The sequence below is a fragment of the Pinus tabuliformis genome, chromosome 3_2 (assembly GCF_031772625.1).
Source record: "Pinus tabuliformis cultivar Carrire ecotype Pingquan chromosome 3_2, CPIR1, whole genome shotgun sequence".
Lineage (NCBI taxonomy): Eukaryota > Viridiplantae > Streptophyta > Pinopsida > Pinales > Pinaceae > Pinus > Pinus tabuliformis.
The window spans coordinates 1,215,435,907-1,215,507,995 of NC_142302.1; positions in this window are offsets into that span (position 1 = coordinate 1,215,435,907).

Here is a 72,089-nt window from a genome sequence, read left to right on the forward strand (position 1 = left end):
GTTTCAACTTTCTTCACTTTTGGTGAAGCCCAAACCAGTGAGGTAGCTATCGATCCTGGTATACTAAGCATGGCGTCCTTGCTTGATTCCATACAATGCTCACTTGAGTCTGCACACATGTGACTCTATGTCAAAGGTCTAAAACCCCTACTACTACTTAATATACACCTCCTCCTCAATAAATCCATTTAGGAATAATGTCTCCACATACATCTAGTGGATCTTCCACCTCATCTACACTACAGTGTTAGAATTGACCTGACGGATGAGTACCTTGCTACTAGAGAAAAGGTCTCCTCATAGTCAATTCCCTCCATCTAAGAGAACCCCTTGGCCACAAATTTGGCCTTGTGTTTCTCTATTCTCCCATATGTTGCATGCTTTACTTGTAAATCCATCTTGGACTAACCACTTATTTGTCCTCCATTCTTGGGAGCACTTCCCAAACACTGTTTCTGACAATGAAATCATGTTCCTCTACCATAGTATCAAACCATACTAGTTATTGCACTGCTTCATCGAATGAGGATGGTTCTATCTCAAATAGCTCACTCATCACAACCATGTACCCAATGTACTGATACGATGACCACCTATGCCTGTGCTGTGATTTTGGTTCTACCACATTCTCTCTCACAACATTCAATAATATTTTAGCTTCCTTTGCTTGCTTCCTTCCTTCTCTCACTGTCTCTTCTTAAGTGGATGTCTCCATTCTTTTCTCTTCTTCTTATGGCTACTCCATAACATCCTGAGGTTCCTCCTTTGGACCCAAGAGCTCCTGATAATGTTGCAACTTAAGCTCCCTCTCAAGTGAACACCTCATTGTGTTCTCCTCATCAAACATCACATCCCATCTGACCATTGTGATCCTGAGCGATGGAAAGTACAGTTGATAGTTATGAAGTGTGTCGCTGTACCCCACAAATATGCCCAACTTTGTTGTCAGCTCTAGATTTTTCCTTGCTTCCTTGGAAACATGGAAGAAAATGGATGATCCAAAGATCCTAAAGTGTGAAACATCTAGTTTCTTCCCTACAAATTCTTCTTCTGATGTACTCATGCCAAGAATCTTGTGGGGAATCTTGTTATGCAAATAGACTATTATGTTTCATGCTTCAGGCCACAGCTATATAGGTAGGCTTTTTCCATGCAACATCGTCCATGCTACTTCCACAATACTTATCTTCTTACTCTTAGCTACCCTATTCTGTTATGATATATGAGGTGTTGTCAACTCCCCTCGAATGCCTTCCTTTGGACATAAATTTTTAATCTCATTCGACACATACTCACCACCTTTATTGCTCTTGAGAGCCTTCACTTCCTATTAGTCTCTTTCTCAACAAGTGCTTTAAGCTCAAAAAAATTGGAAAATTTCTTATCTTTCTTCTGCATGAAGTAGATAAAGCATTTCCAATAGGAATAGTCCACAAATATACCATAATACATGTGCTTGGTAGTGGAGACTGTCAAGAAAGATCCACATACGTCACAGTGTATCCTTTCAAGGATTGCATGCACCCTATTGCCCTAATCATTGAAAGTGGATTTTGTGTACTTTCCCAAGGTACAGCCTTTGCATGTATCATGCTGCTCTAGTGCTCCACTAGGGATGCTTGTTGCATGATCTTTAAAGTGCCATGATGAAAATGGCTAAGTCTTCTATGCCATAATTTGTTGGCATCTCGACTATGCACCTTCTCTTATTTTCTACATAAGTATGCATATTCTTCTACATCTAATTGTTGAGCTATGAAAAAGGTATGAATTTGCCATTTATTTCATCATCCTTTCCTTTAATTATATCCCCTTTATGTTATAAAGATATTCATATATCAAAGGATTATAGTAAAAGCTAGGGAACTATTTATTATTACGATTTAGCTAATTATTGTCTTTTCTCATATAGGAAAGAGATGAAATGGGAAAAATATCGTTCCCTACCCGAGAGAAGGAAAAAGACAAAGTGCAGTAACTATTGTTCCTTCACCAAGAAACAGTGAACAGGTAGCAAGCCAAGGATGGAGTGTGTAGTTATGGATAAGGACTGAGAAGATCACAGCATCAGCACAAAAGACAAAGAGCTAACTGAAGATGGAAGATTGAGAGGGTCTCTTAGGATCTCTTGATCCTAAGGGATCGCTGTTACTATTATATCTGTTGTTACTATTTTATCCGCCTAGCCATTATAAAAGGGATAGCGATTGTAAAGAATAGGAGGAGAGATTATTCAGAAATTACTTTTGTATTTTTACTTTGATCATTGACTCTCGTTGTTGAAACAGAGTATGAACTGGCTGTAACCATTTTGCATATGATTAATATATAATACAGTTGCTATTCCTTCTTTCATACTGAAGTAATTTGGCGGTGTTCACTAGCAGCTAAGTGCCCGGCCCTAGTGGATTCACTTGCTATTCTTGTATCATCCCTTTACAATTTCTTCCATGTGATGGTTTGGTTTCATTTCTATCTATTGTAGTCGCATTGCTTTACTGTTTCATATTTCCAGACTTAATGAACTGATCTGTTTTATATGCTGTAATTGAATTGCGTTGCTGTTCATTTCCCTCATAACAAGATCACTGCTTTTTGCAAGTATATTGTTGTGTTGTTCATTTTACTTACAAAGCTTCATTGTTCATTTCAATAACTTAGCTTTGTTGTTCATTACAGTTACATAAGTTTTGTTGTTCATTTCTAGTATATAGCGTTGCTTCTCATTTACTTTCTGCACTCATTTAGGTTTGCCTTTTATCATTCTTATGGTTAGCATAATTATCTCATTTCGATCAGTTGTAGTAGCATTATTGATTTAATTCATTGCTATTTCCAATTGGTTATTTAGTGTGGTGTGTGTGAGATCAACAACTGTAAATAACATTGGCTATTACTGTCAAAGCTCTGAGATTGAGGATCTTATTTATGCTTGATTTAGTTTACATCAGTTAAACAAGGAATGAGTTATTGCTACTATATCCTTGACTGATAATTTTTGTTACTTTGTTGAATAAATAATTTAGTTTTAGAGCATTGAAATTTCCTTTAATTGCAAGTGAGTTTTATTTAAAGCATCCATTTACCCTTGTATTTGAAAGCACTATACTGCCATTTAGAAACATTACGCTTGAGTAAATAGTCGCCACAAACTATGTACACTCTTGAAATAGAAAATCTTGCCCAAATTAATAACTAATGTGAAGATAATTAGGAGTTGAAAAGACACCTTTTATACCTCAAAGTTTTGGCATCGTTGCCGAGGAGAGTGTAGCCATTTCTAAAAGAGTAGTGTGCCTCTGATGGGTGTCTGTTAGGAAAGAGTTGGGTATTACAAATGGAAGGTAAGAACTTGTGTACGGAGGATGTAAAAGCCCTGCTCCCCCGCCCTCTTTCCAGTAGGATTGTCAAAGAAATTAGGGTAGAAATAAATATTTGAGTTGTGTGTATGACTAAGAAGAAAAAACTTGAAAATAATCCAAAACCACTACCCAAAACCGACAAAGCTAAGGGACCGGTGACCCTTGGTCGATCAACCTTCATAGACGATATCAGTAAGAAAGTCGAATCTCAGCCATCAGTAGGCCCTAGAAAAGTTTCTTCTAGACAACCTACTGGCTCCCTTCGGGTGACAGACTCACCATTTGTAGCCTTTGCTGAGGTGCACAGCAAAATAGAAGAAAATGAGCAAGATTTTCAAGAAACTGAGAATTTTCGCCCAATTTCTTTAGAAGAAGGGAATTCTAGTAATCTCCGTGAAGGAGGAGGAGAAAAAAGGGAAACAGAAGAGCAAATATCCCCTCTCAAAATAATGCAAACACTCAGTAGCCCAGATAAGGGGAGTGTTGTTAAGTTTATCCAAAACGAAGCAGGAGAACCTGAGGAGCGAAGATCCTCCCAGGTAATAGTTCAACAAGGAATACTCATTATCCTAGACCAGGGAAGTGTTGTTAAGCTCATTCCTAATCCTTCTACTCATCCTAGGAATAACTCTCTGGAAATCCCAGAAGGGTATTGGCACATATTTGATCAAATGGCCCAGAACCAGTAAACACCTCAAACCTGCACACTGCAGTATCCCATTGTGGACATAGCAGTTAACACAACTATGAAAGCGATTCCTCTCCAGAATATCCCTACATTCCATGGCCTAACACCAGAGGATCCAAATCATTTCTATTTGATTTTGATGTATTATGCTGAGGGTATGACTATACCACCGATTCCCAAAAACTAAAATTATTTCCCTCCACATTAAAAGGAGCATCTTTACGATGGTTTATGGGGTTAGGTGGGGGCGTTATAAACGACTGGGATCAGATGAAAACTACCTTTCTAAAGAAATATCAGGACTATTGTAGATCTAGATAATTATAGGATGAGATATTTCAAATGACAGCACGACCTAGTGAAAAACTAGAGGAATATGTAGAACGCTTTCAATAAAATCTCCAGAGATATCCTTATGCATCTTTACCCTTGCCTGAAAACATGTTAAAAACCACACTAATTAAAGGGATGAAAGAACAATGGATTGAAACATTAAACATGATGGGTAAAGGTGACATATATTAGGAAAATTTTGTTGACATGATTGATTTGTGTATCAAGAGTTCAAGAGGCAGCACAAGACTGAAGCCACTAGAATGTGACATGATCACAAGGGATAACAGGATCTCCGGTGGAGGTATAACTCGCACAAAAATCGACAATCTACTAGAAGATTTCAAAGCCAATATTCTAGGGACTCCGACAACGCAGTTGGACATTATGCAAGCTAAACAATAGCAAGCAGAAGTGGAACAAAATTTGGCGATATTCTGCCCTAGATGCATAAAGAAACATAGCCACAAAGAGTACCCACTGGATACGGTCAAAATCTGCGCTATTTGTATGAAAGATCACACCACAAAAAGTTACCCATCACTCCCAAGACTGAAAGTAGTCTACAAAGAAGTAGAAGAAGAAACACAACCAGTTTACCTACTAAATCAGCGCTGCGAGTGGCAGTCGCGAAAAACAGGTATGCCCATTGATCCATCCTCTTCTTTTCAGCCTCCTCAATATAATTCTCAGCAGTATAATGGCATGTGGCAGAATCAACCACCTTTCTCCCACTGGTCACAGTAGCCATTCCCCATATCACCATGGCCAAATCAAACAGATCAAACAAATTGGCCGAACTTTCCTTACTGTCCACCATTTTGGAAAAATAATGCATATTCAACACAATCATCACCCTCCACCTCGTAGAGTCAAAATTGGTAGTCGAACTGGAAAAGACCTATAAATCAACCAGCTGGAATGATCCCTCTCCCTCAACCCACATTGCCAACACCTTATACATTGCAACAAAACCCCTAGACCAACTTAAGACCGCGGGTCCCAACCCAACCCAACCCGAACCCCATTAATAGATCGGTTCAATCTGTACAAATAATTGAAGGACCAAAACTAGAAAACGAGTTAAGGGAGTGCAATGACCTTCAATTAAGATCTGGTCATATAATAGAATCAAAGGGAGATAAAAATGTTCAAACTAAAAATCTGTTACCTATAGAACAAACACTACAAGAGGAGAATCTACATAGCCAACAAACTCATGAACAAGCAACCACCACTTCTCCACCACTCCTAGAATGCTTGATCATACCTAGCCCAATAGAACATCTTGATTTTGATCTTCTGGGAGAACTAAAAAATTTGTCTATAAAAATTCCACTCCTCTAGGCTATTCAAGACATCCTGATTTATGCAAAAACTATCAAAGAATTATTTATGAAAAAAGGAAAGAGGAAAGTAAAAACAAATCCAACTGTCCATGTAGTCGATACCTTATCTGACTTACTATTAGGAAGAGAAGCACCTGTAAAATATGAGGACCCAGGAAATCCTATAGTCACAGTGAAAATCAATGGATGCTCCTTCCCCAATGCCTTAGTTGATTTAGGAGCCGCAATCAATATTCTTACAACCACCACTTGTCAAAAACTTGGCATTACATCATTAGACCCAACCACAACCTTATTGGAGTTGGCTGACCGATCGGTAGTCAGACCAGAGGGCACATTACATGATGTAATGGTATCTGCAGACTCCTGGGAATACCCTGCATACTTTTTGATCATCAATACTAGAAACCGATTGGATGGAAACCCCTTAATTCTAGGTAGACCTTGGCTAGCAACTGTTGACGCTTATATTGGCTGTCGACAAGGCAACATGACTATAGCAAGAGGAAGAAATGTAAAGAATTTAGCCTTATATCCTCCAACCCAACCAATTTTTACAATAATCAAAACAAGAAAACAACCTGTATCATATCTAACTGAAAATATTAGATCACCCCTAACCATAGAAGATTCTCTCAAATGTAAAGATCAAATAGAAGATGACATCATCAACACCTACATTAACTAACCAAAAATTGGATCCCATCTAAAATGTCACATGATCGAAGTAACATTCAATAATGAAATAGAAGAAGATCCCCTAAAAGATACTCATGATCAGTCAATACCAACCACCTCTGTTTATAATAGAAAAACCATAGAAATTGAGCCAGGAAAAACTTTAAACATTAACAAAAACCTGACTGTTGAACAAGAAGAAAAGTTGGTTCAACTCCTGAGAAAATATAAAGAAGCCTTTGCATGGGATTACCCGGACATGAAAGGAATTGATCCCCAGTTGTGTACGCACCACATATATACAGAAAAGGATGCTAGACCCATTCGCCAACCCCAACGGGGATTAAATCCTCATGTTAAGGATATTGTGAAAGCTAAATTGCAAAAACTTTTAGATGTAAACTTTATCTACCCAATATCTGACAGCAAGTGGGTCTCTCCATTAGTAGTGGTGTTGAAAAATAATGAGAAGTGGCGGATATGTGTTGACTATAGAGAACTGAATAAAGCAACCCAAAAACAACACTTCCCCCTTCCATTCATTGATCAGGTCTTAGACACTTTAGCAGGAAATAAATTTGTTTCTTTCCTAGATGGCTTCAGTGGATATAATTAGATCAAGATTGCTCCTGAAGATCAGGATAAAACTACCTTTACCTGTCCTTGGGGAACATTTTCTTACAGGATCTTACCCTTTGGGCTATGCAATGCACCTGCCACATTTCAGAGGGTTGTACTTAGCGTTTTTTTAGATTTAATAAATGAAGGGATCAAAGTATATATGGATGACTTTACAACTTATGGGGATGACTTTGAGCCAGAATTACAAACATTAGAAAAAGTACTACAAAGATGCATTGCCACTAGGCTCTGTTTGAGCAATGAAAAGTGTCATATGATGATGACCAAGGGACTCATCTTAGGTCATTATATCTCAACAACTGGAGTACAGATAGATCTGGCTAAAATTCAAATAATTTTTTTAATACCCCCACAGAAATAGAGGTACGCAGTTTTTTTGGATTTTCTGGTTATTATAGAGGATTTATAAAACATTTTTCTTAGATTGCTGCACCTTTATATGCACTAACAGGAAATATTGATTTCATTTTGACATATAAGTGTGACCGTGCTTTTGAGGATCTAAAGAATCTTGTATCAACAGCCCCAGTGCTAAGGGGCCCAAACTAGGATTTTCCATTCCAGATTTCATCTGATGCTTCAGAGACAACAATCAGATCAGTTCTTGGGTAGGAAGAAGATAAAAAGACATATGAATATATTATATCAGTGAAAATCTATCTCTTGCTAAATTAAACTATATTGTGACTGAAAAAAGAATTTTTAGCTGTAATATATGCTATAAATAAATTTAGACACTATATAACTGGATATCATGTCGTTTTATATACAGATTACTCTGCCATTAAGTATTTAGCAAATAAACCTGTTACAAATGGAAGAGTGACAAGATGGTTGATTCTCTTGCAGGAATTTGACATCACAATTAAGGATTGACCTGGAAGAGAAAACCCTATAGCTAATTTTCTCTCACGAATGCCAAAGCCAGAGGACGTAGCAACAGTTGAGGATCAATTCCCTGATGAACATTTATTTGTTGCTACTGTCAGAACACCATGGTATGCCGATGTTGTAAATTACTTGGCAGTGGGAACATTACCCAAGCACCTAATGCCTAATGAAAGAAAACAAATAGTGCAGCGCAGTACCCGATTCTCTTGGATTGGGGGCTACTTATTCCATACACGGGCATATATGCACATCAAAAGATGCATCCAAGAAGATGAAGTCTTTGAAATTCTAAAAGCATGCCACGATGGGCTGTGTGGCAGATGTTAGAGCCTAGATTTACCTCAGGCTGAAAAGGTAGGATCTAGGGCCAACATCAAACCACGTTTAGCCTCATAGCTAGCCCTACGAGGACAGGAGAGGGCTCTCTCTGGGTCAATCTCAGCAAAAGATAATCAATGGGCTTGAGATGACTAAAATAAAAGCTGATTTTAGGCTAGGTATGAAGTACAAGGCTTGGACTTGATTTTTTGGGGGTTTTGTTGGAATCAAGGGAAAGGCAGATTTTTGGGTGTGGGGATTGAGGCTCAGTTCTGCAAAGATCTCGATGGGGCAAGGTAGGTGATCGTTTTGGAACTTAAATTTTAATGAGATGGAGGGAAAATATAGGTGAGGTGTTGAAGAGGGAAAGGGCAATCATGAATCCTCCCCAAACAGCTGAAAACATCAAACAACTAAAGCAAACTTCAAGTAGAGCATTGCATTTTCAATGAATTCTACTTACACTCTTGTTCGTTTAGTTTAGAAGAAATAAGATAGATGATGCCATACATTAACAAAATTCACAATTACAAAGAGAAGCATTGTACCAATACAAATTGCCACATGAATCCCAAAGAATGCTGCAAATCCTGGTCTCAATTCCTTAGCCAAAATACTGAAAGTGAATGTACAATGAAGCTAAAGGCTTTCTCAAGAGTCCAACCATGCTAATGACTAAAAAACAACATAATATAGACAAACATAGCTCATCCTTGCCTCTAGGGGTTGAGCTCATGAGTTTAGGAGCTGATCCAACTGATTCTAAACTGAGAACTAGAAACTAGGAAACATAACAACATGCCTCTAAAAACAAGGAAACTCATCCATTCAGTTTGAAACAACCTGTAAACTCATGAATCTACCTCTACAAGTGAAAATCAAACATATTTACATCATAATCCATCAAATTTCATCAAATTACATCATAAATTTTCCATTAGGAAAGTGAAAAAGTCAAACTAGCCGAAACTGGGCAAAAAACAGAGCAAAACTTGGTCAAACTGGCAATTTTTCCTCTATGTGCCGCGCTTGATTCTCTATGCATAAAGCATGTTTGGACCCACCTTTGGAGGCCTTTCCCGTGTCAAAATGAGCTCTAGGTGTGCTTGCTGGAAAGGTATATCTGTCTACTTTCCAACCCAGGTGGAATTTTTCAATTTGGCCTCCATTTGCCCCTCCAAAAGTCCATTCTCCCAACACTGCTTCCTGTGTGTCAAAATAGGGGTAGTGAGGTCATTTTTTGAGTGTTTTTTGACCTTTTGAGGGGTCAAAACCTGCCCAGATTTCTTGGACATAGGTAGGCAAGCATAAATTTCCATGAAAAATCCATAAATGCAAAGTTTTTGTGATTTAGATCCCTCTAGCAAAAGCGAGCACCACATGGTGCGACACATAGGGAGGAAAACTCTATTTTTTGTGCCAAAATTTACAAAAATGCAAAAATTGCTCCAAATTTCTTGAAATTTGGGCTGAATCTTCTCTATCAAGTGGTTTGATGGGCCAAGGAAGCCTCAGCCAAGATTTGAAGTCCTTCATCCTGTTTTTCCTTTTTGATGCTCTCTTTAGCTTTGCTTTCAAATTCCTGATTCTTGCTTGGCACACCAAGTTCTGGGACAAATAATGATATGAAAAATTTCTAAGCATGTTCTTCTCATTTATTTCCTGCTCCAGCTTCCTCTCCAAGTGGGTATTGACTCTTTCAAGCCATGACTCTTGATTAGCATTGATCTCTTGCTCCAATGAAGTGAACTCTATCCTCCTCCTTCGGGCACTTTGGCGGTTTTGCCGAATGTTCTGTAACTCCATCACCACCTGCTGATCTTCATGTTGCTTGTTCCTCTGCTCCAAATACTATATAGTCCACTGGTCTCTATCCAAGTTGGTGGACAAGGCATCAATGTCCCCCTCCTGCTCCTTGATGATCTATCTAAGGTTTGCACTTTGTGGGCCCATGTTAGTATCATCACCCTCAATGAGGATGAAATTAGTCTCTCACTCACCTGATGGTCCTTCCTCCTATAGAGGCCTCTTGCCTCGGTCTTGAACCTACTGTGCTGATCGAGGCAGTGAGGCCCCTTCCACCCAGGGTGGAGATAACAGTCGCTTCGCTGCTGCAAATAACCATCTAGTGCCCCTTTGATAGGAGATGAACACCGGCATACTAGCGGTCTCATGGCCCTGCTGATAAGAAGGTCCACCTGTCTCATGCCAAACCTTTGAAGGTCCATGTGAAACTATGAAATACTCATGAGAGATGAAGTCATCCCAAGTGATTCCTTGTAAACCAAGCTAATGAACGACCACAATTTTGATGAGAGCAAAATGATAAAGACTGTTAAATTGCTACTAAGGGGACTTGTGCTACGCAAGAGTGGTCATCCTTTCTATGTTTCAGCATATGAAATAAGGAATGTTCATCATTCGCACCCAAGTGAAATGCATCAGCAGCCTGATCTGATAAGCATACAAGTGGGAGAACCGACCCTCACACGTGAAATACTTCATGATGAGTTTCATTAAAGGAGCATACTCATCCTTGAGAAACTGAAAAGGAAACACTCTCTTAAGCTGCCTCAGAAAACTAGGTTTGATGTATGGTTCATAGTGTTGCTGGTCAATCTTCTATCTCTTGTTCCTTGGTTCTCCAATTTTTGGTATGTCGGTTGCTAGTGAAATGGTTTCTGGTGTTAATGTGAAAGTAATACTGACAAGAGTGGCTTGATCACCATGCAAATGCAACACAAATAAGCGGGCCAACTCACGCTGAAACTGAATATGAGCAACCTTCTCGCAAAGTTCATAACATGACTAATGCTGGAAACAAAAGAGGGCTAGAGGGCAGGCCTACAACTCAGTAAGAGTGGTAGGTTCTTCTCTAATATGTCTGCCACCTCTATGAGGCCTCCTGGGTGCATGTCCCTCCGTGGGTGAATCACTTTGGGTCTCTTCCTCATAATCATATGAAGGATCAGATGCCATAACTGCTGATAGACAAATTTTCTTGGAGCAATAGGTGCTAAAACTGTGTTGGACTGCCTTTGATGATTGTTTGACCTCTACTACCAAGGGAAAATAGTGAAACAATGGACTGACAGGAGAGGGAAAAATAATGGGAATTTAGGGACTGTTGGGACAGAGTTAGCTAGGGAAAAATGGGATATTATGGGTGTTTTGTATAGGGTTAGGGTTTGGTATTTTACAATTTTGATTTTGGGAAAGGGAACTTGGGATAAGGGATGAGTGAATTTAGGGGGGTTGGGGAACTTAGGGAATAATGAAATTAAGGAGTAAATGGGATAGGGGAGTAATGGAGGGATGATGAACTTGGTAGGAAAATAGGTTTTCAAACCCTAGGTAGCAAGTTCTTTTAAAAAGTAGGGTTTGATTTTTTAAACACTCACCATAAAAAACACACCATCAAACCATAGTCAAACTTAGATGAAATACAGCTTTGAAGATGCTACCTACTTGAATCAAGACCATTCCACGTGATTTCGGGTGATTGGAGCAAATTTGGATGTTTTTCAGACTTCCTGGCTGTATGCACTACGTAGCATGCCCAATGCACTGCGCATGTGTAAAAATACACTGTGTTCTGAGGCCCAGTGCGCCGCACCTCCTGCCCAGTGTGCTGTGCTCGTCATCAGGAGCAATTTTCACCCAATTTTTTCCTCTTGCTCAACGAAATCACTTTGTCTTACTTGTCTTTTGCAAATTAACTTTACAAATGAAGACATTGCTTATAAACCAAAAGATTTTGAAAATTTGGCTCATGAAACCCACTTTTATAATGTTTAGTATTTGACTTTATCTTTAAACTCCATTTTTGAACTTTTTCACTACTTTTTCACTTTGTGAAGAGTTTAATGCCCTGAGCTTGCTTGTTTTTGCAGGTATTAGAGCTTTTGGGCTAAGGAAAGAAACCAGGATGCAGATGAATGGATTTACAATGAGGAAAGAAAAAACTTTCATGGTTTTGTACAATAAATACTAAATACTCGTTTTTTTCCTCAAAACAGAGTTTTGAGGAAAAACACATTTTCAAATGCTTGGTGATAAAATTTATTGATGTTTCAACCTCCTCATGGCTTGTTGAAAATTATTGGACATTTTAACACATTTTTTAATGAAACCCTAGACCTAATTGACCATGAAACCCTAAAGAAAACCTTTGCAATTTTCAAGATAAAAATAAGACTGTGTGTGTTTGTAAATGAAAAAACATGAGCCAGTAGGTAAATAACATGAGGGAAACTGTACAGCAAGACACTACCGTCAGATGATCCATGCTCCTAATGGAATGCAGCTGACTGAGGGAGACACCTAATATGCAATGCAACAAGAGGATTTGATCTCTGACGGAGGGATGAAGATACCGACACTAACATTGGCTCCAATGGGGATGGTAGCTACTTGGAGGTGCCAAGAACTACAGATCTCTTGGAAAGTAGGCATTGCCTTTCATCCATTGGGCTATGGAGTTAATAACTTCAAAACACCCAAAAACCAATTACTATGAAACTTTGACTTAAGACTCATAGTTGAACTGACTAATCCAAAACCGAAACAAGACTCTGAAAAGCTGAAACTCGACACTCAGCTGAAACTATCTTTAAACTGACTGAAACAAAAAATGACTCAAGACTGACTTAACTGAAACAAGAACTTACACAACTTTTAAATGGCAGCAGATCATCGATATTTTAGAGCTTCAAATCATGATGACAACCACCTGCCTACTGATGAAACATGTACAATCATGTGTAGTGAGCCTTCCAATGTAACTAATCCAACAAATGGCTACTCAATGAAATTTTGTTCTCACTTTCCCCAAGTAGGCAGAACGATGTACATGTAGGCAACTCACAATAACCACTGAAACCAAGGCTTATGATAATGAACCAGGCAACATTTATCTTCTCTAATGCTTGCAAAAGAATGCCAAAGGGATCTTGATAATCCTAAAGCACTATTTTGTCTTCAGATCCAATAGCAAAAATACAAGTACTCCGTTCCTTCTGATCTGAAAGAACCACTGGTTGCTGAGTGATAGGAAGGCACAGAGAGGTATAAGCTTCTACCATCTGAGTGTTAGCTGTAAATTCCTTGACCATGAGAAATTCTGGCCTACTGTCTTTCTCAAGCTCATATTCCTCAACTTCATGATCTAGGTCATTCTTAAACAGAAAACAATCTTCAAGATCATCAAACATGACAGCCTTATCATCTTCATGAAAGAAAATATTATATGTTTTCTGATTTATAAAGCTAATTACAAGACTGTCATCATTTTCAAATGAGGAAGAAGTTCCACCATCACCTTCTTGACCATGTGCACACTACAAACCTGCATTAGCTTGGGTTGGAACCTGACCTTTCAGGAGTAGATCTATTTCATCTTCAGACAGAGGCGATAATACATTTTGTTTTCTTTTCCTCAAACAATGATTGTCTTCATGAAATAACATTTGAAAACATGAAAAACCTTATTGGCAGTCCTCATTTTCTGAAATTTGGAAACATTGTTGGTCATCTTCATATGACATGGCAATCAGCGTATTGTTTACCACTGAGTTATCGAAAGAGGATTTTTCACTTACTCGAACAAAGGTTTCATCTTGTTTTTCATGAACTGACTGGATTACCTCCTCATGAGGGCTTGGTTCTAATGAAATGAGAACACTTGGGTCAATAACTCTGTCTTCTTCATTCCAAATGATCTCAACAACAGAGCTCTCCTTCATGGGATTCAGACCAAGGTACTCTTGATCATCACGATCTGAATCTAGATCTGAAATAGCCGACTTGACTTTATCACATTCTAAGATTGAAACTTGACTTTCCTACATGTTATCTTCTTCTATGGACAGATCTGAAATAAAACCTTCTCTTTCATCATCTTCCACCGTACTAAGATCTTGATCCTGCTACAAAGTTTCCTAATCAGCTTGATAAGTATCACTCTTTGTATGCTACTGAAATGGATTTTCATACAGGGCTTCCATGATCTCATCATCCATGAAGTCATCATCTTCACAAATTTTCTCAAGATTTTCAATAAAACTATAAGCATGTTTACAACAGTTCTGAACTAGATTTAATGATGGATAAGATTCTTTATACCTTTCAAAGAACATGGTATGAAAATATTTCAAACAATAAATACAAGCAGGCGGCAAACTTTCATACCAAGATCTGGCTTCACCTTCCAGAGTGGCCATGAATATCTTCATCAGGCAATCTTCAGGAAAATCAACCTTCAACTTGCGAATATGTATGTGAAACCTAACCAGATGTAAAGCAGCATCCTTCCTATTATCATCTTTAAATGTAGGCAAATTCCTTTGCCAATTTACCTTTGGAATTTTTTTTGGAAAACCTGGAATGTGATCTTGGCTCATGGGAGCATACCGTTGAGCAAGAAAATCCATTTTGATAACAATGAATTCACCAAGAAATTCTTCAGGCTACTGATTTTTTGAAGGGTAGAGTCGGCATAAAAATTTTGAACCTTGGGATTCTTCGACACTGAAGTCGCCAGGTGAATGATTTCAGCCTTCCGATGTCTGACTATTGTCCACCATCAACAATCAGATCTGAACTTGATACATGTTACTTGGGCAATTTGCAAGTCAGATGCTCAGCTTATAAGACTAGACCGGAGATTGACTGAAGCAGCTTTTATCTACTTTCGCTAACGCAAAGCAAGAGCGTTTTGAAGGCTACCTGGCTAACTTCAGGCTCCGTCTATAGTCTATAAAATGAAGAACACTAACAAACAAACAATATCTTCCCTAGTATGGTCCCCACTATGTTAGAGCCTAGATTTACCTCAGGCTGAAATGGTAGGATCCAGGGCCAACATCAAACCATGCTCAGCCTCGTAGCTAGCCCTACGAGGATAGGAGAGGACTCTCTCTGGGTCAATCTTAGCAAAAGATAATCAATGGGCTTGAGATGACTGAAATAAAAGCTGATTTTAGGCTAGGTATGAAGTACAAGGCTTTGATTTGAACATTTTGTGGTTTTCTTGGAATCAAGGCAAAGGCAGATTTTTGGGTGCAGGGATTGAGGCTCAGTTCTGTAGAGATCTCGATGGGGCAAGGTAGGCGAACATTTTGGCACTTAAATTTTAATGAGATGGAGGGAAAAGATAGGTGAGGTGTTGAAGAGGGCAAGGGCAATCATGAATCCTCCCCAAACAGCTGAAAACATCAAACAACTAAAGCAAACTTCAAGTAGAGCATTGCATTTTCAATGAATTCTACTTACACTCTTGTTCGTTTAGTTTAGAAGAAATAAGATAGATGATGGCATACATTAACAAAATTCACAATTACAAAGAGAAGCACTGTACTAATACAAATTGCCACATGAATCCCAAAGAGTGCTGCAAATCCTAGTCTCAATTCCTTAGCCAAAATACTGAAAGTGAATGTACAATGAAGCTCAAGGCTTTCTCAAGAGTCCAACCATGCTAATGACTGAAAAACAACATAATATAGACAAACATAGCTCAACCTTGCATCTAGGGGTCGAGCTCATGATTTTAGGAGCTGATCCAACTGATTCTAAACTGAGAACTAGAAACTAGGCAACATAATAGCATGCCTCTAAAAACAAGGAAACTCATCCATTCAGTTTGAAACAACCTATAAACTGATGAATCTACCTCTACAAGTGAAAATACAATATATTTACATCATAATCCATCAAAATTACATCATAAAGTTTCCATTAGGAAAGTGAAAAAGTCAAACTAGGTGAAACTGGGCAAAAAACAGAGCAAAACTTGGTCAAATTGGCAATTTTTCCTCTATGCGCTGCGCCTGATTCTCTATGAATAACGGCTGTTTGGACCCACTTTTGGAGGCATTCCAGGTGTCTAAATGAGCCCCAGGTGTGCTTACTGGAAATGCATGTCTGTCTACTTTCGAACCCAAGTAGAATTTTTAAATTTGGCCTCCATTTGCCCCACCAAATGTCCATTCTCCCAACACTGCTTCTTGTGTGTCAAAATAGGGGCACTGAGGTCATTTTTGAGTGTTTTTTAACCTTTTGAGGGCTCAAAACCTGCCCAGATTTCTTGGCCATAGGTAGGCAAGCATAAATTTCCATGAAAAATCCAGAAATTCAAAGTTTTTGTGATTTAGAGCCCTCTAGCAAAAGCGAGCACCACGTGGTGCGGCGCATAGGGAGGAAAACTCTGTTTTTTGTGCCAAAATTTACAACAATGAAAAAATTGCTCCAAATTTCTTGAAATTTCGTCTGAGTCTTCTCTATCAAGTGGTTTGATGGGCCAAGGAAGCCTCAGCCAAGATTTGAAGTCCTTCATCCTCTTTTTGCCTTTTTGATGCTCTCTTTAGCTTTTCTTTCAAATTCCTGATTCTTGCTTGGCACACCAAGTTCCGGGACAAATAATGATATGAAAAATTTATAAGCATGTTCTTCTCATTTATTGCCTTCTCCAGCTTCCTCTCCAACTGGGTATTGAATCTTTCAAGCCATGACTCTTGATCAGCATTGATCTCTTGCTCCAATGAAGTGAACTCTATCCTCCTCCTTCGGGCACTTTGGCGGTTTTGCCGAATGTTCTGTAACTCCATCACCACCTGCTGATATTCAAGTTGCTTGTTCCTTTGATCCAAATACTGTATAGTCCACTGGGCTCTATCCAAGTTGGTGTACAAGGCATTAATTTCCGCCTGCTGCTCCTTGATGATCTGTCTAAGTTTCGCACTTTGTGGGCCCATGTCAGTATCATCACCTTCAATGAGGATGAAATCAGTCTCTCGCTCACCTGACGGTCCTTCCTCCTATAGAGGCATCTTTCCTTGGTCCTAAACCTGCTGTGCTGGTGGAGGAAGTGAGGCCCCTTCCACCACAGGTGGAGATAACACTCGCTTCACTGCTGTAAACAACCGTCTAGTGCCCCTCTAATAGGAGATGAACACCGGCATACTAACGGTCTCATGGCCCTGCTGATAAGAAGGTCCACCTGTCTCATGCCCAACCTCTGAAGGTCACTGTGAAGCTCTGAAATACTCATGAGATATGAAGTCATCCCAAGTGATGCCCTGTAAACCAAGCTGATGAACGACCACAATTTTGATGAGAGAAAAATGATAAAGACTGTTAAATTGCTGCTGAGGGGTCTTGTGCTACACAAGAGTGGTAATCCTTTCTATGTTTTAGCATATGAAATAAGGAATGTTCATCATTCGCACCCGAGTGAAATGCATCAGCAGCCTGATGTGATAAGCATACAAGTGGGAGAACCGGCCCTCACAGGTGAAATACTTCATGATGAGTTTCATTAAAGGAGAATACTCATGCTTGAGAAACCAAAAAGGAAACACTCCCTTAAGCTGCCTCAGAAAACCAAGTTTGATGTATGGTTCATAGTGTTTTTGGTCAATCTTCTATCTCTTGTTCCATGGTTCTCCAATGTTTGGTATGCCGGTTGCCAATGAAATGGTTTCTGGTGTTAATGTGAAAGTAACACCGGCAAGAGTGGCTTGATCACGATGCAAATGCAACACAAATAAGCGGTCCAACTCACGATGAAACTGAATATGAGCAACCTTCTCACAAAATTCATAACATGACTGATGCTGGAAACAAAAGAGGGCAAGAGGGTAGGCCTGCAACTCGGTAAGAGTGGTAGGTTCTTCTCTGATATGTCTTCCACCTCTATGAGGCCTCCTAGGTACATGTCCCTCTGTGGGTGAATCACTTTGACTCTCTTCTTCATAATCATATGAAGGATCAGATACCATAACTGCTGATAGACAAATTGGCTTGGAGAAATAGGTGCTAAAACTATGTTGGACTGCCTTTGATTATTGTTTGACCTCTCCTACCAAGGGAAAATAGTGAAACAAGGGACTGTTAGGAGAGGAAAAATAATGGGAATTTAGGGACTGTTGGGACAGAGTTAGCTAGGGAAAAATGGGATATTATGGGTGTTTTGTATAGGGTTAGGGTTTGGGATTTTATAATTAGGATTTTGGGAAAGGGAACTTGGGATAAGGGATTAGTGAATTTAGGGGGGTTGGGGAAGTTAGGGAATAATGAAACTCAGGGGTAAATGGGATAGGGGAGTAATGGAGGGATAATGAACATGGTAGCAAAATAGGTTTTCAAACCCCTAGGTAGCAAGTTTTTTTAAAAAGTATGGTTTGATTTTTTAAACACTCACCATATAAAACACACCATCAAACTATCGTCAAACCTAGATGAAATACAACTTTGAAGATGCTACCTACTTGAATCAAGACCGTTCCACGTGATTTCGGGTGATTGGAGCAAGTTTGGAGGTTTTTCGGACTTCCTGGTTGTATGCATCGTGCAGCATGCCCAATGCGCCGTGCCTCACCAGTGCACCATGCCTATGTAAAAATACACTGTGTTCTGAGGCCGAGTGCGTTGCGCCTCACCAATGCGCCGTGCCTCTTGCCCAGTGCGTTGTGCCGGTCACCAGGAGCAATTTTCACCCAATTTTTTCCTCTTGCTCAACAAAATCACCTTGTCTTACTTGTCTTTTGCAAATGAACTTTACAAATGAAGACATTGCTTATAAACCAAGAGCTTTTGAAATTTTGGCTCATGAAACCCACTTTTATAATGTTTTGTATTTGACTTTATCTTTAAACTCTATTTTTGAACTTTTTCACTGCTTTTTCACTTTGTGAAGAGTTTAATGACCTGAGCTTGCTTGTTTTTGCAGGTATTGGAGCTTCTAGGCTAAGGAAAGAAACCAGGATGCAGATGAATGGATTTACAATGAGGAAAGAAAAAACTTTCATGATTTTGTACAATAAATACTAAATACTCTGTTTTTTCCTCAAAACAGAGTTTTGAGGAAAAACACATTTTCAAATGCTTGGTGATAAAATTTATTGATGTTTCAACCTCCTCATGGCCTTTTGGAAATTATTGGACACTTTAACACATTTTTTGACGAAACCCTAATGAAACCCTAGACCTAATTGACAAAGAAACCCTAAAGACAATCTTTGCAATTTTCAAGATATAAATAAGACTGTGTGTGTTTGTAAATGAACAAACATGAGCCAATAGGTAGATAACATGAGGGAAACTGTACAGCAAGCCACTACCGCCAGATGATCCATGCTCCTAATGGAATGCAGCTGACTGAGCGAGACACCTAATTTGCAATGCAACAAGAGGATTTGATCTCTGATGGAGGGATGAAGATACTGACACTAACAGCGGACATTTTCTAGACTACAGAACTGGTCACAAAGTTTCACAAATAGGCTATTACTATCCCACTATCTTTAAATATGCTAAAAAGTTTTTTCAATCCTGTGATAACTGCCAGAGGACAGGACACTCTGGACAATCTAATGAGATGCCTCTGAACCCACAATTAGTAATCAAGACTTTTGAGTGGTGGGCACTAGATTTTGTTGGTCCGATTAACCCATCATCCAATCAAAAAACATACATAATAGTTGCAACAAAGCATGTTACTATATGGGTTGAAGTAGAGGCGCTGCCAAGAGCTACAGAGGATTCAGTAATACATTTTCTTTTTCAATTATTTGTGCAATATGGCTTGCCGAGAGACATAATTACAGATGGAGGACCACAATTCGTAGGTAACAAGATTGCTGCAACATTGAGAAATTACCATATTCTGCACAAAATTACAACTCCATACCAACCACAGGAAAATGGCTAAGTAGAAAGTACTAATAAGGTAATCGAGACAATACTTACAAAAACAGTTGCATCACACAGACGTGACTGGGCTTCAAGATTGCCAAAAGCCTTGTGGGCATACCGCACAACATGGAGAAACACCATGGGATATTCACCATATCAATTAGTATTTGGTAAGGAACCCATTTTCCCAATCGAATTCTAGATTCAAACATTAAGAACAACGCAGGAGGTGGGTTTGAATTTAAATGATGCTCAAACCAATAGATTACAACAAATCAATGAATTAAATGAAATTAGGCTCTCAGCTCTTCAACACACTACATTAATTCAACAGGAGAGGGCGAAATGGCACGATGCCCTTATTAAAAAAGAATATCTTCCATGAAGGAGACTGGCACTTCTATACGATTCAAGGTTCCAGGATTTCCTCGGAAAACTCTAGACCAGATGGCTAGGACCTTATGAGATACAAAAAGTGCATGATAATGGCACCATTACATTGACAACCATTGATGGATCTGGATATTCTTTCAAAGTGAATCATCACTGAGTGCGACTTTATCACAAACCGCTTAACAGGGAGCCCTTTTACCAACAGTTATGGGAAGATTCCACCATGCAAATTCTCGCTGAGGAGGTTAACCCATCCTCAGCATCAATCTTGTAAACAACTCATTTGAATTTTGTATATAAACCTTTCTTTTCTAAATTTTATTGTATAAACTGTTTTTTGTAAAGATTTTAGTGCTATTCCATTTAAGGAACAACTATTGTTCCTTTTAAGGAACAACAACCATTCCTTCGAAGGAACAACACTTTTCTCTTTATTTAATTTTCGTGATGTTCCTCTTAAGGAACAACAGCCATTCCATTTAAGGAACAACAATTTCTGAATGTGTTTTCTTTTTGTTGTTCCTCTTAAGGAACAACAGCCATTCCTCTTAAGGAACAACTATTTGCACATTTATATTTTTGTTGTTCCTCTTAAGGAACAACAGCCTTAAAGAACAACAGTCGTTCCTCTTAAGGAACAACAATTTGTGTGTTTATATTTTTGGTATTCCTCCTAAGGAACAGCTATTGTTCCTCTTATGGAACAACCGCCGTTCCATTTAAGGAACATCAGTTTTTGCGTGTGTTTTCTTTTCATTGTTCTTATTAAGGAACAGGTGTTGTTACTCTTAAGGAACAACAGTCGTTCCTCTTAAGGAACAACAATTTGCGTGTTTATATTTTTGTTGTTCCTCTTAAGGAACAACTGTTGTTCCTCTTAAGGAACAACAACTGTTCCATTCAAGGAACATAAGTTTTTGCATGTGTTATATTTTTGTTGTTCCTCTTAAGGAACAGTTGTTGTTCCTCTTAAGGAATAGCAGTCATTCCATTTAAGGAACAACAGTTTTGTGCGTGTTTATATTTTTGTTGTTCCTCTTAAGGAACTGCTATTGTTCCTCTTAAGGAACACCAATCATTCCATTTAAGGAATAACAATGTTGCATGTTTGCATTTTTGTTGTTCCTATTAAGGAACAACTATTGTCCCTCTTAGGGAACAGCATCCGTTCCATTTAAGGAACAACAGTTTCGCGTATGGCCTATTTTTGTTGTTCCATTTAAGGAACAGTTGCTGTTCTTCTCAAGGAACAACAGTCATTCCATTTAAGGAACAATAATCTTGGTTGTTTGTATTTTTGTTGTTCCTCTTAAGGAATAGTTGTTGTTCCTCTTAAGGAACCGTAGTCGTTCCTCTTAAGGAACAATAGTTTTGTGTGTTTATATTTTTGTTGTTCCTCTTAAGGAACAGTTGTTGTTCCTCTTACGAACAACAGTCGTCCCGTTTAAGGAACAACAATTTTGCGTTTTTGAATGTTTGCTATTCCTCTTAAGGAACAATTGTTGTTCCTTTTAAGGAACAACAATCGTTCCATTTAAGGAACAACAGTCCCGTTTGCATTTGTGTGTGCTGTTCCGTTTAAGGAACAATTGTTGTTCCCTTTAAAAGGAACAACATTCGTTCCATCTAAGGAACAACAGTTTGGTATGTGCATGCTTTACGCTATTCCATTTAAGGAGCAGTTGTTGTTCCTCCTAAGGAATAGTTGCCGTTCCTTCTAAGGAACAACAGTGTCATCATTTTTTTTGCTTTTCGTTGTTCCTTTTAAGGAACAACAGTTTCACTTCGGTTTGTTTTTATGTTGTTCCGCCAAAGGATCGACACTTTCACTTGCGTATGTTTTACTTGTTGTTCCTCTTAAGGAAAAGTTGTTGTTCCTGTTCCGTTTAAGGAACAATTGTTGTTCCCTTTAAAAGGAACAACATTCGTTCCATCTAAGGAACAACAGTTTGGTATGTGCATGCTTTACGCTATTCCATTTAAGGATCAGTTGTTGTTCCTCCTAAGGAACAGTTGTCGTTCCTTCTAAGGAACAACAATGTCGTCATTTTTTTTGCTTGTCGTTGTTCCTTTTAAGGAACAACAGTTTCACTTCGGTTTGTTTTTATGTTGTTCCGCCAAAGGATCGACACTTTCACTTGTGTATGTTTTACTTGTTGTTCCTCTTAAGGAAAAGTTGTTGTTCCTCTTCAGGAACAACAGTGTCGTGTGAATTTTTTTTTTTCTCTTTCTACCGTCCCTCTTGAGGAACAGCAGCTTTGCGTGCAGTTGTCTTTTTGTTTTTCCTCTTAAGGAACAATAGTCATTCCATTTAAGGAACAACACCTTTTTTGAGTGCATTCTTTTGTAAATAATGTTTCACTCTTCATGATCCTTTGAAGGCAAGAATACAAATATGCAAGGATACACAATTTAAAGGTTTCTGGAATAAGCAAATCAAAGAGAAATTAGCATCTCTAATGAGATTGCTTTGTATTGATTAAAAAAGGGGAAGACACAACTATCTATGTCAATTTGCTGTCCTTATTTTCACTATAGCTCAAATTGAATGATTACTTGTACCATGCTAGTTCTTCCCTAATTATCATGATTCTCTTTGCTTATTATCATTGAATAAGAATAATGGCATATTTTCTTCTATTGATATGTTCAGACTTCTTCCACCATCCCTACTCTTAAGGAGTGTTGAGCCATCCTCTATATATGAATAGGAAGTGCTATATGAAAGAAAAGAAAAAATAAGAATATATATATATATATATATATGTGTGTGTGTGTGTATGTGTGTGTGTGTGTGTTTACTAACAATTCTATGATTTGTCAGATGGAGGATAGGGGGTCTCATCATGAGCCAGCCTACCATGATCATAAGGAAGCAATGAAGTGGCATTCCCACTATGGCCACTACACCAGGGATATGATCCAATGGATACATCAGAAAAATAAAAGTCCTTGGAACATGAGGTCTCATCATGAGCCGGCCTGTCCACCTCTCACTCCTTCCTAGTGAATGGCATTATGATCCATGTGGTTACCAAGCCAACACAATGGCCTCCATCCTGACATCACAAGGCTCTTTCCTAGGCATACATAAAGGATTATGGTTCCAAAAGGTGAAAAAACAACTTTGTCAAGGTTATAAACACCTGTGGGCAACAGAGCTCTACTGATGGTATTGGACTCATGTTTTTCAACATATATAGTAATTATAACCCCTTTTCTTATTTCTTTTTCTTTATTTCAAAAAGGTCATGTTCCCAATTCCTTTTGAACCTTTATGCATGGAATATCGTTTAAAAAGTCAATCATAACAGTTTAAGTGGAATAAATGACCGCATAGCATTTTACCCACCTCACATGTCCTTTCCCCTTTTCAAATTACTCCATGGCATCTCTATATTTATTCGTAATTCTCATGCTATGTGTCGATTTCAACAACTCGATATTTTTGTGATCTTGTAATAAATATGTACAACTTACAATTTTTACCACTGTACGATTGGCGTCAGTATGTCATCCCTACATTTAACCGGATGAAGGCGACCTATCATTTTTCAGGGGGGCGCGAGTGACTTCCAAAGCACTTTGGCATATGTGTCAGTCTTTTATTTGGTTGTACTAGGCTGCATGATATCCCATAATAGCAAACGTTAACAGTATCTATGTTACTAAAAAGGTATTACCTGATATTTATAGTTTGTTGTTCCATTGTTGGCTATGTGCATTGCTGTGTAAAAATAACAGTGTGCAGAATTCAAGCAAAATGAGAGGATGATCAGTACACAGTGAGCCACAAAGACTAGCAATTTATGATGCCGCATGAGAAATTCTAGTAAGGGCTGGATGGGTCGCATATTTTATGCGACTGCAGCAACCCAATGAAACTGTGGCTATCGAATTTTTACAGAATTTACAAGATTATCATTCTATAGTAAGAGGAAGAGGAATAACAATGACGGATATAGTAATAGCCGAGGTATCTGGACTACTAGCAGTTGGACGCATATGGACACGTAAAAAAATGAGGCTTCAAGATGCCATGGCCGTCGTTTGGGATGAGGGACAGAACCTGATTATCAAAGGTAAAGGAGTCTAGCCTTCATCTCTGGGAGAACCATGGACATAGCTCGCTAGAGTAGTTCAGAGCTACATTACATGTGACAGAATAAAGGATGTGGTAAGACCACGCCACCTTAAATTACTAGCAGTTTTAAAACAAAAATGTTCTGTAAACTTGCGTGCATATTTGAATTTTTTGTTGCATGACACTGCTCAAAGCATAAATAAATCTCGACATATAGATACAGTTATAAGTCATCATTTTCTAATTCGGTTGATAGTAAGCTACAAACTTGCCCAGCAACAAACCAGTTGGGAAGAATTAGTGTTTACTATAGACAGGGGGTTAGCCTTACCTACCCTAAAAAGAAAAAGGACCACCAGCATAGCAATCAAACTGCAAAAATGTAGACACTCTTCCAGAGTGAGAACAAGCATGGGAACAACTGAAAACCTCCAGGGTAGCAGCAGCCAACCCTTAGAATTATCTAGCCCCAAAAATGAGCAACCCTTACAACTGGAAGGAAGAGACAACCAAGAATCAGAACTTGAGGAGGAAACAAAGCATACTAGTGAAGAAGAGAGGGATGAAGTAGAACGTCCCCTAACTCCTAGAACAAGTCCACGCCAGGACCCATTATATGAGGAGGAATTGGCCCAGATTTTGGCCAATATGAGTGAATATATTCAGCTCGAAAGTCCACACAACCTCAATATTGAAGTAGAACAATCAGAAGAAAACTCTACCCATAATAGGAGTATATCAGAATAAATAGTTGGTGAAGTAGAAACAGGGGCAGAAACCACTGAGGAAAAGGCAGACCAAACTAGGGTTACCTCTCCAGAAGAACCCAATTAGGTCGATGTAAACATAGAAGATGTGGGCCAAACAGAGGAAGTGGAAACTAGTTAGGGAAAAGACACAGCCCTTGGATAACAAAACCCAACTGAGAAACTGAGATCAGTAAGAGCAGAAGCGATTAATGAAATAGTTGTTCCTCCCAAGAAGAAGAAAATCGAAATTAAGAGGTTGCGAAAGGAAAAACAGAAGCTGTAGAGCTTAGTGAAAACACTTAGACAACGGATAAGAATATTAAAAAGGAGAAAAATTGCAAGTAGAACTCCGAAAATGGGAAATGCAGCCATTCAAACTGAATTCCATGATACAAGGGCTACGGAGACTCAAACCAAGCCCATACTCATTCAAAATGATAAGGAACAACATGAAACCATTATAGAAGCGACTACCTAAACAGAGACTGCACATTTTTGCAATACAATTGTTTAAATGGAGGCAATACCCTCCAACAGTGCGGACACCCAGACAAATATCTAAGCCAAAGATTTTTTGATAAGTAGTGATCCTGGCACAAAAAATCTTCAAGAGAAGTTGGCATAGGCTCAGCTGACTATAGAAAGGCTTGAGGGAGAAACTATTCCCCAACAAATGTACCAGGAATTACAGAGGCAATTGTGGAATATCAACGCGTCGAAAAGTGAGGCCTTTGAGAAATGTCGAAGGGCAGAAGAAAGAACTGAAAAGATAAAGAGCAGACTGGAAAATGTCATGTGCCAGATGGATACTCTCTGTTCCCTTTACACAGATGTTTTGGCATGCAGGTCCCCTGCCAAGAACTATGCTTTATTTTTGTTAGAAAGCTATTTACAGTTAAAAATTAGGGTTGTTAGGGCAGGGAAACCCATAGAATTAAAAATTGTTGAGGATTTCATAAACTGTTGTAAACACCATGGAGTGAAAGTTCAACTATTACTCTGTGAGTTTTATTTGCATAATTTTGTATTCGAAGAAGAAATGGAAAAGAATCCCAGCCCTGTTGTGGGCATTGTATAGTTTCAAGCGTTCATTTCATTTGTTGTTAACCAGTTGAAGTGGTTCAAAGCCCATAACACTTTCCAGAGGCAAGAAAATGGGTTGGAACTTTGGGTTAGGGGTGAATCGAAAAACCCATTACAACTGCTAACTAAACATAATAGTCTAATGCAAAAGGAAGGAGTAATCCAAACCTTGGGACCCATCCACAAAAGAATTTTCCAGCAAGGGGTAGAGAATTTCCTCTCTATCAAAGACAATTCCTTGGCAGTAGCTAAATTCAGATGGAAAACTTCCAATCATAATGTACAGGACAGAGAAACATTTAACTAGAAAAACTTTAAATTAGTTGTAGATCGCTTGGTTACTTATAGCAACCTCATCTTGAGGGAAGGGCCATATTGGCTAGGCTGTCGATTTCGTAGTCCTATTGTCTGGTATCCTGCAAAAGACTATAAAGCTATATATGAATTACCTGAAGAACAGACATGAGACATTTTTGAAACCTTGGCTAAAAATCATGGTTTTAGACCACCTCATGACATCCCTTCTCCAACCAATTCTTTGACTACTTTGCACGCAAACTACATTGTTTTCATGAGGGCATGAAAAAGGGTAAGTAGGGGAGTGTGTTGAGCTATGAAAAAGGTATGAATTTTCCATTTATTTCATCATCCTTTCCTTGAATTATATCCCCTTTATGTTCTAAATATATTCATATATCAAAGGATTATAGTAAAAACTAGGGAACTATTTATTATTAAAATTTAGCTAATTATTGTCTTTTCTCATAGAGGAAATAGATGAAATGGGAAAACTACCATTCCCTACCTAAGAGAAGGAAAAAGAAAAAGTGGAGTAACTGTTGTTCCTTCACCGGGAAGCAGTGCACAGGCAGCAAGCCAAGGATGGAGCACGCAATCATGGATAAGGACAGAGAAGATCACAACATCAGCGCAAAAGACAAAGAGCTAACTGAAGATGGAAGATTGAGCGGGTCTCTCAGGATCTCTTGATCCTGAGGGATCATTGTTACTATTCTATCCGCTGCTACTATTTTAGCCGCCTGGCCATTATAAAATGGACAATGATTGTAAAGAATAGGAAGAGAGATTATTTAGAAATTACTTTTGTATTTTTACTTTGATCATCGACTCTCGTTGTTGAAACAGAATACAAATTGGTTGTAAGCATTTTGCATATGATTAATATATAATACAGTTGTTGTTCCTTCTTTCATACTAAAGTAATCCAGTGGTGTTCACTAGCGGCTAAGGGCCCAACCCTGGAGGATTCACTTGCTGTTCTTGTATCATCCCTTTACAATTTCTGTCATGTGATGGTTTGGTTTCATTTCTATCTATTGTAATCACATCGCTTCACTGTTTCATATTTCCAGACTTAATGAACTGATCTATTTTATATGTTGTAATTTAATTGCGTTGCTATTCATTTCCCTCATAACAAGATCACTGCTTTTTGCAAGTATATTCTTGTGTTGTTCATTTTACTCACAGAGCTTCGTTGTTCATTTCAGTAACTTAGCTTTGCTGTTCATTACAGTTACATAAGTTTTGTTGTTCATTTATATTATATAACATTGCTGCTCATTTACTTTCTACACTCATTTAGGTTTTCCTTTCAGCATTCTTATGGTTCACATAATTATCTCATTTCGATGAGTTGCAGTAGCATTATTGATTTAATTCATTTCCATTTCCAATTGGTTATTTAGTGTGGTGTGTGTGAGATCAACTCTAAAGAACATTGGCTATTACTGTCAAAGCTTTCAGATTGAGGATCTTATTTATGCTTGATTTAGTTTTCATCAGTTAAACAAGGAATGAGTTATTGCTATTGTATCCTTGACTGATAATTATTGTTACTTTGTTGAATAAATAATTTAGTTTCAGAGCATTGAAGTTTCCTTTAATAGCAGGTAAGTTTTATTTAAAGCGTCTGTTTATTCTTGTATTTGAAAGCACTGTACTGCAATTTAGAAACATTACTCTTAAGTAAATAGCTGCCACAAACTGTGTACACTCTTGAAATAGAAAATCTTGCCTGGATTGATAACTAATGTGAAGATAATTAGGAGTTAAAGAGACACCTTTTATACCTCAACACTAATTTGTAGAGGTTATTCACTCGAACCTGGATCGGATTCACTTTTCCCATGCCGATTTGTCTTAAGAAAGCCTTTCTTTTGTTGAATATCACATCATAGCCACGGTCTTCCAGCACCACAATGGAAACTAGATTCTACTTCAGACTCAATAAAAACATCAAATCCTTGAGCCTGAGAGGGGAGCGTGACTCCCTCGAAAAAGTAACTATACTAATACCGACTATACCTTCCATCATATCCCATCTCAATGTGCATATGGAGATCTTTATCCTCTAAGTCATTGAAAAATTCTTTGTTTCATGTCATGTGGAATGATGCACCATTGTCGAGATACCACACACTACCCATCATTGTTCCTTTCATGCATTCAATGAGGGTAAAATCAAGATCCAACTCTGAAGCAAAGGATTCACTCGCTACTCCTCCTACGGTCTTCTTGCTTGCCTTCTCGTGTGAACATTTCATGGCATGATGTTTGAGTTCATGACAGTGAAAGAACTTGATTTTAGACAAGTCTTTCTTCTTGCTGCCTACACCCGATTATTCTTTGGATTAGGATTTCTTCCCTTTCCCTATCTTTTTTTTTCTGGCCAAGACATAGTTCTCCTCATCATCACCCTTGGATGAGGTTTTTTCTATGGTGTTCCTCCTTATCTCCTGCTTTACCAAATCATACCAAAGGCATTCCAAATTTGGTAGCTTCTCCCTCCCATTTACCTAATCCTAGTAGCAGTGCCAGCCTTTAGGAAGGCCTAGAAGTGCTAGGCTTATGAGATCATCCTCTACTACAGTAACACTAACTTCACCAAGTTCATCATGACATTGTGTTAACGTGCTAAGATATTGTGGAATTGTGTCACCCTTCTGCATCTACATATTTCGAAGCTTGTTCTTTAGTGACAGCTTCTTGTAGTTACTACTATTTTGGAAAAAATATGTCAAGGCCTACCACATTTCATAGGGAGTCTCTTTCCTGTAGATATTCAAGACAATATCATCTCGATATCCCTCCAATATGATCATCCTCACCTTTGCTACATACTTATTCCATTCTTCTATATCTTGAGCATCAGATGTTGGAGGCTTCATATATCATTATCTATGAATTCGTTCACCCCATTATCTTCTAACACCTCCTCCATCGTGTCCTTCAGAGAAACATAATTCAAGCTACCCTCAATGGAATACTTGAGTTCAGTCCATAGAAAGCCATCCTGCTAGCTATGAAGATTTGATCTTACAAATTTGATCCACCTGCAAAGACAACTTCAAATTCTCTTCTCTACCCTCATTCTTGCTCTTATACCATGTAGAAATTTAATGCATAGATACAAAGCTGCTCATGAAATTTACTAGATCACAAAATTTGAAGCAACTCTACTCATATGTGGAAAACAAATCCCAATCGAGAACACAAATCTATAACATGTATCAATATTCAACACACATACACAGAGATTTATATAGGGGAAAGCAACTGCTCAAAACCCTTTATTATCTATATTGCATTAACCAAAGAATATAGAAGAAATGCAATGTGTGTTCAAGCTTGAGCAACCTTTGCACTAGTATAATATATCTCACTGCCTCATAGACTCACTCAAGTCAATACTTAACCAAATTCTTAGCATGCCAATATCCCATTTCTTCAAGTTGTTTGATGAGGAATTAGCCCTTGTTAATTAGGGAAATTACTAATTGAGAATTGGGCAATTCCTTTAGGCCATTCTTTGACTCCATGTGCGACGTGTACAATTGGAAAATTCTACAACTAAGTGTACACTACTCTTGAACTTCAATATCAACTCGGTAACTCAAATTCTCTACATGCATTAGTTAATATAGATTGATTGATCAGTTTAACTCGATGACCACTCAGTGTGAAAAAAGTTACACACTCTTGATTGAACCTCCACTAGTTCTACTAAGAGTGAGAACTAGTTACACTCACAATAACTCAAATCAACTAAAATAGATTGCTACAAATGAGCAATCAATCAGGTAGAACTAAATTCAAGTGTCTCCAACTCGAATTTACTACGTTCACTAAATGAAAAGACCCATGTCAACTTAGTTAACTACATTCAATTATTTTATTCGAGTTGAATTCTCCTAATTTAATCAAAGTAAAACTAAATTAAGATTTTTTTAATGCATTTCCAACATTCAATATTTCACTTCCCGTATTAATCAATTTACTTATAAATTCATTATTAATATAAGCAATAAGAAATTCCTATTATCCTCTTATCCTAAAATTCTACAATTTCATTTATTCTTATTATATAATGTGTTTGTATACTATGCATTGGGTCATTTAATTTTGAAATTAAGAACAACCATTTTCTCCAAAAATTACAAATTTAACTCCAACTCGAAATAATAACACAAATACTCAACATAAATGAAACCTGAAATGTTGAGTTTCTTTATGAAGCAAGTCAAGTCGAAAGCCGCATTTAGGCTTCTTCAATGCTTCAAAGATGCAACGCATAATACAACACGTTTATAATTGTATGATTCGAAAAATTAAAAATTTAACTCCAACTCGAAATAATAACACAAATACTCCACATAAATGGAACCTGAAATGTTGAGTTTCTTTATGAAGCAAGTCAAGTCGAAAGCCGCTTCAAACATGCAACACATAATAAAATACATTTATAATTGTATTATTCGAATAACCATTTATTGTATCATATGGAAACATATAATAAAATAATCGAATTAGATATCATATCATTCTCAAATCTTACACTCATCCGTCGTCATTGTCTAATAGAGAGATTAGAGTAAGATTGTGAAATATTTTATTATATGCTTTTGTGTGGTATTGTAGGAGACACTATTGCCATTACACCAAAACTTGCAGATGTGTTTCGAACTCAAGACCTACCAGTGGTTAGACCTACATAACACACAGAGGATTTATACTCAGAGACTTAGACGGCAATAACAGAGAATAATTCACACAGAGAGACAAATGGAGAAACAACAAGATCATTTAGTCAAAAACAACTGAATAGATAGAACAATCAGTGGAGAATTTGCATTACATAACAAGGTTGGGGCTTGGCTTGCTTTCCATGGCCAGAGAAATTACAAATTTATAGAAGCTGAAGAAGGATCTAGAATCCTGTATGTGATTCAGATGGAGATCTGGAATGAGCTAGAAACCACTCGCGGTGTAGGAGGATTCTTTCAGATGGAGATCTGGAATGACCTAGAAAGAATGACCTAGAAACTTGTAGGAGAATCCATAATCATACATGTGATTGTAGAAACTAATGACCATGTAGAAAGATCTGGAATCTTGCAGATCTAGAAAAATTTGATTTAGAATCCTCCGTGAATTTGGCTTCACACTTAACCAGCATTCCATTTAAAAATTTATGATGTCCAAAAGGCAAGGTTTTTAATTCTGCTTCTATCTATTGATATTGAAATCTCTACGACAGTCGCAGTTGGGAATCTTTGCGGGGAGGTTCGCTGGCTTATGGGCGGTTGATTCATTGATCAATGAAACCAGTGCCACATCAAGCTTTTCCATTCACTTCAAACCGTGCAAAAATACCACACTCATATTTGAACACTCAAATCATATTTAACAATCTAAAATTAAAAGCGAGATCATTTTATGAAGACTCCCAACAATTGCTTACTTGAAGAATGTAATGAAGTCATGATGATTAATACTCAGGTACCCTGTTTTCTGTAACTGTATGGCTGTGATCGGATCCCTGTTATCTCTATATTTCTCGGATCAGGAAGGAAACCTGAAATTTTATGCGTCACTTCAGCAAGTGACAATTCATATCCTAACCTAATTTGTTTATGATCGCAGAGACCTGATTTGTTTACCGCCAGATTGGGGAGAAATGATGATCAAACCAAACAATCCATCCATTGAAACGATTCTTTAGGTGTGAATTGAAAATGAAACAGTGGAAATGAAAGGACATGGTGATCTGTTCGAATGGAAACGGAGAGGCGTGGTGATCCGTTCAAATGCAACAGTTGGCCTTATACAACACGACTTTTGTCTACAAAAATAATAATCTTTTGAAAACCTTTATTTTGGGTTTGAAACTTAAAAAATATTCATAATATAGTGTATACACCATTATTTTGGGTTTGAAACTGAAAAAAAAATCCATAATATAGTTTATACATTAGGAATATTCTTTGATTATGAAATATAGACCATGTATATTCTTTTATTTCTGAATAAAGTCAAATTCATCAACGTCTATTTTAAAATAAACCATGCATGTCCATGTAAAATAAACCATGCATGTCCATGTAATTAATAATGAAACAAAATATTAAAAAATCAGTTTTTCACTTTTTATTATTCGACCAATGGTATAATATCTTATGATTGATATTATAAACCCAAGGGATAAATACTAAAAACCCAAGTTATTATAAGCCAAAGGGAAAAATACTAAATGCAAGGGAATAGTATCAACCCAAAGATAAAAATCAGAAAACCTTAAATAAACACAGTTGACCATGGTTGATTTTCAAATTGGGACAATGTTTGTCACAATGTGATATTGAACCATGCTCGACCACGGTTAAATCCTTAGATTAATAAACCCTTGGATTTTCACAATGCAATGTTGCACCATGGTTGACCCTTGATTTTCATATTGAGACAATATTTGTCACAATCTGATGGTCGACCACGTTGACCATGATTGTCCATCGTTGACCATGATTCATATTATAAGCCTAATGTGATGTTGGACCATGGTTGACCATGGTTGATTTTCATATTGAAACAATCTTTGTCACAATGTGATGTTGGACCATGGTTGATGATGGTTGATTTTCATATTGATACAATCATTGACACAATTTGACGTTGAACCATGGATGGCCATGATTGATTATGGCTGACCATGATTATCTATGACTAACCATGATTGGTATTATAAACCCAAGCGAATAATAAACCTAAGACCTTAATACTAAAAAACCAAGGGAATAATATTAAACCCTAGGAAGATGAACCCCTAGATTAATAAGCCTAAGAAATTGATATTATAAACCTAAGGATTAATATTAAGACCCTAAGGGATTATCAACCCAACAGAAAAATATTAAACGCAAAGGATAAATATTATAAACCCAATGTATATAAGCCTTGAGATAAATATTATAAACCTTAAAATAAACATGTTGACCATTGTTGATTTTCATATTGAGACAATCATTGCCATAATACCATGTTGGAATACGGTTGACCATGCTTGACCATGAATGCTTTTCATATGGAAACAATGTTTGTCATAATGCGACGTTGGACCATGATTGATTTTTATATTGAAACAATCTTTGTCACAATGCAAAAATGGACCATAGTTCACCATGAGTGATCTTATAAACCCAAAAAAATAATAAATCCAAGGGACTATAAACGTAGGGGAATACTATTAAACCCAAGGGAACAATATAAACTAAAGGTATATAAACCCTAAAATAATTATTATAAACCCTAAAATAAATGGGGTATACCATGGTTGATTTTCACATTGAGACAATTTTTGTGACAATGTGATGTTGGACATGCTCGACCATGGTTGAGTCGTTAGATTAATAAACCTAAGGGATTCATATCATAAACCCAATGGATTAATACTAAAACTACAAGGAATTATAAACCCAAAGGAATAATATTAAATCCAAAGTACTAATATTATAAACCCTTTAAAATATTATATTTAATAAGATTAATTATATTAATTAAAATCATATTTTTCAAAATTGAATTTCTTGATTTAGATTTTTTCTAGAATTATATCAATAAAATTAAAAAAAATAATAATAAAGAATATATTTTTAACCACTATAAATAAATATATTAAATCATATAGTTTTTTGGAAAATTTACATAATTTTATCAAAAAAAAAAATATAAATAAATATATTAAATCATATAGATTTTTGGAAAATTTAAATAATTTTATAAAAAAATAAAAAATAGATTTGTTATTTGTTAATGTTGTTTACATTCCTCTAACTAATCACTGAAAATCTCCTGCTATATATTAATACATCAATTTATATATTTTAAAATGGAATTTCTTGATTTAGATTTTTTTTTAAATTATATTTATAAAATTTTAAAATTCAAAATAAAATTAATGTAATTTTGAAATTTTTTTAATAAAGAATACATTTTTTTAAGAATTATAAATAAATATATTCAATAATATTTTTTTTGGAAAAAGTTAAATAATTTTCTTTAAAAAATAAAAATATATTTGTTAATGTTGTTGACATTCCTCTAACTAATCATTGAAAATCTACTACTACATATTAATAAACCTATGCAAATTATTGAAACTCTCCTATTCTACACAAAACTCTTTTAAAAGGATAAAACTTATCTATGGAGCACTCTTTATATTAGAACAATGAAGCTTCCATACAATATGACAATATAATCATTGACACTATCCCATACATTTTTTTTTTACCTAAGCTTGGCAATACTACATTTTCATCATGTACAATATATCACCCCGATTGGGGTGGAGAATTAAACCGTTGACTTCACATCACGAAGTGCTTGAATAGAGCACCCGATCACCATCTATCCAAGGTCCCATAAACCCATTTTTAAAAACAAATTTTAAGAAAATAAAATGAATCCATTTTAAATATTCGCAATTTAAAACTAGAGTTAAGAGAAGTGAAAATATTTTATACAAATATATATATTTTTTTTCAAAAAAAATTTATATTATCTTTATTCAATGAATACTCAATGACAATTTAGTTGTGAAGGAATGGGAGTTTTAGAATTGAGAGATGTCAATGATTAGATGTGTTGGTACCGCGTGATAACATAGCACAATAAATAAATATGTAGGTTCCAAGCATATAGATATATCTATGAATTTTACATATATACTTATATAAATGACAGTTTCACTCATTATTTTTCTTAACCAACGAAATAAAATTAAATAATAATTTTTTTTTATAGTTTAATAAATTTAATTCTTTCCCATATTTTAAAGCGAATTTAAGTTAATAGTTAATTATATTATTTTATTTTAATCTAGTTATAAAATCTAATGTAATATATATATATATATATATATATATATATATATATGGGGTAAAGGAAGCTAGGAAGAAAAGAAAATGGGCAATAATCAGAAATAGAAAAGCCGTTATTCGAGATAGAAACCAAAAAGATAATAATAAATGGAAATTCAACATGCTCCAGATTCTTCCTTGGAACTGTCGGGGTTTTTCATGGAACTAAGGCCCGAAGCTAAGTTGGATCTCGAATGATGTTGATATTATTTTGCTTGTTGAAACTTGGGAGCACGAAGAATCTAAGGTCCCTAACATAGACGACTTTACATTATGGTCTACCTGGAATAAGCAATCCTCTCGTAGAGGCATTGGGGGTATAGCTCGTTACATTAAGAAGAACATGTCTCCCCATGCTACGATTTATAAAAATGACCCTTACAACCAATATAGTTGGATAGAAATTACTGACATTTATGATAAAGAGACCTACATAGCAATCTGTTATTCCCCCCCATCAACTCTAACTTCCATAAGAAAAAGAATCTAGATACAAATAGTCCTTACAATGGTTTAGAGAATGATATTTCTAGCCTAAGGAATGAAGGCAATATCCTTTTAATGGGTGACTTTAATGCTCGAACTTCAAGAAACCAAGCTATTCTTCTAAGCAATCATTCCAACCATAATCCTCTTTGGTTAGACAAAGACCTTCCTCTGGCTAGTCGATACAAAAGGAGGTCTGAACACCTCGGGGAGAATTTGTTTGGGTTGGAGCTAGTCAAGCTCTTTAGTGCTCAGGATCTCATAATTTGCAACGGTCTAAAGAAGTGGCCCAATTCTAGCCATATGACATGCATCCATGAGCTTGGTAGCAGCATGGTAGACTATCTTATCTCCAATCTCCCTCTATACAACGAAATAACAAATTTTGACATCTTGAACGACCACGAGCCTGACTCTAATCATAGCCCTTTACTTATAACTCTCAATTTTGTCATGCATAGAGATCCCATAGAAGATAATCCTTATAGCCAAAAGAAGTTAATATTTGATAGAAATAAAAAATATCTCCTTCTAAATGAATTAAAAAGTAATTTTCTTCCTTTATCCAGTATAGACAACATAGAAGATCTCTATCATAATTTTACTACAACCCTATCATATTCTGTTAACAAGTTCTCAATTGAAGTTTCAAGTAATAAAAGAAATAGCAAAACCAACACATGGTATGACAAAGATTGTAAGAGTGTGAGGAGAGAAATTAAGGAAGTTGTTGATGAATCTCTTAAAGTTAGCAAGATAAAAATATACAAAGCCCTAACTAAAAGGGAAAAAAGGTAGCATATTCATAAAAGACAAGAGAATCTCTTACACCTCTCTAAGGCAGCTCCTAAGAAATTTTGAAGGTAGATTCTAACTAGGAAAACTAAAGATAATAATAAAATTGCTTTACATGACTGGAATTCCTATCTTAAAAAGCTTTATGAATCTCCAAATGTCATGGATAACTTTGAAACGCTGCTCACAACAAAAGAAGTTTTCTCATTAGAAGACATTGATTTTGGGCATAATCGCTTGGCTAATGGTAAATCTAAGGACATTGAAGGTTACCAGGCGGAAATCTTAAAAATTGGAGGTTCTGTCCTCATCCCCCACATTCACAAGCTTTTCAGTCAAGCAGTCAAGCAAGGGTTCCCTAAACCAAGGACTCAAAGCCTCATTATCCCTATTTTTAAAAGTGGGGATACAAATAACCCCTCTAATTATCAGATAATTATAATCAGCCCTCTCCTAGCCAAGTTATATGGTATTATTTTGGAAAGGAAGTTGAACATATGGCTTGAAAGTGAAAATAAGTGGGCTAAAGTTCAAGCAGGTTTTAGAAAGTAGCACTCAACAACATACCACCTCATTACGCTTAGGATCATTATGGAGGAATACCACAATGATAAATCCAATCTCTTTTGTTGCTTTGTGGACTTTAGAAAGGCTTTTGATACGGTTCTTAGAAACAACCTCTAGAACAGATTAGAAGAGCTAAAGGTTCCTTTTGAGTTGAGAGCTACCATTATAAGGTTATACGAGAATGTAATTGCCAAGTTAAAGAGCAATGAGGGGTGGTCAAAAGATATTAAGTGTAATATCAAAGTTAAACAATGTTGCCCCCTCTCCCCTACCGTATTTTCCATTTACATCGACAAGCTAGAAGGTTGTTTAGAGGAAGTAGGATGCGTTGGCACAATCTTAGCTCGGATACTCATCATCCTCCTTCTCTACGCTGACGATATTGTTGTTCTTGCAAGGTGCCCATCTGATATTGATAAGTAACTTATACTTCTTAAGGATTTCTGCTCTACCATGGGTATGATTGTTAACACAAACAAAACAAAAGTTATGATTATCAAATCCAAGAGGGACACTTACGCTAATTTTATATATGATAATAGTAACTTGGAGGAAGTGTCTTCCTACAACTACCTAGGAATTGATATTCATCACAAGCTCAACTAGAACTATAGCATTGAGAAAAGGATTAATGGGGGGTGGAAAGCTTATTTTGGTCTTGAAAATAATTGTAAAACAACAAACCTCATAATGTGGGATAGAAAGAAGTTCCTCTTTGAAACTTTAGTCACTCCAGTTATCTTATATGGATGTGAGGTTTGGGGTTGTAACATCTCTAGAGAATCTTGGAGAAAGATTAAGCGAATCCAAAAGTGTTTTATAATGTATAACCAAAAATTAAAAGCAACACACCCTATCCTATTCTCCTTATAGAAGTGGGTTTTTCCCCTATCGAGAGTCTAGCTATTACTAGGCTTCTGTTGTACAAGCACAAACTCAATAACATAGGAGACCATAGAGTTCCTAAGATAGCTTTAAATTCCAACCAAAACTACCTAAGGCTCAAACGAGGCTGGTATAAAGACACTAGGGCATGGTTAAAGCATTGGGAGATTGACGAGAATGTTGCATTGCAAAACATTAATAACATTAAAAATATTGTTACTTCTAAGTTCAAAGAAAAAATGTGGTGTGAGAAAGATTTAGCAGCTTAAAGAAAATTATTAAGATATTATAAGGAGGTCTTCAACCCCACCCTAGAAGATTAGAATTATCTCTCTGTTTTAACTAGCTCAAAGAATAAAATTAATATAACCAAGATTAGAAGGAACTCTAATGAGCTCCATAATGAAACGAGTCGTTGGGCAATTCCTAAAACACCATGGATGGAAAGGTGTTGCCATCTCTGTGAGAATACGAACATCGAGGATGAAAATCACTTCCTCTTAGAATGCCTTGCTTACAACCACATTAGATCTCAGTTTCAAAATCTTTGTTGCAACACTGACCTTCCTAGCCTTTTACGTTGTCAAAATTACAGTGAGCTCGAGAGGCTTCTATCCAAACTTTTTGAGCATAGGAATAAAATCTTAAATAAAACTAAATAATTTGTTTCTTTAGGTCCGATAGACCAAAGTTTGGTCTCAATGGACGTTAACCACCACCACCATCATCATCATCATATTTTTCGAATTAACATTGTCTATTTAATGTTGAAAAACAATCAACTCTATACATAAATTATGAAATCATGTTTATTCAATATTGAAACCGGTGTAAAATTTAATTTAATTTTATTATATAGTAATTAAACTTAATTCATATTCATTTGTTGTAATATTTATTATTATATAATTAATATTTGTATATTTTAAAAAATTAAATATTTATTTTATTGTTTTAAAAAATAAAGTATTCTCATTTTAAAGGGAGGACACCATTCACGATGAGTGATTGATTCTAAGTGATGGATAAATATCAAAGGATTGACACTAATTCACTTTCGACAAGTGATGAGGACGAGAGTAATTGCAATTGTAGGGAGGACATATGAGTTATGAAGAAATGCATTCAAATGAATGCAGGGGAGAAAAAAATATTTAGAAAAAGAATTAAGCGAATGGTTTAACATTATTCCCTCTTAAATATTTTCGAAATATTTTAAAATTTACAATTAAATTAAATTAAAATTTAATAATTTATATAAAATAACAAATTCACTTGATTGAGGTCCGTAAAAATGAATGGTGTTTATTGGAATTTCACTGATTCGAAGCACACATAAACTGAAAAGAATATTTCCCTTTTGCCTCTTCATCTTGACTATGTATAGGTAAAGATATTTTGGAAATTTTGGTAGTCCCTGTCATGCCAGGAGGTAACTCCTCAAATCAAATCATATTATTCATTTAGGTTATTCATTATTATATATAAGAGGGAGAGATTGTTCAGTTCATCTCCCGATGACTCTCCATCTTCTCTATTATTTATTTACATTAATTATAGTTGTTCACCCAATCCCTATTATTAGGTGTCAACATTCCCCCTCTTAATTTGAAGGGATGTTGGTGAGTCCAAGCATCATTCTGAATCTTTCAAGCTTTTCTCTTCCAAGCGTTTTGGTGAAGATGTATGCAATTTTCTCATTAGTGGAACAATGTCGGAGATGGATTGCTTTGGCCTCAACATGATGTTGAATCAGATGATATTTAGTATTGATGTGCTTCGTTCGATCATGGAACTTTGGGTTCTTGGCCAACTTTATTGCCGAGGTATTGTCAATCATGAGGGGGGTCGATTGTACTTGTTTTACCTGCAAAGCTTCAAGAATTTTCCTGAGTCGCACAATTTCTTTTGTTGCCTCAGCTGCTGCCACATATTCTACCTCTGTTGTGGAATTTGCTGGAACTGATTGTTTGCGTGATCTCTAGGAGATAACTCCAGATCCAAGATTCATAGCATAACCTAAATTAGATACCCCAGTTTCTTTGTCTCCATCGAAGTCTGAATCAGAGTATCCAATCAAGCTAAAGTCGCCCACCTATGTATACTTGATTCCAAAGTCTTGAGTTCCCTTCAAGTACTTTAGAACTCTTTTTGCAGCAGACCAATGTCCCTCACAAGGCTTTTGCATAAACCTGGACAGGATCCAAACATCAAACGAAATGTTTGGTCTGGTAGTAGTTAGGTAGTTGAAACTTCCTACAGGCTATCTATACTTTGTTGCATCCTCAAATTACTTTCCTTCAATGGATTTGAGCTTTAAGTTTAGCTCCATTGGAGTAGTCAGAGGATTGTATTCAGTCATGCCAAACCTATTCAACAGATCTCCAATGTACTTCCTTTGAGAAAGGAATGTGGACTTCGGATGTTGAGTTACTTCAATACCAAGATAGTAATGAACATAGCCCAAATCAGTCATTTCAAAACCTTTTCTCAATTCCTTCTTTATGGATGCAACGCAGCTTTCATTGTTCCCTGTTATCAAAAGATCATCTACATATACCACAAGATATACAACTGTTTTTCCAACCTTTTTGACAAACAAAGTTGCATCATCAAGATCATAATGTTTGAAATTGAGTTTCAGAAGATGCTTAGTTAGTTTTTCATCCCAGGCTCGCAGTGCTTGTTTGAGGCCATACAAGGATTTCACAAGTTTGCATACTTTATGTTCATGTCCTTTCACATAAAATCCTTTAGGTTGGGACATATAAACATTCTCTTTTAGATCTCCATTCAAGAAAGTAGTTTTTACATCCATTTGATGGACTTTCCAACCGTTCTAAGCTGCTAGGGCAAAGAGTGTCTGGATGGTAGCCCATTTTTCTATGAGGGAAAAAGTATCATCATAATCGACCCCTTCCTTCTGTGTAAAACCTTTTTCCACAAGCCTAGTTTTGTGCTTGTCAAGTGAGCCATTAGCTTTATACTTGTTCTTGTAGACCCACTTGTAGCCAATTGGACTGGTTCCCAATGGAGGATCAACCAGCTTCCAAGTGCCATTCCTTATTAGGGCATCACACTCCTTTTGCATCGCTTCTTTCCATTCATCATGAGAAGTGGCTTCTTTGAAGGAAGTTGGTTCAAAACATGTAGACAAATTCAATTCACAATCATAAGAAACATCCATATCAATAGGTGAATCAGAGTCATCTACATCACCTCCATTTTTTCGGTTTGAATTTCTAGTTCATGTCTTTCCAACCTCATCACAATGAACACTTTCAAGTGTCTTTGTCAGCCACTTTGGGTGACCTTTCTTAGATGGTCCAGGCTGCTCCGTTGATTGAGTTGGGACTGAATCAAGATTGAGTCTCCCAATTCTATCAATCACATCACTCAAAGTATCATCCATTGTTGGAGTTTCATGCGGGGGAGAGAGTGCTTCAAAAGAAGATTACACAGGTTGATCTAGTATAGGAATCCCCCCTTCAAGATGTGGAATCTGATTATCAAATTCTTGAAATGATTTTTTATTTACGAATCTATCCGAGCGATCAAGTTGCCGCTCAACAACATTGTTAGTTTTGGATAATTCAAGAAAGATTACATCTATAGATAAAACAAACTTTTTATTAACTTCATCATAGAGACGGTATGCTTTGGAGGTGTTTACATACCCCAGGAAGATACACTTACGACTTCTTGCACCGAGTTTGTTTCTATGTACCTTTGGTATCAAGGCATAACATGTGGAACCAAAGACCCTGAGATGCTTTACTGAAGTAATGTGCCCACACCACATTTCATAAGGAGTCTTGTTTCTAATAGCATTAGATGGACATCTATTCTTTACATCTACATCACATAGAACTGCATCAGCCTAAAACATCAATTTTACAATTTTGAAAAGCATCATGGAGCGTACCATATTTAAGATTGTCCTATTCATTCTTTCAGCTACTCCGTTCTGTTGGGGATTATAAGGCACAATTGTTTGATGTTTGATACCATGTTGGCGAAGATAGTTTCAAATTCTTTTGAAGTGTATTCTTTTCCATTATCAGTGTGAATAGAGCCAATATGAGATTGTGCATCATTTTCAATCCATGTATGAAAGTTCTTGAATGTTTGAAAAGCATCAGATTTGTTCTTCAATAAATAAAGCCAACACATTCTGGTGTAGTCATCAATAAATATCATCATATATTTATTTCCATTTGCAGAAGGAATAGGCATTGGACCACATAAATCTAGATGAATGAGTTCAGTGTTCTATGTGCTCTTGAATGTGAATCATGAAAAGACTATTTCCTATGCTTTCCTAGAATTCAAGCATCACATTGCTTAAGTTTCCTAGGAATTGTAGGCAAACGAGTAACACCATTTTTCTTCAACAAGTGGAGGTTGTCGTAGTTCAAGTGTCCAAATATAGCATGCCATAATAAACTTGATGGAAATGTACCTTCTTCATAATGAGAATTGTATGAGAAATTTTGTGCACGACCAGAGGTACCCTGTAGGTTGAGAAGCCTTTCTTCTTCTGTCCCTGTCATGACAAGTGAGTGGTCTGATTCTTTTCTCATCTCAAGCTTGCCATCAAACATATGAATGGAGTGTCCTTGCTGGCGGATGTGTACCAAGGAAAGGAAGTTTCTCCTCAGCTCTGGGAAATATAGAACATGATGTAGAAGAATGTCTAGAAGACGAGGATTTTTAAGCCTGGTTGTGCCAAGCCCTAATGGCTTGAGTTTTAGTTTGTTTACAGAGTATACTACTCCGTCAACATTGTTAGTAAATTCTTCAAAAAAATCTCTTCTAAAAGTCATGTGGTAAGTTGCTCCTGAATCAAGCAACCAATCATTTTTCCAAGAAGCAAGTGAAGCATTAAATAAGCCTTCATTTACTACAATATTAGAGTGTGCCACAACATAGTGAGCGGATTCAAGTGCTTTACCTTTCTCTCTGTCATTAGTCTTACCTCTGGGTTGGTTTCTTTCCTACTCAATTCTATCCCAAGGCAGCTTGCATGTGGATGCATCATGTGATCCATCTCTTTTGCAGCGTATGCAGTGCAAATCTGACTTTTCTCCTTGAGAGTGTCTGCCCCCCTTGCCTCTGAAATTTCTTCCTCTTCCTCTTTGACCACCTCTTCCTCTCGAAGAATCTTGAGCAAGATCCTTTTCTCTATGAGCAAGGCAAACAACCTCTTCAAAAGACTCCGGAGGTGTCATCTTCCCAAAAACTTTCTCTCTTTTAGCAAATTTTTTCACAAGGGAATCAAAGGTAATATCTTTGAGGTTTCCATTTGCTTGCAATGACTCAAGATAATTTGATTAAGTGGTATAAAGTGCCTTGAGAAAAGCTATCAGAGGAATATCCAGGTCAACATTAGTGACTTCGATATCATGCATTATAGATTTTACTTCTGATGCAAGAGCAAGAGGATCATTATTTTGTAATTCAAGGGTGAAGAGTTTAATCATGAGTTGAACAACTTCAAGTGCAGAGTGTTAGTCATAGAGTTCCTTTAGTTTTTGTAAGGCTTTGAAAGCATTTGAAAATGGAAAAATATGGTGACTCACCTCTTCATTTACTGATACTGCAGTTAATGCATAGGCCTTGTTGTTCTTATTTTCCCAAATGGCGAACTCCTTGTTTGAGGTAGGTTGTTCTGGCTCTTTGTCTTCGTCTCCAACACACACTCCTTTCCACAACCCATTGAAAATGAGGGTGTGTTTTATCTTCCGGGACCACTCAGGATAGTTATCCTTGCCACTGAGAACTACTCCCACAATAGATATGATTGAATGCATTGTAAAATCTGAGTACTGGGAAAAAAAAAAACTTCTTCTGCAAAAATCTCTGATTCTGATAGAGGTATTATGTGGGAAAAGTGTTATATCATGTCACACAGTGTTATTATGATGGAAACGCAGTTGAAATAATACCAGAAGAGAAACGTAGTTGAAATAATACAATGTATATGGACATCATTATACTATCTGTACAAACTGTGTTATACCAACAACGTTCAACTTATCAACTTGGAGCAGATATTAAAGTGGGTTTGGGCCCCACGACAGTATTTACAAACAATATATCAAAAACACAGTGAATATAGCACCCGTGCTGCGAACATAGTAGTATGGGGAGAGGAAGGTGTGAGGGGACTCGTGCTGCAAGTAGAGTGGTATTGTGAGAAACGTATACAAGAGTGTAACCAGAGTGGTGGTAGCGTTAAAAAAAACAACGCAATGTAAAATGCAGTGATACCATGCAGCAAGAAGCATAGTGTGGAGGGTTGAGGGTTGAGCAACAAGAAACGCAGTGTGGAGGGCTGAGGGTTGAGCAGCGAGAGACACCAGGAGCATTATCGAACTCGTGAGGTGCATAGGAGAATCGATCAGGGAGAGAGCCACAGGGAATGAGACTACCACAAACTGCATCGATGACAGAAGCTACTCCGGAGAGAGCCACTACAAAAACCCCATGTTCTTTAGCTACTACCTCCCCTCATAAAACATTTAGAACTTGAATTCTCACCTACGTTTGTAGTCTACTTGAATTCACTCCCATAGAGCTGCTCTAGCTGGCAACATCGATGGTTCCAACGATAAGGAGTATAATGAGTTGTGGGTTATGCGTTCAAGCCACAACAGAAAATGACAATATAATACAATAGTTATTAAAAAAGACCATATGGACAATATGGCATAGATCAATATGGACAGTATGGCATAGATCACAGAGAGCGTAGAGAATAGAGGTATAGAATATGGAAGAAAAATGATACTAAGAGTTACACAAAAGCTAATTTTGAGAGCTGGCTCAAGCTAGGAGGTAACTCCTCAAATCAAATCATATTATTAATTCAGGTTGTTCATTTTTATATACAAGAGGAAGAGACTGTTTAGTTCATCTCCCGATGACTCTCCATCTTCTCTATTATTTATTTACATTAATTAGAGTTGTTCACTCAATCCCTATAATTAGGTGTCAATAGTCCCCATTTTTCTCTATCTAAGATCACAAACTATTTATTTTGTTCTGCAGCTTTTACCTTGAACCCATATTAGTTCCCCCTCGGTAATATGATTAAAAAATCTGAAGTTCAACATTTATTTTGTTATATCAAATTTCCATCCAATACCTCTATGTGCTTTATATTAATTCGGCGCCTCTCTTCGTTTAAATAGAATAAAAAAATTAAATCTTAAGAAAGGTATACGAGAGGATATATTATTTTCTTAATTCAATTTTACGGAAATTGTTCTTTAATGATTAAAACACTTGAGAGGTCATAGCAAAAGAAAATATTATTCTGTGAATGGTATTAATAAACCGTCAAAGCGATCGAATTGCTCCTCTGTTGTTCAAAGTAATAACTTGCGAGCCACAACACATAAATAAAATAAAAGTCAAGGTAGATTCATCCACGTGGGATCCATATTGAAACGCCTACAACTAATGATTTTTTCTTGTGTGAATATATCAACAAAAAAATCATTTACTATGTTGATTATTCCTTTTCTATTCTAAAATGATATTTTGGGTAAATAAGTTTGGTACACTTGTTATCAAAATAAATTAGTGTGGAATTTTGTCATTCTGGTTTCACAACCATCAAGATTCACTTAAACCAAATCAACATGTTGTTATTGCTACTGCACTATTTTCTTTCTTGGTAGGAGATAATGAAATAGTTTGGTATTTCTTAAAAATCACTGCAATTAATGGGAATTTTAAAATGTAACTCAAAGTAATTTTTCTATAATAGTTTTTTATGCCATCTATATTCATGTAAGGAATTAACTTGTTGAAATATATATCAAAATTATTTTTATTTCTTCGAAATGAAAATTACTTGGACTTTGAACTAATTTAGAAATTAAATCGATTACTAAAATAAATGATACTTCCTACAATCTCTTATAAGGTCTAATGTCTATCCTTTTTTCTTTCTCTCTTATAAATAACCTTTATTTATGGTAATAAGTATGTTTATAACTTTTTTTTATGCTAATGAGTATGCTTATAGGTTACTATTTCTTATTTTCCATTCACTAAAAATGTTTACAACTATCTTTCTTGTGAAATAAAACTATCATCATTCATTTTCCCATTTGTATTATCATTCCAAACTTAGTCATCATAACCTACATAAATTTTCCACTCATTTTCCATTTGTATTATCATTCCAAACATAGTCATCATAACCTCCATAAATTTTCCCCTCATAAATTACAAATGTATATATAATCACTAAATTAATACTATTTGAATCCATCTACAATGTGTATTTCTTTCTTTTTCACAAAATATTTATTTATCCCGGTATGCCATTCCCTTACAACAAATTTAGGATATATAATGTTGATTTTTTCCACTTATATTGTATTCCTTTTTTAGAAAATAATTATTTATCCTTCTATACCACACTTCTAGAGGTCATTTACAATTGTAAATCATTCTTTTAATCACCAATCGCTAAGTTCATTTGTTGTAACAAAGTAGTAGTATCCTTAATTTCAAAGAGTAATTCAAAAGAAGAAGTATAATAGTTTATTGCCTTAATAAGCTCACATTAATGGATGACAATATGGCTTCAATTCTATTGAGTTTTTGTTGAATTTATGATGTTCGAATGATTCTATCGATGGCATCGATGGATATTCCTCTTCGTTACCTTTCCAATAGTATATCACACTTAGTCAAACTTTTTCTGGATGAAAATATACATTAGCTTGAAGTTGACATCTGTAATAAGAGAACAAACACCAAATTTACTAATAAAAATAGCTAATTGTTTTTTTTTTTATTTTTATCTATTAGACTAACCTAAGTACCCACGGGGGGTTTGAACCGGTGACCTATCGCAAGGAGTGCCTTAACAACGCACCCATTCACCGTCAATCCAAAGCCCCGTGGGCAAAAATAGCTAATTGTTAAATGTCATGCATCTTTGGATTGGATCCAGGACCTTAAGGGGAACCAATGGTAGATGGTGCATAAAATTACGCACATTTTAACCAAGTGAACGATCAAGAAACTTTGAGTAGATCTGGATATGGAAAATTGCACGAGCAGTGGATGAAGCTTTAAGTGTGCAAAGGTTAATGAGGGCCACACCCTCCACTTTGGTCTAATGAAATAGTGATACATGGCAAGTGTCATTCAACCCTCTCTATTTGGACCCCATATGGAACCCCCTAACGTAAGTGATTGTGACATGGTACCCTTGAGGTGGATGTTGAGGTGGAAAATATGAATTCGACGGATGGCTTACAGTGTCACATTGTGGGTTGAGACGGGCTTAAAAATAATGACATGGTAGGAGATGATGATGTGGTAGCCTAACTAATGCCACATCGCATGGTCAAATGATAATTTTGTTTGACCAATTTACGTAAGTTTTTGTGACACTTGGCACCATTAAGAGAGTGCCATGTGGCAAGTGTGATGTCATGGTGATGTTAGCATAAGGGTGACTAGTGACCCCTAGATCCAATTTATATGACATGATCACAAGGAATAGAAAGAAATCCCCAAGGACATTGGGGACGGGGTAGTACTTCTCCTTGATGGCATCTCGAAATGAATTCCAAGTGGGTGCAGATAAAAACAATGAGGTCGTACTTTCATCCTTCTATTGCAGTAGGTTTTCCACCAATCCTTGACATGGGGGGCACTTTCAGTAGTGCAAAAGTGATCTTTTCCTAGTTGGAAAAATCATGAATAGAAAAATATCCTTCTAGCATATTTAACCATTTATCTATGATATCTACATTTATCTCACCCTCAAATATGGGAATGTTAAAATTAACTTGTACCTTAAAGGGTGTGGTGCTTCTAGAGTAGCTGCTGGAAGTAGATGCGTCACCCCTGGGTAGCCGCTGAAGGATTTGGGTAAAGTTGTCCATCATCACGTTCCTTTGTCACTCGAGGGCTTCTTCGAGCAAGATTTTGATAGGATCTCCATCCTCATATTTCTTTTTATCCGCGATGGGAGACCGTCGGGATTTGCAAGGCTGATCTTCCAAATGTTCAATGAGATCGAACCCTAACTCCCTATATCCTGACCTCATTAGGGACATGTAAAGAAAAAAAGAGAAAGAGTAGGCCGCTCTGATACCACTAATCTAGATTTAAACATGGATGCAAAAAATTACAGATATAACCATAAATATAGAGATGCATCAGAAATAATAGTTCATTTCATTAATAGAAAAATATTGAAGTATGTTTACCAACAAAATGGAAATAAGAGTAGCTCAGGTGATCGTAGCTTATCTCTGAGAAGAGATGTGGTGGCTACATGCCTCTAAACCATGTTACAATGAGGCTCAAAGGCCTATTTATTATTGGGAAACAATGGAAAAACCTAAACATCAAAAAACCTAACCCTAGGAGATGAAGCGCCCAAACTATGGGCCTCATTTGGGTAAATTGGTATATCAATTTCCTGGGGTCGTAACTTTGGCATATTGTCTCTGTTTGGCTATCATAATACCTTGCTTCAAAGATCTCGAAGAGAAGGCCAAAAAAAAGTGGCAAGTAGGTTTGAGATGTTTTTGGTCTCTCTGTTTTTCCTAAAATTGTCGTTTAGGGCCTTAAAACGGTTCGAGAAGTTCAGAACCCGAATACATACCAAAAATAGTTAATGGTGCTACAATTAAGGAAACCAAAAAACTGAAAGAGACATTGTTGGGGGTCCAAGTGGAATAGGTGGGTGGCCACCAATATCCACATGGATCAAGGAATTAGGCATGTGGATCTGATCTCCATTTCCTTCCAGAAGACTATACAAGACGTGGGCATAGAAGACATCGAATTCAGAAATGGGTCCTTAACCTAGAATAATAGACTAGTAGGTAAGTACTAGATCACATCATGACTAGATCATTTTCTCATTTTTGATAATATCCTTCAACAATATATGTTCCTTTAAGCATTGGTCCTTCCATGCCTAGGATCGGGCCATTAGCCCATCTGCTTAGAGATTGACCTGCGTATGGCCCCATGTAACTATGCCTTTTATTTTCAATATTTTTGGCTCACAAAAGCAGACTTCCTTGCCAAAATAGAAGAATGGTGGAACAACATCTGGGTGACTCGTCGCAACCCAATGGAAAATTTCCAATTAAAGGTGAAGGAATTAAAAGGGGGAATCAAACAATGGAACTGATCTGATTTTGGAAATACCCATCGAGAAAAGTAGCGGCTCAAGGAAGAAATGAGATCAATCCAACAACAAATCATCTTAGAAGGGAAGACTGCAGCCCTCATTTCTTAGGAGGGCCAGGTTCTAACTGATTTGGAGCAATGGCGGAAGCAGGAAGAAACCCTATGGAGAAAAAAATTGTGACTCCAATGGCTAAAAGTGGGGGAGTGTAATACAAAAAAAATTCATAGGACTATGTTGAAACATACACAGTTTAACCAAATCTTGTCCCTCAATGGCTCAGATGGTAGGAGGCTAGTACAACATGAATAAATCTTAGAAGAGTTGATTGCCCACTTTCAAACTCTATTCACAGAATCTATCGGGGATAGGAGCAGGTCCATCTCTTGAATCTGACAATGTATTCCAAAGTTAATCTTGGACGATCAAAATAAAGCCTTCATGCGATAGATCTCCTATGCTGAGGTGAAAGAGGTGGTATGGACACTCACAATAAATAAAGCCCTTGGTTCGAACGACTTTACAACTAAATTATTCAAAGAGATGGAAATTTTTGGGGTTGAGATCCATGATTTAGTGGAAGATTCTCGATGCTCCCAACGAATCTAGTTGGGTCTAAATGCAACTTTTTTCATGCTCATCCACAACAAATGTGCAGCATTGGACCTTACTGACTTCCAACCAATTTCCCTATGCAATGTCATTTACAAGGTCATTTTAGGCATTCTAGTCTGCGGGATAGAACCCCTACTATATGAAATTATTGGGCTTGAACAGTCAGGCTTTGTGTAAGGGTGACAAATAATGGATGGTATATTGGTGGCCCATGAGTTTGTCCACTCCTGATCCTCATCCAGATCACCAGGTATTCTTATAAATCTCGATCTCTCCAAATATTATGATTGTATGGGATTATTTGTTGTCCATCCTTGATGTTTTCAGTTTCTCTCCTCCCTCAATTCACTGGGTTAAATCCATGATCATGAACCCGTTTTATTCTTTTTTTGTTAACGGAGTGCCCTCCTGCACCATCCGGGGATCCAAGGGGCTTCATCAAGGGGACCCCATCTCTCCCTTTCTCTTCATCATAGTAGATGAAGCTCTTGGCCGACTTATTAAGGCAGTGGTGGGATCTCGTAATCTCCAGGATATAAAATGCTGCCAGGAGGCCCCCCCAATCACCCACCAGCAATTTCTAGATGACAACATGTTATATTGGAAACTGACCTTGAAAGAGGCTTGACAATTTGGGCCCTTCCTAGACCTGTTCCAGTAGGCATCAGGCACACATATTAATGGAGAAAAATCAGACATATTCTTCTTTAATACACATTATAGGGTGCAAAGCCATCTTTCCTAGACACTAATGTTCAGAATTGGAGCACTCCGCAGTATATACCTTGGAGAAATATTGGTATCTAAGTCCCTAAAGACTGCTCATTAGAATGAAATGATAGACCACATCAATAGGAGGTTTTCTAGCTGGACTTTTCGAGTGCTGAATAGAACCAGCCGACTAGTTCTTTTGAAGGCCATCTCGATATACTAACTCTTAGCCCTTCTAGCCCCTCGAAGCATTTACAAGGAACTTACAACCAAATTTTGAAATTTACTTTGGTCCAGGACATAGAGAGGTCATAAGTGGGCTCTTGTGGCCTAGGATAACTTTTGAAAACTAAAGACAGATGACGATTTGGGGCTATAAGATCCTAAACTATTCTCGCATGACCTTACTGCTAAAGTATGGTGGTGATGGATGCAGGGAGGGTAGGAGATACAAAAGAATCTTTGGACATTCAAATATAGTATTGTTGCCTGGGACAACCCTTTGAGGAACCATCACAACCTAACGAATGGTTCCTTCATTTGGAATCGTGGAACTTAATACCAGACCACGGGTTTTGGGAAATCAAGAAAGAATATAAGGCTATATTTTGGGAGGAAGCCTGGAGGCAACATCCTAGAACAACCCATGGTGACACCTTCAAAGATATTCAAGCCTTTACGACTCATTTGGGAGTTGAGAGAGCCAAGGAAATATGGTAGGGAACTAATCCGAGGTTGTTACACAGTATTTTGTCACACCTCCTGCACTTCCCTATGACATACCCAAAGTGCCTAAAATATGAACATAATGCAGTGTACGCATTCATATATGCAGTTTAGAGCCTTCCTAAGACATTGATTGGAAAATTCCTTGATCTTCCCTTAATGGAATAAGCTCTTTAACCCTAATTTCAGCATCATCATTCTTATGAGGCTAAAAACTGCAATGGTCACATGTTGCACTATATCCGACCCGCGATGGCATTGCTCTATTTTCTCATATTCTCATAACAATAACAAAAAGGAAATTTTCCCAAAGAGGATGAGAAGTTTCATGATATAGAAGGTTCTAGAGTGGAGAGCTTGAGGTTGTTCGATGTAGATGAGGTTGAATTCTCCCAACTTGGCCTCTCTTTCTTATCCCTATGAGCTACCTCCTTGAGATGAGGGCCTAATCATATCTTTGGAGAAGTCCTAACTCCCTTTCTCAATCTATAAATTCATCCTCTCCCATACCAAATGGTTCGTCGTGTTAGAGGCTACGTTGGTGTATGTCCATTTGCACCCGTATGTTGAGCTTGTGCTTAGAGGCTATTCATTAGACTTGGAGAAGGAGTGTTTAGAGAGTTTACTGCATTGGACTTGGATTACCACTCAAGGAGATCCTTTCAACATCAAGGCTATGGTTGTAAGCTTCCCTTTATTCTTTAAATAATATACAACTACCGGTTCATGTATGTATTAGCTTGGCATTCCTTGATCAGCTAAGCAGGTTATTATTGGATTTTCTATTAGCTTTGGTATACTTTTTTGTCTCTTGATCACTTCTGCAGGTACATAAACGCTGAGAGAATGAAGAAAAAGTCAGTGACATAAGGGTTTTGAGGGTCTCAACAAAGGAAATTAGATTAGCATCAGAACGAGGTAGGTCATCTCTTTCATTCTACTTTTCAATTATAACCTAGGAAGATGTCTAGTTGATTTTCACTTCAACTGCTAGACGTACTCATTGGGCTACTGGGATCATCTATGTCCGTATAGAGGACTAACCTTGTCAACAAAATAGTGACTTCATTGGGGAGCCTATGACCTTTTCCTTCCCTTTCTTCACCTTACCATTTGACTAGTTTGACCAACTGTCGATTTTTCGGCTTATCTGCATCAGTCTGGGTTTATGCCATCACTGATTACTGCCTTAGAGTGCTAAGTCTGGATTGTTTCTTGAAATCCTTTTAGTTTTTTCCCATATTCCTCACCCATCGTGGGTTTACCCTTTACAGTTGTGATGGAATTGTGGTTTTACATTTACAGTCGTGATGATCACGGTTTTTACCTTCACAACTGTAATGAAATTTTTTTCTTCATTGTTTGGTTGCCCTGAAATCATCACTACTTTTGCTATACAAATTAGTGATGCCATCGCGGGTTTTCCTATGCAAAGTAGCGATAATCTCGTGTTTGGGTATATAAAGTAGCAATGATCCTTGAATGTGAGATTTTTTTAGGTTTCTTCCTAAAACTCCAGTGTGTCTTAGCCCCTAAGGTATTTTCCTATCTTGCATGCTTGGATTTGTCAATGTTTTGATTGATTCCCTTGATTAATTTGAAAAATTTGTCTTGTTGGCTTCGAAGTGAAATCTGACTGAATTCTATGGTTTCTAGTCATTGGTCATTGTTTTCTGCTCGTTGGAGTCATTGAGATGTTTGTTTTGTTGATTGATTGAGTGTTGTTTTATGTAGAAATCATTGAAAACATCGTGTTGCATATGTTTAGCTTGTATTTCAAAATTTAATTTTCGTGAAAATGCATTAGATTAATTGCATTGAAAAATTATTTTTGAAATTAATCATTGAAAATATATCACGTTTTTCAGTTATTGAAAGCTAAAAACTGTATTGGGTGCATCAAATCGCTCAAAATCAAAAGAAAGGCATAATTCATATAAGTGCATCTTTGTAAAGTCAAAATCATTTTTGTTTCAGAAAATTACATTTATGATAGTGAAAAGTGAAGATATTTTTTACTTTTGGCATGCATTTAGTGAAATGAAAGATCATATTTCGTTTTCACATCTTGCATTTGGAAGAATAAAGTGAAAGTTAGTGGAAGGAATTTTGCATGTTGCATTTTGTTTGATGCATTATTGATTGAAATCTCTTCCCTTCATTAGTCTAGTTTTCATTGAAATGAAAGTTTTTCTTTTCTCATATAGTTTCATCATAGGTGTTTAGGTGACATCGTTTTGAGCCCAAAATTGAAACATAATTGAAGACAAACTTTAAAATCTATCAATTAATCTAAGGAGTATTTGATACATTAACAATCATATTTAGTGGTCTAGGCTAGAGATGTGTTGCGGTGTCTTTAAAACTTAGCAACTTTTGTTCGCTCTTGCATTAGACAACACTAGCACAAACTTGTGCTCCCTGTACCGTCGCGTATATAAAGGGAGACCCTCATAGGTTGCAAACCCTTATCCATAGGAAGTTGAATCTGTTGCCCTGTAAATGTGATACACTGAACACATCATTCGAGGAGATTTTTTGAACGTACATCAAGTCCTTGGTAAATTTATTTTCTGAGGTGTATATTGTAGTTCACAGTTACTTGGTACTCCTTTTACCTAGAGTCACTTGAGTAGTCATTTTGATATTTTTTTACTCTTAAAATTTTAAGAGATCATCGAGCAATTGTCCTTTCAAGCTCACTAAACCAACGAAAGTGACTAGAGTCATATTTTCATCCTTTTCTCGACTCTTAAAACATGAAAAGGAAAAATTTTCGTTTCAAATTATACAATTAATTGAGCATTGAACAACATCCTTCCCCTGGGAATACTCCTTAGTTGATCTTAGGTTGATACTGATGGAAACATTTCTTGAGTTTACCAATCAAGGAAACTCCTCTGATGGGAATCCTAGTCCTTTTCCTTCTTTTAGAAATATTGGTGCTCCCTATATGGCGATATTGTCCCTTCCTAGATTAGCCATTGGTCTGCCAGTCTGGTTATTTTCGACCTCGGTGATTTCGAGTGTGCAAACAAATTTTCAATTGAGTTCTCCTCCACCTAAACAACACCAACTTCATGTCGATCCTAAAGTTAACCCCTTGGCTTCCTAACCTATTTCTTCACCACGTTCTTCCTCTTGGCCTGGAAAAATTTTGGATTCTAGTAACCAGGAAGCTAAGAAGAAGAAGAAGAGGCAGAAGAAGAAGAAGCAAAATAAGCAAGGGGGAATCAAAAAACTATTCTTACCAATGTAGCTAATGAATAAAAATCTTCCAACGAGCCTAAAAAAGTAAAATTTATGTAAGGGTGACCACCTTGTTTGGAATCTTCTTGGTATTCCTAACGTCTTAGAAGTGTGGTCCACAGGTTCACATTGACCTTTGTCATGAACCTCTGGCAATCATGCTGGTGATAAGCCTTCAACTAGTAAATCCCTTAGGAAAAAGGGAAAAGTAAAATTTCCATGTAAGTTGTGTGAAGGTAATCATCCCATTCACCTTTTTCCTTTAATGGATGAAGCTTCCAAAGACTTGGAAAACCTTACAGCTTCTCAACCTCAGCTTTGGTTGGGTATCGAAAGCTTTCCCCTAATCCTTCACTAGTCGATCTAGTGATTGATCAAAACTCATCTTTCGTCAACCCCACTCTCTCAGAAAGTGAGTCCCGTGAGTTTTTTCTCGACCAAACATTGATTGAGAAAACGGTAGACCTGACTCCACCTTCAGTTAACCATACCTTTCTGATAGAGAGTGAACCTCATATTGCTCTGGTTCTTCTAGCTTCTTCAGTTTCACATGAACTAGAGGGAAATCCTCCCTTTCCTGAGGTTCAAGAAAGTAGCTCTCTTGTTCCCATAGAGGAAGGAAGTAACTCTCACATTCCTACGACACCCCCTTCAAGTAGTTTGGTCACTTCTTTTGATTGGAGTCGACTGGCAGTATATTGTCTTGCATCTTATGTGCCTTTCCACATTATGGTGCAAGCTTACCATTTGGCTGTACCTAGCACAATCATAGACGAGGGCACATATGTTAGTACTATGTCCTTAGCTTCTTGGAAATCTTTAGGTGCTCTGTAGCTTGTCCCTGTCACCTAGAATTTGTTAGCTTTTAACAGAGGAACCAATCAAACGTTAGGGATCCTTCCTAAGTTACCTATTACTTTGGGAGGAAATAATATCTATATAGACTTGATGGTTTTCCAAGGTCCATTGGATTTTAATCTAATCCTTGGTCATGACTATGTTTACATCATGGGAGCTCTTGTTTCTTCCCTCTTTCGAGTGATGTGTTTCCTGCGTGAAGGAATCATTGTGATCATTGAGAAGCTTACATTTATTAGTCCTGAATCAGGTCCCTCTCAACCATGATCCCTAATGTTTCTTATGTGCAAGAAGTATCACCCCCGCCATAGGTTAATTACATGACCACCTGTTCCATGCCCACATCTACTGGTGATCTAGTAGGTGATCTAGTACACCATGTACGAGGGGAATTGGAGCTTGATTTTTCATTTGGATCCCTGGACATGTGTCCCTACCATAGTGTTCTTCTCCCATCTGATGAGAACCACTTGAAATCCATGACCCCTTTTGGGTTGTGATGAGATATCATGGAGTAGAGTTCCTTGTCTTATCTTGAGCTTGTTAAAAAATGAAACAAGGGATATGAGGATAGTTCTTTTACTATGTCAACCACATTAAAAAATGAAATAGGTCTCCATAAGAATAGTTAATTTACTTGTGTGAAGCTTGTTAAAAAATGAGACAAATCCCTTTCCAATTCGAGTCTTTGATTAGATCTCATAAAATCCTAGTTGATTCTTTCACTTGATCTCGTAAGCGAACCTTCCTTCCATCGACTTAGGTGAATGAAATGAAGCTTCGGGGGCATGCACCTCAAGTTGAGTCATTATTCCGGGGGCATGAAAACTTATTTCAAGCATAGCTTATCTATGTTTCAAGCTTATGGAAAAATGAAACCAAATTCAAGCATAGTTTGTTTCCGTTTCAAGCTTGTGTAAAAATGAAACCAAATTCAAGCATAGTTTGTTCCTGTTTCAAGCTTGTGTAAAAATGAAACAAAATCCAAGAATAGTTTGTCTCCATTTCAATATTGTGTAAAAATGAAACCCTTGCACTTTACATCTCATGATTGACATTTTTATCAGCCAATTTTTTTTGCAAGATGAGCCTTAGTTGTTCCATTCCATTGTCACCATCTCTTTGGTCGATCATATGCCTTCACTTGGTTATTTTACCCTTGCTTGAGGAACATCTGCGATGAGCGGTCTTATTAGCCAACCTCTTGACCATTACATGTTTTGATCAGTTCCATCATTACTGGAACTAGTTTCTAGCCTTTTTTACCACTCGTTCCTCTGGGAGGAGTCATCTTTCAACTCTTTTCAGACTCCAAAAATATGAAAATATTGTGGAGTACTTGTCATTTCGAACTCGTTAAATTAAATTAATTTACATATACAAAGTATAATTTTAACCCTTTTCGGGACTGAGATAAAATATTGTATGAAAAAATAACACCTTAAATGAACATGGCTAGGAGTTTCTCTCGAATATTATTTTCTACCCTTTCGGAGTCGAGAGACAAATTACAAAAAGGGACCTTGTGGAGTTTTCTTTTTCATCTCTTTTTCAAACTCTCTAAATGTGAAAAAGATACAGAGTTATTCTTCCATCGGACTTGTAAAGATTAAATGACGAAAGACTTGTCACCATGACAAGACCGAGCTTCTCTTTCCTAGGGCTCGTAAAACTTACTAGGATTGATTCATCTGAATGGTGAACTTATATGACAAGAATATGGTATCCTCTTCAAGCATGTGTAAAAATAAAGAGGTACTCACTAGAAATAGTGGGGAAAAGGTGAAGATGAAATATCCTTTGTATTAGTACCATGTCCCTCTTGAACATGACACTCATCTGTTTCTCCTACCAGGTTTGGGATATCCTCACTTAGTCACTTATCCTTCCGGGTTTCGGTAATCCATTTTGCCTCTCATCTGACTATTTTATCTCTTCATTATGACCCTTGGTCCTATGTTGAGTCTAATTTTTCCACACCCCAGAGTCATGTCGCCAATATGTTCAAGAGAAGTCCAATCTACAGTCTATTACCTATACATTGTCTGACTCTTTGCTACAATCTTGGATCATACTCGTTTATTCCACTTTATTCTTTGTTTTGTGTTGATGATGATGGAATTATTATGATTCTCCTTTGATAGGTCAGTTCCTGTCGAATTTCGCTCATTACCCAGGGAGATGACTTAGAAACTCCCTTTCAGTACCTTAGAGCTTGCATGCCTTAATGGCAAGTTCTTCGCATCTGACAATAGGTTTTCACTATTGGCCTTCGATCAGGTGATTCCACGAGTGTTCGACTTTAGCTTCGTTATCACAAACACGGATTGTACAGTCATACTTTGAGAGCCATTGTCATTATGGGTGGTTCCTCTCATGCCTATCAATGGTCCACATCAATGGTCGGTAATCAGGTGGTTTTATAGCATGTTAGAATTCGTACTTTGATTGAGTTGGGATGCAACACAAGACCCTGAGTTTTGTTTGATATGACTTAGGCTGCATGGAGTTATGTGTTATTCATGATTGTACAAATGTTTCTCCTATATAGATGGTTGGGACCATACTGTGGGACTTTATATTTATAATGATGATCCTTCAATATCGAATGGTTGCATCCATGCCATGGATCTTAGATTATAGATGATCCTTCTGTATTGGATGGTTGTACTGATACCATGGATCTTTTCATATAGTCTTCATCATCCATATGGCTATGTCCATGTCATGGATTCATATCTTGACCTCAGATATGTAGATGTATATGTGTCCTTGATTTGCAGGTCTCCTGAAAGTGCATGTCCTCATCCTTGCAAGAGCTTGTAAATCATCTCAGTCATCACTCTTCGTTCTACCTTCATGCTTTAGGGGGCATCTGTTACATAGTATTTTGTCACACCTCTTGCACTTCCCTATGACATACCCCTAAGTGCCCGAAATATGAAAATAATGTAGTGTACTCATTCATATATGCAACTCATAGCCTTCCTAAGACATTGCTGGAAAAATTCCTTGAGATTTCCCTGAAGGAAATAGCTCTTTAACCATAATTTTAGCATCATCACTCTTATGAGGCTAAAAACCACGATGGTTGCATGTTGCACGATACCCTACCCATGATGGCATCTCTCTGTTTTCTCATGTACCCATGATGATCCCAAAAATGCAATTTTCCCAAAGAGGATGAGAAGCTTTCTCAGTCTATAAATTCATCCTCTCCCATTCCAAAATGGTTGGTCAAGTTAGAGTTTGGGTTGGTCTATGTCCATTTGCACCCCTATACTGAGCTCGTTCTTAGAAGTTATTCATTAGACTTGAAGAGGGAGTGTTTGGAGAGTTTCTTGGCTTGGACTTGGATTACCACTCAAGCAGAGCCTTTCAACATCAAGGCTATGGTTGTAAGCTTCCCTTTATTCTTTAAATAATATACAACTGCTAGTTCATCTTCCCAAAATATATATGTTCATGTATGTATTAGCTTGGAATTCCTTCATCAGTTAAGTAGGTTATTATTAGATTTGATATTAGTTTTGGTATGATTTGTTGTCTCTTGATCACTTCTGTAGGTACATAAACGCTGAGAGAAGCACGAACGGGTTCGTGACACAAGTGGTTCAAGGCTCTGAACAAAGGAAATCAGATTAGCATCAGAACGAGGTAGGTCATATATTTCGTTCTAATTTTCAATCATAACCTAGGAAGATGTCTAGTTGATTGTCACTTCAGTTGCTAGACCCACTCATTGGGCTAGAGGGATCATCTATGTTCATAGAGAGGATTAACCTTATCAACAAAATGGTGACTTCGCTAGGGAGCCTATGACCTTTTCCATCCCTTTCTTCACCTTATCTTTTGACTAGTTTAACCAACCGTCGATTTTTCGGCTTGTCTACATCAGTCTGGGTTTATACCATCACTGATTACTTCCTTAGAGCACTAAGTCTAGATTGTTTCTTGAAATCCTTTTAGCTTTTCCCATATTCCTCACCCATCGTGGGTTTACCCTTTACAGTCGTGATGGCATCACAGTTTTTACCTTTACAGTTGTAATAATCACAGTTTTTACCTTCACAATCATGATGAAAAACAAATTCTTCATTTTTTGGTCGCGCTGAAATCATCACTACTTTCACTATACAAAGTAGTGATGCCATCGCAAGTTTGCCTATGCAAAGTAATGATAATCGCAAGTTTGGGCATATAAAGTAGCGATGATCCATGAATGTGAGAATTTTTTAGGTTTCTTCCTAAAAATCCAGTGTGTCTTGGCCCCTAAGGTCTTTTCCTATCCTGTATGATTTGATTTGTCAATGTCTTGATTGATTTCCTTGATTATTTTGGAAAATTTGTCTCATTGGCTTCGAAGAGAAATCTGACTAAATTCTAGGGTTTCTAGTCATTAGTCATCGTTTTTTGCTTGTTTGTGTCATTGAGATATTTGTTTTGCTGATTGATTGAGTGTTGTTTTCTGTAGAAATCATTGAAAACATCATTTTGCATCTGTTTAGCTTATATTTCGAAATTTACTTTTCTTGAAAATGCATTAGATTAATTGCATTGAAAAGTTACCTTTTGAAATTCATCATTGAAAATACATCACATTGTTTAGTGATTGAAAGATAAAAATTGTATTAGGTGCATCAAATCGTTCAAAATGAAAAGAAAGGTATAATTCATATAAGTGCATCTTTGTAAAGTTAAAATCATTTTTCTTTTAGAAAATTGCATTTAGGATAGTGAAAAGTGAAAATATTTTTTACTTTTGGCATTGCATTTAGTGAAATGAAAGATTGTATTTCATTTTCACATTTTGCATTTGGAAGATGAAAGTGGAAGTTAGTGGAAGGGATTTTGCATGATTCATTTTGTTTGATGCACTATTGATTGAAATTGTTTCCCTTGATTAGTCTAGCTTTCATTGAAATGAATTTTTTTATTTTCTCATATAGTTGCATCATAGGTGTTCAGGTGACATTGTTTTGAGCCCAAAACTGAAACAAATTGAAGATTAGCTTTAAAATCTATCAATTAATCTGAGTATTTGAAACATTAACAATCATATTTAGTGGTCTATGCTAGATACCTTTTACAGTGTCTTTAAAACTTAGTAGCTATAATTCACTCTTGCATTAGATGGTGTCGAGAAGTAAAACGGTTCTTTTTCACCTCTATTTACCCTACATTAATTATCAATCCTGGTACGATTTGTTATCTCAAGGAGTGTACTCAGTTTGAGGCGGTCATTTTTTAGAGTAATGCTAGTAGTGTAGTGCTTTAAATACAAGATTAAACGGATGCTTGGAATAAAATCTACTTGCAAAAAGAAACTTAACACTCTGACACTTAAATCATTCACAACAACAACTTATCAGTCAAGTGTGCAGTAATAATAACTCATCCCTTTGTAAACTGATGTAATTGAAAAGAAATTTAAGGAAAAGATCATCAACCTGGGAACTGGACAACAACTATCAATGTTCGCTACAGTTTCAGATCGTTCTATGCACATCAAAGCAATGATAATTCAAATAACAGGAAATGGAACAACGACTGATCTATTTAACTCAATTGAATAGAAAAGCTTTAATCTACGAAAATGAAGCAGTAATTGCAATCTTCACTCAGAAATGATTTGAATAGCAAACGGAAATGGGACAACAAAATAAAGGAAGCTACGAAATATTGAACAACAACTTGAACCGAATGTAAATGCACAACAAACCAAATCAAATATTACACGCAACACTTCTCTGTTGAAGAAATAGTAATCTGAGTTTCGGCATGACAATTGTTAATCAAGGTTGCATAGAACCAACATTTGTGATCGCGGTGGAACAACAATCCCAATGAATAGCAATCACACTTGGAAGTAAACCGTAGATAAATAGACAGTAAAACCGATTTATAAATACAGAGCACTGTTACTCTATAATTGAACAGTAACAGTAATCTATAAGAAACAACAATGTTACACAGGAATATCAGTTTGTTAAGGGAACAACAATATGATATAACTTCATAATGAATAGCATAACATTCCTGTGCAGAAAATAACCTTACTATTCAAATATGAATCAAAATATAACAGAGGTAATACATGAAATAATAAGGAACAATAGATTACTGAACAAAGCAGATAAGAGAAATTAAACCACACACGACTTGGAATCGAGAATTAATGGTACAGAAAGCAACTGATCCACCAGGGTCGGGCCCTTAGCCTCCAAGGATGCACTACTTATAATTACTCCAGAATCAAGGATGGAACAGAAATAGAGTTTATATATTAAGCATCAGAACAAGTTACAAGAATCGCTCTCTTAAAGAGAGTCGATGATCAAAGTTTCAAGTACAATAGTGAATTTCATAAAAACAACAATAGTTCGTCGCTTGGGCTAGCAATGTTGTCCCCTCTTATAGCAGCTGAGCAGATATCAACGATATAGAGAATCATTAAGCTAGTGATCCCTCAGGATCAAAGGATCCTGAGGGATTCACCATACTGTTATCTCTCAGTTATAGTCTCATTCTCTTGCACCGATTTGGTATCTCCTCTTCCTTTTCTTGGCTTTTACGCTCCAATTTGGATTGCCTTATTTGGATGCGGTTCCCTGTCAAAGGGACAAAAGTTGATTGCATCTTGACGTTTCCTTTAGAATGACGATTTTCTGTTTTCCTCTTTTTATGCATATAAAAGGGTAATTAGTCATCTTACGTTGCACACAAATCTTCTAAATTTTATCATAATCTTTCACCATATACCTATTTCATAATGTAACAAAGTTATGCATTTAAAGAAAAGTATGACAAAATAAGTGGTAATTATATACCTTCTCTATTGCTCAACACACCCCCTTGCTTACCCTTTCTCATGCACTCGTGCAAACATTGTAATTGACATGCAAGGCAGAGAGGGAATAGGCTGGAGAAGGGATCTCATGAGGTGGTCTACAACCACGATGCCTAGCTAGGTATTCAAAAATATGTTCCGTCCGACCTTAAGGGATTTCATATAAGGCTTGATATCTTGGTGTAGGGTGCCAAATGACTGGACTTCGGAACCTACAACCTAACCAAGACGGGCCTTCTCTCAAAATGAGGTCACCATAGATACCCAAGCGGTTAGCAGCTAGCTTAAATTTCTAATAATTAAATGGTTCCCTATTTTGGATGTTCGGATTAGAAGTCTGATATCGGAATTTGGCTGCTGGAATGGCAAGGTCTTTGATGGCAAAGAAGTATTGTACCCCTTGCTGGTTTATTGCTATGTGAATAGGTCCCAATGCCTCAATCACACCTGGAGTTCTCATTAGGTTCCTATGTTTATTCCATAATTGCAGTGGGTCTTTAGGTTCAGCTCTCATCCATAAGTCTAATCCATTCTCTTGTCTTTGAAAGACATTGTAGGCTTGAAGCCACTTTATTTGATTAGCACCAAAAGAAATAAATGCCTGCAGTTGGAAATCACCCACGAAAGGGCTAGGATTTTGCTCTATTTCTCCATCTAATACATGATTGTGCAAATACAATTCCCATAACAATCTCTGAACTTTCGCCCTGTAATGCTTACAACAGTTTATGAAGTCATCAATGGTTTTTATTTCTATAGGCACTCATGCTTTAACAACTTTAATTTTCAATTGTAAATATCTTTCCATTAAAAACAAAGCATATTTCCTAGTAGGTGCCCTACATGCTAGCACGTCAGTATACAGAGAGCATAAGGTGTCCATTTGTTTGATGACTATGTCTAGTCTATGGGTTACCTTTGTGAATCTTTCTTTTGATTTTCGCCATCCTTCCAAGGCGTGAGTTTCTGATGCATTAATGTCTTTCAGCTACTGTTGTAATTTCTCGTATTTTTCTCAAGGGACAGTATGCTCTGTGAGCTTCTCCATTGTTTGTTGGGCTTGTGCCAAATCTTTTCGCAGAGTTACTATCCTTGGGTCTTTATCCAACATAGTAGTTGTAGGCAAGAGATCTACTTGGGTTTTCTTATCATAGTGTCTCAACTTTATGGTCTGAGTTTCCTTAGAGGACAGTGCCTCTGTGTAAATTTCCTTATCATAGGCTGATACGTTCTCTATTTATACTTCAGCATGGGAAATAGATGGATGTTGTTCCTTTCGGTTTTGAATGGCAGGTTGGACTTGAGTCCTCTTGATCTTTTTCTTAAGGGGTTTCACTTGGGCGGTTTCTTTTGATTTCTTCCCCATTTTCAAAACCCTTATCTATTGTCGAAGTTGCTTGATCACGTTAAGTAGTTTCTGCTATTCCTTTTGTAATCTTTTAATTTCCTCTATTTTCTTCGAAGGAATAGCCATTCGTTTACTTGGGCCTCGACTTTGTACCTCCAGTATTGTATCTTCACCTTGGCCAATTTCCTGATTTTCTTCTTGGGGTGCTTCTTCAGTGTTCTGCTAATCGGGTTGTTCAGGGGTAGAAACCTAGCTTGCTCTGTTGTTTCCTGGGTAACTTCTTCTTCTACCCCTTATTCATCATGGAATTCCTCTGGTGTATTCTGATTAGGAACAGATTGCTCCTCTTCTTCATCTTCATCACTCTTCCCTCCAGATACACTCTCATCATGGGCAGAGTGATCCTCTTCTTCTTCTTCCTCATCACACAGTTCTTCGGATGCACTTTTAACATGAACAGAGTGCTCATGTGGTCCTTCTTCAGTGTGGAGGTTAAGTGGGTTGAGAGGCTGAGCATATTTGACCATATTGGCTAGAATCTAGGCCAGTTCATCTTCTTGTAGTGGACTTCCACTACGTTGCTCTGTTTCCTCTTCCTCATGACCAGATTGCTCAGTCTCTTCCTCTGGTTCTCCTTCATCGCTTTCCTCCAATTCTTTTTCGTTCTCCCCTCTTTCCAATTGTGGGGGTTGCTCATCTCCTGAATCGTCTATTTCCACCGGTTGACTGATTTACCCTTGGGAATTTTCCAACCTTCCTCTAATCCATGCCAATCTAATAGATTTTCTTCATTTCAGTGGTCTTCTCGATGTACTAGCAACATATTTTCATTTTGGAGCTGGCAAAGCCAATCCCCCGTCTATCGTGAAAATTAGTTCTTCCCAACTACTCTTCTGTTGAGCAAGACTGTAGCTAACTATCATTCATATTAACCCGTGGTGGCTTACTACTGACTCTACATTTGCGATATTTCTTCATGCTTCAGGCAACATTGTGTAATAAAAATTTAAAATGCAGGCAAATTCACAGCACGTTTTTTCTTTAACATAGCTAAAAGTTTAAGATGGCGTGGTCTTACCATGTCTTTCCTACCGTCACAAGTGATGTAGCTCTGGATAATTCTCGCCAACTCTGCCACGGCTATCCCAAAGATGCCGGTAAAACTCCCTTTCCTTTTACAGTCAGGTTCTGCCCTTCATCTTGGAAGATTTTCATGGCATCTCGCAGTCTCACATTTTTCAGAGTCCACACAGGTCCAGTGGATGGAAGTCCTAAAACCTCTACAAGTATGTTGTCAGTGACTCCTATCTATCTCCCTCTTACTATGGAGTGATGTTCTTGTAGGTTCTGTAAAAACTCAATTGCCACCGTCTCATTGGATTGCTGTAGACAGTTAAGATAAACTATCCATCCTGCCCTTGCTAGGATCTATCGTGCAGCATCAGAGACCATCAACACCTGTGGCTCTCTGCGAATTGATCTTCCTCCCATGATTAGCACACTATAAAAATACAGAGACGACAATGGTAGAACAGGCTATTCAAACTGTTAGCAAACACAGAGAAGATGACAGAACAACAAGCTGTTTTGAATTTCAAACTTACTGCTAATTTTTGCAGAGCAAAACATGGAAATAGCTTCAGAACAGCAAGTCATGCAAATTGGGAACAAAATATCGTTAAGATTTGCTATTCCCGAGTCATAATTATCCGAATGATAAGCTGACACGTATGCCAACAAATTATGAGGTCACCTGCACCGCCCTGCAATTTGATAGGCCATCCTTGGATGTCAAATGAAGGAGCAGCATGCTCAACTGCCATAGTATAGAGTCATAAAGGAACATCATATACAGAAATGCCATGTTTACAATGACGAGCGGATTTCCGAAATCAAGGTGTATAATAGGATCACTTAATAAATAAGGAAATGCCTTGATATGATGTGAGAATTGGAGGATAGGACAACTGATGTGCATAAAAGGTCCTATACAATCATTATCGACATTTACTGTCATAATTGATTTGTAATTGATTTTCATGTATCAAAGGTTCAGAAGGGTTATATACATAATCTCATTTGAACCATTTATAACGATATAAGAAGAAGGGTTTTTATAATTGCTATTGGTGTATAAGAAATATGACTTCAATACCATCAACAGAGTTATGTTGCTTACAGGTGTCCACAACCTTGACAGAGTTGTTTATTTCACCCTTGGAACCATAATCCTTTGTCTATGCCTAGGAAAGTGTTGTGTAATGTCAGAATGGAGGCCATTATGCTGGCTTGGTAACCAGATAAATCATAATGCCATTCACCAGGAAGGAGTGAAAGGTGGGCAGGCCGGCTCGTGATGAGACCTCCTATTCGAAGGACTTTTTATTTTTTTTGATGTGCCTCTTGGATCATATCCCCGTTGTGGTGGCCATAGTGGGAAGGCCACTTCACTTTCTTCCTTATGATCATGGTAGGCTGGCTCTTGATGAGACCCCCTATCCTTCATTTGACAAACCATGTTAGCAATCATATAAACATTTTTCTTCTTTTTTTCTTTTATATAGCACTTTTCCTATTTATATACAGAAGGTGGTTCAACAATCCTTAAGAGTAGGTGGAAGAAGTCTTAACATCTCAATAAAAAAATATGCCCTTTATTCTTATTCACTAATAATGATCAGAGAGAATTATGGGAATTTAGGAAGAACCATCATGATAAAAATAATCAATTATATCTATATTAGTAGAATAATGACAGCAAGGTGATCAATAGTTGTGTCCTTTCTTCTTTTCTCTTATCATTTCAAAGCAAATTCTTATAAAGATAATGATTTTTATGCATTTTGCTGATTCCAGTATCCTCGATTTTTTGTATTCGTTTCATAAATGTATAGTTGTGCTTTAAATGAGCATGACTCTCAAAAATGATCTAAATGGTAAAACACACAAAGAAGAAAACACACTCTAAAAATGTTGTTCTCAAGATAGAATAGCTACTGTACAAAAAGCGCAAGCAAAAGGGAAAAAAAATATGCCTAAAACTGTTGTTCATTGAGAGGAACATCAGTTGTCCCTTAATTGGAACAGCAAAGAAAACAAGTGCAAACAAAAGAAATGCGAAAATTTTGTTCCTTTGGAAAGGAACAACAGAAAAATGAAAGTGTTGTTCCTTTCGAAAGGAACAATAGAAAAATGAAAGTGCTGCTGCTTCGGAAAGGAACAACAAAAAATGAAAGTGTTGTTCCTTCGGAAAGGAACAACAGAAAATGAAAGTGTTGTTCCTTCGGAAAGGAACATCAGAAGAGGAAAGTGTTATTCCTTTGGAAAGGAACAGTAGAAAATGAAAGTGTTGTTCCTTCAGAAAGGAAAAACAGAAAATGAAAGTGTTGTTCCTTCGGAAAGGAACAACAGAAAATGAAAGTGTTGTTCCTTCGGAAAGGAACAACAGAAAATGAAAGTGTTGTTCCTTCGGAAAGGAATAGCAGAAAATGAAAGTGTTGTTCCTTCGGAAAGGAACAACAAAAAATGAAAGTGATGTTCCTTCGAAAAGGAACAACAGAAATGCAGAAGTGTTGTTCCTTTAGAAAGGAACAACAAAATGTAAAAGTGTTGTTCCTTTGGAAAGGAACAGCAAGAAGGCAGAAGTGTTGTTCCTTCGGAAAGGAACAACAGAATGCAAAAAATGTTGTTCCTTTGGAAAGGAATAGCAAATGACGAAAATGTTGTTCCTTCAGAAAGGAACAGCAAAATGAAAAAGTGTTGTTCCTTCGAAGAGGAATAACAAAATGGTGGAACTACTGTTCCTTCGAAAAGGAACAACAGAATGCAAAAGCATTGTTCCTTCAAAAAGGTGTTGGCATTATGTTTCTGGTATGGCTATATGTTACAGATGTTGTACTTGATGGCAACTCTCGTGGCAAGGCTCTCAATATGTTGAAAATTAAGAAGTACGCAGGAAATCAGCTCAGAAGGTGCGTACCCGCAGGTACACCATGCAGGGACCAAGTCCAGATACGCAGGCCAGCCGTTCAGGAGGTGCGTACCCCAGTGCACACATTTCAAGGCAGAGAAAAGCACACGTGGGGTTTCTTATGTTTTACTCTTGGTATTTAGCCGACGGTATTTTGTGTTATTACGGTTTTGGCTTGTGGTATTGTTCCATGATTTTAGGAGGAGCTTGCCTATATAAAGCAAAGGAGATCACTTGGCTAAGCATCTTTTGCAATTGAATATCTTTAGATCTGAAATATTGGGTTATGGTCTTAAAAGCTTGATCTATATGAAAGGGAAGTTGAAGGCGAATCTGTGAAGGGTGATCTCTCGAGCGCATGATCAGATCTGAGCAACTGTGCCACTCTGGTGAACTGCCTATTCGGCCCTAATCAGAAGTACGCAGGTGTTTAACAAAAGAGCTGCGTGGGTACGCAGAGCAGAAACAAGAGATCTACGTGGGTACACAGAGTAGAAACAGGAGACCTGCGTGGGTACGCAGAGCAGAAGAAGGAGAGCTGCGTGGGTACGCAGAGCGACTAAGGTTCAGGTGCGTACGTATAGTAAAAGTACGCGGCGCAATAGTATTTCTGGGTGCGTACCTGCAGTAACAGTACGCAGCGCGATAATGTCTCTAGGTGCGTACCTGCAGTAATAGTACACAGTGCGGTTGAAGGAACAGTGCGTGGGCACGCAGTGCGGCAGAAGGATTTCTGCGGGTATACGCAGGAAAGTAGAAGGTGAACTGCGTAGCGACGCAGGCCACAAAAGAGAAAACTGCGTATCTGTCTTCAGATGTTCTGTTGATTGAATTTTTCTATTGATAAGGTGTTCTGGGTTAGTTCTGTTATTGCTGATCTGATAACTGTAGTGGACTGTAACTTTTAGGTACTTGATGATCATTTGATGCTTTATGAAAAGAAGTAGGGGGTTGTAGCTCCCTTCCAGGAGAGACTGGAAAACTAGAGAGAGAGAGTTGTAGCTCTCTGCAGGTTGCAGCCTGCGTACTGGTAAAGGACTACACCAGTACAAAACCATTGTAAAAGAAGTTTCTAATTTGAAAGAAGATAGAGACATATTGCAGTAGGTGGTTTTCACCCACATTGGGTTTCCACCTTACATCTTGTGTTCTTTGGTGTGACTATTTGTTTTTCTTTGTTCATGCTCATTATTTTATGGTACTGACATGCAAAAATAATTCAAAGAACAAATAAGGAAGATTTATTAAAAGAATTAGATAATACTGATTCACCCCCCCTCTCAGTATTATTTTCAACAATTGGTATCAGAGCAGGTCCTTCAGAGAAGCTTGATCGCTTGAAGGTAGATCGTTCATCATGAGCAACTACGAGAGAGAAGCATCAATCAGGCCACCGGTTTTTGATGGGACAAACTTCAATTATTGGAAGGTAAGAGTTACTGCCTATCTTCAATCTCTTAGTACAGAAGTTTGGGACATCGTAGAGACAGGCTATGCTTTTCCTTCAGCTACTCCTTCAGATGCAGCCGAGAAAAAGAAGTATGAAACAAATGCGAAAGCAGTCAGTACTCTATTAGGATGTATATCTCAATCAGAATTCATGAAGGTAATGCACTATAAATCCGCAAAAGAGATATGGGACAAAATTGTCACGAGCTATGAAGGAGACGAACAGGTAAAGCGTGCTAAACTTCAAACTCTCAAAATTCAGTATGAGACTCTCAAAATGTATAATGATGAAAGTGTGGCTAACTATTTTCTTCGGGTAGATGAGGTTGTTAATTGTATGAAGAATTTGGGTGAAGAAATAAAAGAGGCTATTGTGGTTGAAAAGGTCCTAAGATCATTGTCCCCCAAGTTTGAATCTAAAGTATCTGCAATAGAAGAAAAGAAAAATCTTCGAATTCTTACTATGTCTCAGCTACATGGAATTCTAACTGCTTATGAAATGAGAAAGGGAGGTCCATCAGACAGAAGAGAAGCTGCTTTCAAAGCATCAGGCAAAGGAGATTGTTATGAAGCAAGCCACGTCCCGGAAGAAGAGGAAGAAGAATCAAATTTTGTCAGAAATCTTCAAAGGGGTTCTGGAAGGTTTAGAGGTAAGTTACCTTTTAAATGATTTGCTTGTGGAAGAGTAGGTCATTATGCTGCAAAATGTCCTTATAAGGATAAAGGAAAGGAACCTGCTAGATGGAACAAGAAATAGAACGCAAATAAGAAAAGCTACTACACTCATGAAGATAGTGATGGTCTATCAAACAGTGATGAAGATGAACAAGGTAATGAATATAAGTTGTTAATGGCATTTGAAGATGATGATTATATGGATGCTATAGATGTGGATAAACTTTATGATGAAATTACTAGACTCAAGAGATGTATAGAAGAAAAGAACATGATCATTGATACTCTACAATTTCAAATTGATGAAAAGGAAAAACATCTTGAAAAATTAGAAGGTGAAATTGTTGGTCTTAGAAAAGAGATTGAGAAAACAAAAGCTATTAATCTCAAGTTTGTCAAAGGATCTGAAACTTTGGATGAGATTATCAATGTGCAGCGGTCTCCACTAAACAAGACAGGTCTGGGCTATAATGGAGAAACTTCTCAAGCATCCACCTCAAAAAGTTATCTTGATGTAGCAAGAAGAAATGAGCAAAAGAACAATGAAGATCATCAGGTAAAGCAGGGACGAATTACGAACAGAAACTATCAGGGGCAATCCATCTTAAGGGTGAACAAAAGCTACAACCAACCACAGGTAAAATCTTCTCAATTTGGTTCAAGAATAGATGAAAATAGAAATTACAATCAGTTGGCTGGTAGATTCGATAACCGCAGAAGTTTCTTCAATGGACAATGCTTTTCTTGCCATAACTTTGGTCACAAAGCAGCTCAATGTGTTGCATATAAAACGATCATGACTAGGGAAGCTCAAAAACAAAGAAGTATGACAGGGATTACAAAAAGGACCTATAACAACTTTTCGGTTCTTGAAAATGAAGCTGAATGTTCTATTTGCAATAACTTTGGTCATGAAGACTCTGAATGCAGGAGCAGGTTTCAGCAGAAAAAGGAACAAGCCTCAAGCACCAAAACATGGAGAATAAAGGAACCTAAAACAGAAAGATGTGGGATAGCATTTTATGCAGAAGGACAGGAAAATCTATGGTACATTGACAGTGGATGTTCGAAGCATATGACAGGTGATAAAGAAAAACTTGAGTCTTATTCTACTCTAGAAAAGGGAAAGAAAGTCTCTTTTGGAAATGATACTCCTGCAACTATAAAAGGAAAAGGCATTGCTCAGTTAAAAGAAAAGGTCAAGGCTGGAAATGTTTTGTATATTGATGGATTGAAGCATAATCTTCTAAGTGTCAGCCAGATGTGTGATCAAAGAACCGAGGTTATATTCAGATCAAATGGATGTCTTGTTCGTGATCTTGATACAGGTAAAATAGTGATCAAAGGCAAAAGAACTCCAAATAATCTGTACATATTTGAAGAAGGACAACAACAATGCTATCTGAGCAAGGATGATGAGCACTGGTTATGGCATCGGAGGTTGGGACATCTAAGCTTTTCACAAATAAGGAAAGCATGCAAATATCAGGCAGTTCGCGATCTTCCAGATATCAAAATTCCTGACAACACCATATGCAAATCATGTCAGTTTGGAAAACAAACCAGAACTAACTTTCCAGAGAAAGAAGGATCAGCTAGCATGCCTCTTGAGCTAGTACATACAGATACATGCGGTCCTTTCAGGAAAAGAACACCTCAAGGAGAAGAATACTTGATATTATTCATTGACGATTTCTCCAGGTTTGTCTGGTTAGGACTTATGAAGCACAAAGATGAAGCATTCGAAAAATTCAAATCCTTCAAAGCCTTGGTTGAAAATGAATCAGGTCACAAAATTAAGTGCCTCAGATCCGACAGAGGTGGGGAATTTACTTCAAATGAATTTTTCGATTTCTGTGAAGAACATGGGATAAGAAGAGAATTCTCTACAGCAAGAACTCCTCAGCAAAATGGAGTTGTGGAAAGAATGAACAGAACAGTCCAACAAATGGCTCGTGCTATGCTTGATGAGTCAGGAACTCCCGCAACTTTCTGGGGTGAAGCTGCACATGCTGCAGTTGTTATTCTCAACAAAACAAATGTCCGGGTGAACAGCACTCAAACTCCTCATGAGCTCTGGAGTGGTAGGACTCCTTCGGTAAAGCACTTCAAAATCTTTGGGAGCAAATGCTATATCAAGAATACTGATGAGCAGCTTGGCAAACTTGAACCTAGAGCAGATGAAGGCATTCTTCTTGGTTACTCTCCACATAGCAAAGCATACAAATGCTACAATAAAAG